This window comes from Mus caroli, unplaced genomic scaffold (genome assembly GCF_978045245.1).
Source record: "Mus caroli unplaced genomic scaffold, Mus_caroli_1 scaffold_16, whole genome shotgun sequence".
Lineage (NCBI taxonomy): Eukaryota > Metazoa > Chordata > Mammalia > Rodentia > Muridae > Mus > Mus caroli.
In genome coordinates, this window is record NW_028227271.1 from 29,283,967 (window position 1) to 29,352,529 (window position 68,563).

The 68,563-nt window shown below is 49.1% G+C and overlaps 2 protein-coding genes and 1 long non-coding RNA gene across 4 annotated transcripts in view; 2 read left to right on the forward strand and 1 right to left on the reverse strand.

Annotated features, from left to right (window-relative positions):
• Positions 1-2,345, forward strand: part of Jrk (Jrk helix-turn-helix protein) — a 5,159-nt gene extending 2,814 nt beyond the window's left edge. The window contains exon 2 of the mRNA XM_021184089.3: positions 1-2,345. This exon is cut by the window's left edge and continues 1,132 nt beyond it. Coding sequence (XP_021039748.1) covers positions 1-974 — 974 coding nt within the window. The 3' untranslated portion in view covers positions 975-2,345.
• An 18,550-nt stretch (positions 2,346-20,895) lies between these two features.
• Positions 20,896-36,590, reverse strand: LOC147000756 (uncharacterized). Its single transcript, XR_015045570.1, has 6 exons — positions 36,480-36,590; positions 35,933-36,026; positions 35,514-35,714; positions 33,461-33,591; positions 33,235-33,349; positions 20,896-22,857 (listed from the first exon to the last, which is right to left on the reverse strand). It is a non-coding gene; the product is annotated as an uncharacterized LOC147000756 (long non-coding RNA).
• Arc (activity regulated cytoskeleton associated protein) lies at positions 36,372-38,760 on the forward strand. 2 transcript variants are annotated; one of them, XM_021182714.3, is made up of 2 exons: positions 36,372-38,391; positions 38,635-38,760. In XM_021182714.3, the coding sequence occupies exon 1, from the start codon at positions 36,581-36,583 to the stop codon at positions 37,769-37,771; it is 1,191 nt and encodes a 396-aa protein (XP_021038373.1). In that variant the 5' UTR covers positions 36,372-36,580; the 3' UTR covers positions 37,772-38,391; positions 38,635-38,760. The 2 variants fall into 2 exon arrangements, with proteins under 2 accessions (XP_021038373.1, XP_029325310.1); XM_029469450.2 differs by having other exon boundaries at positions 38,638-38,748.
• The last annotated feature ends 29,803 nt before the right edge of the window (positions 38,761-68,563 follow it).

Genomic DNA, 68,563 nt, shown 5'->3' on the forward strand with positions numbered 1-68,563 from the left:
CCATTGGGAAGGGTGGTGGTCCCAGAGCCTTCAAAGGCATCCAGCACCTGCCTATTGCTTACAAGGCCCAGGGTAATGCCTGGGTAGACAAGGAGATTTTCTCAGACTGGTTCCATCATATTTTTGTCCCCTCGGTGAGAGAGCACTTTAGAACCATAGGCTTACCGGAAGACAGCAAGGCAATTCTCTTGCTGGACCATTCCCGGGCCCACTCACAGGAGTCTGAGCTGGTGTCAGAGAACGTCTTCACCATCTTCCTGCCCTCCAGCGTGACCTCCTTACTGCAGCCCACAGAACAAGGCATTCGCAGAGCCTTCATGAGGCTCTTTATTAACCCTCCCGTGGCCTTCCAGGGCTTCTCCACCCGCCACAACATGAATGACGCCATAGTCAACGTGGCCTGTGCCTGGAATGCTGTGCCTAGTCAGGTCTTCCGGCGGGCCTGGAGGAAACTGTGGCCCACTGTCACGTTCACTGAAGGCTCCTCCTCTGAGGAGGAGGCAGAGTACTGTGCCATCAAGCCTCACAAGACGTTCGCACACATCCTTGGGCTTGTAAAAGAAGGGCCAACCTGTTCTGGCAGCAGGCTTCAGGACAGCAGGGTTGAAGAGCGGGTTGTGGCAGGGAGGGACATAGATGAGGCCCCTGCTGTTATGGCACCATCCGAGGCCACTAGGTGTACAGAAAAGTCAGAGAAAGATGCCGGTGAGGCTGAGGAGGCAGCCTGGGAGCAGGCAGCCATATCCTTCGAGGCACTTGTGCGCTTTGCAGAGCGGCAGCCGTGTTTCAGCGTGCAAGAGATGGGGCAGCTGCAGGCACTGCACACGGTGTTCAGGAGACAGCAGCAGCTGAGGCAGCCCCGGGTGGCTCTCAGGGCTGTGATCAAACTTGAGGCCCTTCAGGAGCACCCTGGGGTGTGTGTGGCCACAACCCACCCTACCTTGCCTTGCTCATCCACTGCAGGTGACAACTAAAGTACCTTGTTTGCACCCGCTGGCCCTCTGCAGCTCTGCTCTATGGCATGTGCAGCTGTGGGGCAGAGACTGCCTGCTAGGGAGGAGAGCATACTGAGATGAGCGAGAGAGTAAGCACAGGCTTGGGCCCCAGGAGCATGGCTCTTGTCAGGGTCGCTCCTTGTTTACAGAGGGCTCTCTGTGTTCTGGCTAGTGGTTTAACTGTATCTCCTAGCACAGATAATGTATCGTTTGAATGGCAGGAGACCTGGTACCCTCTATCTCGGTACTCTGGAGCCTCCCCTAGCTGCAGCTGGGTCCAGTGGGCCAGTTCTGTGTCTGGTGTTGGAAAACTGAGCCAATTATCAGGTTGAAGTGCCTTGAGGGGTGTACTTGCAGCCCTTGGGAGGCTTGCTCTCCTCAACTGGTGGACCCCACGCCCATTCCTAAGGGCACTGGCTTCAGCGTTTGGCCTCAGTGTTCACATCCCCCACTGCTAGTTGCTGAGGTACCATGCCATCCTCTTGGTCTGCACCCACCTCATCCATCAACAAACAAATTCAACAGCAAGCTCTGTAGTGTCCCTGTCATCAGCAGGTCCTACCCCTGGGGTCCAGGTGTCACAGCGACACTGTGCTAATCTCAGCATTGCTCAGAGGCCAACATGTTCTCAGAAGTCCGTGATCCCCAGAACTTCAAAGTAACAGCCTTTATGTGAATGGTTTGCAAAGTCACAGAACAGAACAGCACTTGGTGACTTGGAGCTCAACAGGGGGTAGGTGGGTTAGCACTACTCCAGTGGGTTATGTGTCTGCCCTGGTTGGTTCTATGGAGACCAGCTGTCGGAGGACATGACTGTTTTCCTGATATTGTCGCATAGCCGATGAGTAGCACTGCGGCTGCTGTGCCCATGACTCCCAGTGCCCTTTGTCTGCAGAGGTTACCTCACTGTTCTTTCACTGTGGCTTTGTTCTTGACCTTCACTCCCTCTGGGATTCCTGTGGCTGTACTACCACAGTCTTCATTCCAGTGGTCGACAGCTGCTACACCAAGAGACTTTTGCCGAACCTCTGAGAGCCAGAGGGGTTTGGGCAATGTTGCTTTGTGTTTCTGTATCTGTCCAAACACTGAGGATGGCCATTGCAGACAGCTCTAGTTGTGGCTGAGTGTCGTTTTGCTTTACCTGCATGTGTGAATATTATACCTAGATTGTTTTCAGAAGTCTTTGTCATGATTCTTTGGTCCCTGTTGACCAGGGTCATGCTTCTGTCACATCACTTTTTCTGTGTGTCAGGGTGACATTTGCATGCTCATGTGCTGTCTGGTTTCTGGCTCATACGGGGCTGTTGTGTAACTCTTGTGGCTATTTAAGTTGCTGCAAGTCAGAGGTCAGAAGCCACACTTGCCTGAGCATCGGTGGGCATGTGGAGTGGGGGCATGGGGTGGGACTGGGGGCGCTCCTGGGTCTATAAGGTTTGTGCCCATCGGACCACATTCTAGGACCAATTCTAGCTGACCTTCAGGACCTGTTCCTGGTATTGCCACCTACTAGATATGTGATGTCCCCAAACACGTTCCAAAACAACAGCCTCCTTTGTCTTCATCCCTGTGTCCCAGGGGAGAGTTCCCTTTGTCCATTGGTCACTGAGGCCCTCAGAAAGCTCTAAGCTCTCCAGGGCAGAATGTTCTCTGGTTCCCCCTATATACTGTCTGCTTCCCCATCATGCCTCTCAGACACCTGTGTATCCCAGCCTGGCCTAGAACTGTCAGTTCTGCTTCAGCCTCCTGTGTATTAGCATTAGAGACATACACTGCCATGCTTGGCTCATTTCTGCTTCCTACCACGAGCTAAGCTGTTGTTCCATTGATAGACAGGTCTTGGGCACTGGAATGTCACACTGCCCTGGTTGCTCCTTTCCCACCAGCAGAGCCTTTTCTCTCTGTATATGTGTCAAGAGGCCGTTCACATCACCTCTCACTTCCCGGGAGGAGGTTAATTTGTCAGCTCTGATGGCAAGTAGAGTAAGAATGCTCCTTCATTGCCTCTAGGTGTGCACAAGGAGCTCATATCCACAATGCCTTGTCCAGTGACCCCTACCTGGCCCTTTGCTGGTGTCCAAGGAAGATCATCCTGCTGGCATCTGGTCAGGGAAGGTTGTCCCCTGCTTATGAGGGCCTGGCTAGGACCATTCCCCCTCACCGGCACTTGCTGCTTGGTGGAAGAGCAGAAGTATCCTGTCACAGCCCTGTGTTGTCTCCATAGAAGTACATCAGCAAGACAAGCCACAGCCTTTGTCCTGTGGGTGGAGGGTGGGCAAGTTGGTGGGTTAACTGGGAGAGTGGGTAGAAGAGGGGGCTGCTGCTCTACCCAGTTACCCAAGTAGAAATCAACTCAGGCTCCCCATGACACTGGACCTGGGTACCACAAGAAACAGGGTGAGGCCTGGGAGAGGAACCTGGATGGGGCTGTGATGGCTGCTGTCACTTTCAGTAAGACTGGGTCTGAGATGATCTAGAAAAGAACCCAGAGGGAAGGTCCAAGTCTGAGAACTGGAGCTGGGATCATCCTCTTGTGAGCCTGGCCTTGGTGAGAGGACACCTTGAGCTTAGTGAGGTGGAAGCTGTGACGTGTGGGAGATGATGGGGCTGTGGAGTGGACTGCCATTGGTCCTGGCTCCAGCTCTTTTACATGATGATCCTTTGCCTGCTTGTTCTTGCCTCCCACCAGCCCCACCACCGGAGCATTCCTTGCATCACTAACTAGTGTCATGCTGTCCTTGATCATGGATGGGACAGTAGGTTTTTAAGTAAGGAGTTCAGGGCTCCCTGTTGAGTGCTAGGGCAAGCTGCAGACTGGCTAAATATAAGGAATTAACCAGAGATGCCTGTGTGGTTCCAAAGATTGTAACCCCCAGCTTGCCTCACCCTTTAATAGCAGAGAGGCTTAGGCTTCAGGGGAGGGAGGTAAACCAGAGTGTGGTGCCCCTTAAGGGGAGCATCCTCAGGCCAGAAAGCCATGGGAGCTCTTGTTTGATGTGGATAAGGGTCCTGAATGCCCCTTAGGGATGCTGAACCCTCTGGCTGGAGTTGATAGAGCTCCCTCTGTAGGGCTCCATGCCCAGGCTCTGTCCCTCCATCAGTGAGATCATAGTCTCAGACTTCAGTGCCATCCCGCCTCTGCATTCCAGTGCCAGTGCAAGCCCATGGAGGAGCTTGCCCAGCTAAAGAGAGCTGCCACTGAGATGGAGAGCTTTGTCCACAACTCACAGAGGGCAGGAGGTAGAAAAGATAAAAGTGTTTGGCGGCTAAATACACGAATGAAAATCTTACCGTGGAACGCAATAGAAGTATCACCCTCTAGAAGTGTGTTCCCTACTGCCATCTCTAGTGGTAGTAAATTCACTGTGTGCTCCTCAGCCATTACAACCCTCATTCCTCTGTTCCTTGTCATCTGTGAGTCAAGCCTGGCTGCTGTCCAGAATGCAAAATTGACTCTGCCCTATAACTGGGGACAGGCATGTGCCCTACAGTCTGGGCTTCCTAGGAAGCAGGCCACAGTTAAGCTTAGGAATTCTGGGCTGTGGCCTCCTGAAGAAGGATTCTGGGAAGGTTGGAGGAACATCAGACCAGCCCCTATGGCTACCTCAAATGGGCAGACACTAGGGGGCCCTCTCGCTGCATGCCACCTCTGCGGATGTGCCGCCAGAAAGTTGGCGCCCTTGTGCTGAGAGGGGAAGAGACCTGTGGTACCAGAGAGAACCCTTGCTCACTTCTGTGAACCTTCCATCCACAAGATCCTGTACACAGATGTACTGCTAAGAGACTCTTAAAACAGACCCATCTGTAGCCCCTGACTTTCCAACAGGAACACTCCACATCCTCCCACAGTCCTGTAAGACTAGGCAGGCAGGTTTGTGCTTGCCGAAGGCTACACAAACTCCCATGGCTTCCATCTCTGTTTTAGTAGCAATTATACAAGCAAACCTGAGCATGCTGAGACTCCTTGAAGGCTGAAAATTCTGCAGCCAGCCACCTACCTGTCCCCCTTCCTAGGAAATCCTACCCTGGTGGGTATTTAGTATTTGTGGCTGAAGGGACCAACAGGTCTTCAGTGCCCATTTTCTACAGTTTTCTACAGGCCCTGCTTTGGCTGCCTGGTCCCTATATACTGTGTCAGCTCTGTGTCAGGCTCCACACTGTAGCTTGGCCACTATGCCATCCAACCACAAGGTCACACTTTGCTAAGCAGCTTCTCTCGTGGTGGGAAAGCCAGGCCCTCAGCTGCTGTCCTGGTCAAGGGCTTCTGAGACTTTCTCACTAATTGGATTTTATGTGCTGACATTAAGTGGCACTGTGGGCTGACATGCTTAACTTCTTACTTGATAAATGGAATCAGAATGTCATTGTGAGACTTTAAAAGCTTTATGAAGGGCTAGTTCTGCCCGTTACCATGCTCAGCATCTAATCCTGTGTTAACCTCTGAAGACCTCCAGTGTCCTCTCTGACCTGACAACAACCACATTTTCCAGACCTCGTCTGAGGCTTTCTCACCCCATCCCCTATAAGGCTGAATGGGGCTGGTACTGATGTTGCTGCAGTAAGGTTGTGGGTCATTTCCATCTTGAATCCTGAAGGACCTGACAGGAAGCTGTGTAGGGTCACTGACTATGAGGCATCTCAGAAAGACATGCTTCCCAGGGCATAAAGAGGAGTGGAGGCTGATGGGGCTTGGCAGGTGGGAAGCTGCTGTTTAATGAAGCCAGAAGTTCTGTTTTGGGAATATGTAATGATGACCAAACAACTGTAAATACAGTGATGGCTGGTCCAGTGTTCACTCTGGAGTCTGGGAATGGGACAGGAAGCTTCAGGGAACAGGCTGGGGCCCCTAGAAGCCCCAGAATATCAGGAAGCCTGCAGGGGTCAAAGAGGAGCCAGAGTCACCCATGGGAGCGAGAAATCATACAAGGTAGAGAGGGAGGGAAGAAATTCCTGTCTGCACTTGTGCTTCTCACTTCTCAATTCCCAATAACTGTGCTTTTTGGCACAGCTTATGAGAAGCCAGCAAAGCAGGCTGGGAAAGGAACATGAAGGAATAAAGCCAAGGGGAGAGAACACTGAAAAAAAAAATGTCACGTCATAATCAAAGGCTGGTTGTGCATGTGGCTGCCAATGGCTCCAGCATCAGAGGTGACTGGCTTTGTTTCTTTCCTTGAATTTATGGAGTATCCAGTTAAGGGCCTGGAGATACCACTGTACATACAGAAGAACATCCACTATGGCCCAGGTACCAAGTCAGAAGGCAACACGAGGAGAGAGGCCTCGAACCCTTGTGTGTTTGCCATGGGCTCAGGGGAAAGCAGGCATCAGTTGAAAAGTGCAAACCAGATGTTCACAGACATGGTGTCAGCCATCCACTAGCCTAGCTATCTACCCATCCATCTGCTCATCGATTCATCCTTCACATGTTCATCCCCTTGACCTACTACACACTCTTCTATCTGCCTACAGATATTTCTGTCCATCCAGCTATGGAACACATGTATGCATCCAATCATCTATCTGCTTATCCTTCACCATCCAAGCATTGACCATCCACCACCCACCCATCGATCATCTGCCATCCACTGTCACCTATAGCTAGCCATCCATGTATCATCCAAACATTTTCCATTCATAAATCCATCCGTCCAATTATCTGACTGCTTATCCATTATTCACTGATCCCTCTACCTATGCATCTACCCATCCATCCACCCACCTATCCACCTATCCACCTATTCCTCAACCGTCCACCATTTATTTATTCATCCATTTATCCATGTCTGCTTATTCATCATCTATGCATCAATCTATCATCTATCTAGCATCCATGTATTATCCACCCATCTACACACCCATCTACCTCTCTGCTCATCCATCATCTCTTCATCTGTCTTCAGCTACTCTTTCATCTTCCACCCATTCACCACCTATCCATCTATGCATCTGACACTATCACCCTCACTGAACAGCCTGCTATCATTGTTATATATCTGCCAAACCCCTTTCAGGGCCTACTGGATTAGAAAATTCTTCTTCCTGTGAACAGCTGAAACCAATTCCTTATCTGCACTTCAAAGTGGAGTTCATAATGCGTTCATTGCCTGTCACCTCCTGAGTCCATAATCTCACCAGCCTTCCTACCTTACAGATGGCAAACAGACGCTACAGATGGAGCCTGAAGGCTTGAGCAGCCAGTTGAGACCAGCCTGAGCTGTTATATTTGCTACCTTCTTCTCCTGTTTGGATGACTATTCTGGGCACAGGCTGTGCTGGGCTTACTGCATACTATAAACAAGAGTTTTCTTGCCTCACTTGCAGATGGGGAGCCTGAGGTCTGGAGTAGCTGGGTCCCCCATGCCACTTCACCTAGCTCCCACTGTAGAGGTAGACAACCTCTAGGCCTCCCAAATCATTTTGCAGTCTACCCATTGCCCCTTGAAAGTCACTAGACCAGTGTCTGAAGAGATGGAGCCACACCCAGCCCATGGGATAGAGATAGGCATTGGGCATTCAGGTAGGTCTGAGGCCTTTTAGTGAAGGCAAGACTAGGTCTTGGCCATCTACTCATCTAGGCCTGAGCCTATATTCCTCCTGTGAAGTAGCTCATCTTCCTGGACCACACTTCAGAAGTTTTCAGAATTGACCTCCTGCCTGGCATCCCCTCACACAGAGGTGTTGCCCAGGGCAGGCATCAGTGGCTCCTCTGAGGAGGTTCCTGCCATCCAACCTCCCCAGTGTCACCACATGGTGGAGGGGTCACCATGGGTCTCTACCTCTAGCTCTGCCTGCTCTCACTGGGCTGACTCTCCTGTCACTTGTCTGCTGAGCACAAGGCTGGGACTGCAAGTCTCCCCTCTTGGAGACTTGGTGGTTTTCATATGCTTTGATTCCTTCCATTTTCTTCCATTTATTGATACCTTCTGTGTATCGTGTCCCAGCATGGACACTGGACCCCCTCAAACATTCTGTGATGTGAGGAATGTATGTACTTTAGGGGCTGACAGTCATGAGACCTTTGCCCTGTTGACTTCAAGGTCCAGGTTTCTGTCCTATTAGGTTTAAGCAAGGTGAGAATGCCTCCTGTGGTGGTTTGAATATGCTTGGCCCAAAGTGTGGCACTATTAGGAGGTGTGGCCTTGTTGGAAGAAGTGTGTCACTGTGGGAGTGGGCTTTGAGACCTTACTCCTAGCTTCCTGGAAGTCAGCCTTCTTTTCCTAGCTGCCTTCGGAACAAGAGCTACAACTCTCAGCTCCTCCAGTGCCATGTCTACTGGACACTGTCATGCTTCCCAACATGATAATGGACTGAACCTCTGAATCTCTAAGCCAGTCTCAAGTAAATATTGTCATGTATGAGAGTTGCCGTGGTCATGGTGTCTCTTCACAGCAATGAAACCCTAAGACATCTCCCTCTGGGTAGATGATTGAGTAGGGTAAACCAAGCCTCTAGGGATCTCTGTTATTACCCATGAACTAAGATCAATAGCAAGCTTGGCTTGGACTGTCCCCCTCCACCCTCTGCCTGAGGGCAGGCCTGTTCATCACACAGAGGCTGGACTGTGTCTAGAATGGGACCAGCTCTGTTAGAGGGACCACAGTGGGTACCAGACCTCAGGCCACCAACCATAGTCCTCTTGGTCTTACTAGAAGTGCAGATCAGACTTCTTTCACTTTGGAGAAACAGAGACCAGGTCAGTGGAAAGCAGAGGCTCTACACCCCAGAGATGCAGACCAGGAAGACCTTCCCATGGTACTTTTGCTCTGTTTGAACTCTGGGCCCATACAGGGAGAAGAACAGATTACTTGGGGATGGACAGGATTTGACCCAATGGAAGAGGCTGCTGAATGTCCCCAAAAGAGCAGGCCCCAGGGAAGAAAACCCACAATGAGCAGAAAGCTCACAAAAGAAGCAGCAGCAGCAGCAGCAGCACCACCACCACCACCACCACCACCACCACCACTGCATTCCTTCAGAGTTTGAAACAACTCCCAGCACCCTATGGACCATAGATAGGGGAGATGAAGTTACTTCTTACCCACTACCTCTCAGCTTTCCGTATGTCCACCCTCAGGCACTCACCTGCTGCCCTGGAGGAAACTGTGCCTAGACTTCGGCCAGCCCCCTCTTTCCCTCCCCTCCGCTCCCCTCCCCTCCCCTCCCCTCCCCTCCCCTCCCCTCCCCTCCCCTCCCCTCCCCTCCCTCCCTCCCTCCCTCCCTCCCTCCCTCCCTCCCTCCCTCTCTCTCTCTCTCTCTCTCTCTCTCTCTCTCTCTTTCTTTCTTTCTTTCTTTCTTTCTTTTTCTTTCCTTCCCTCCTCCTCCTCCTCCTCCTCCTTCTTCTTCTTTTTGAGACAGGGGTTCTCTATGTAGCCCCAGCTGTCCTGGAACTCACTCTGTAGATCAGAGTGGCCTCGAACTCAGAAATCTGCCTGCCTCTGCCTCCCAAGTTCTGGGATTAAAGGCGTGTGCCACCATGCCCGGCCAGCCCCCTCTTTCTTGTCCTGACCCACTAGCCTATTGTGGAGATTACAATCCAGTCCTAAATTGTCAGCCAGTGGCTTAAATGCTGCGGGTGCTCATGGGAAGGAAGCAGGGGAGAGACCCAGTTTCCCTTTCCTGGGAACCTTGACTTCCTTTACATACAGCCTAGTATTTTTGAGTTTTCATTGATAGATAAGGCATTGGTTTATTTTTATTCATATTTTGACTGGAATGATCACCTAGGCTGTAATCAAAATGCTGCTATATCACCAAAGAATGCAAACTGGTGGGTTATTCCGATGTGATGACACACCTGTAAGGTGAAGACCGAGAAAGCTGATTCGGGGGTTTCATGGTGTCTGGGTTAGCCTAGGATACATAGCATGTCCATAAAAAATGGCATTGGGAATCTCTTATGGCCATGGGGTTATTATCGACAAGATCAAAATCGTGTAGTTTAAATTGAATTGTGCTACATGGGATAAAAATGCTCACAATCTCCCTAAGAGCCAGGGACTAACAAAGCATCTAGTGCCAGGCAAGAGAAACCTCCCCCAGAATTAATGGTCAGCAGTGTCAAAGACATTACCCAAAGGACACAAACAATTGTCATTGTCCTTGGTTCCCTCCTGTAACTTGATCGTAAGACTCCGTTGCTCAAGACATCACAACCTTCAGACACAGGGTCTGGAGGAATCAAGCTGGAACTAGCCTTACCTGGGAGCCTCTTCCCCAAGGAATACTTCTTGTAGGATCGGAAGGTGCTGTGCAAGCTTCAAAGAGAGACATTTAATCAATATGCAAAGTCCATATACATTGAATAAATGTAACAAGTTGTTAAGTCTGTGTTCCACAATCACAACCGGCTCAGCAAGCTAACCCCAGGGATTCAACAGTGACACTTTTATCTTGGTTTAACCAACAGATGTCTAACTAGATTTAAGGCCATTCAGTGGGAGGGCATTCATGCCTTCAAGTGTAAACCTAAAAACAACTATATGTGGTCAGAGAGGTCGTATACCCAGGCTAGTACTTCATACTATCATTTTCCTAAACCAACAATGTAACTGTATTCTAAATATGTATCATTATACCCGCAGGTAAGTGTAGTTCTTACCTCTCATCAAAGCAGCTTGTCTTTGCCTTAGCCAGAGACTATTACAGAGATCCGCAAGTGGTCAAAATGCAGAGAATCAATGACCATGGTTTGCCTAGATCCAATCAGGACATCTACAGTACAATCCCTCCATCTAAGGCTCACTAAACATTGTGGATGATGGGCCAGAGGAGCAGAATGACGGTTGCAAGTGTGTCAGTGTCACCTTAGATATTTGAAATCCCAGTAGCCTTATTACCTGAATAAGACCTGAAAGACGACGACATCAGTTGATCTGCCAACCCTGATGGCTGAACTTCACAAGGTCCTGGAGGACTAGCTGCAGGCCAGCAATGATTGATAAAAGAATCAGTTTTATCCAGGGATGAACTTCCTGCTGGGTTATCCAGTTCAGTTTGTCACCCATAAATACATGCACGTATGAACAGTATCAAATGGAGTTTACAGTTTGTACATATATACAATCGTGTGTAAGTGTGCATGCATAAGACAATAATAGTTAAATAAAATGTCCTGAGTCTGAGAGGGAATGGTGTGTATGGGAGGTGTTTGAGGAGTGACTGAGGGATAGAAATGATCTCAATGCAGTACCTTTGTGTGAAATTATCAGACAAACAAGCATTTAAAAAATACATATTGGACTTTCTGAAGACTAAGACGGGTTTCACCAAATAGGCAATAATCTATTTCAAGGTATGCAATCAAAGTTTCTTCAATGTCTCCCTCATTTTGAGCCCATTTCATTTGGACCTATTTGGAGCAAGAGCCTGACATTATCGTAGGTCTTTCCTCAACACAGAATCAACCAATGCTTCTTCTGTGGCTTTGGGGACCTTCCATGTCACTAGGAAGCTCTGAGCATTGTGTTTCTTAAACAACTTTTTCAGGTGCTAATTTCTTTGAGATGCAGGAGGACTGGCATTGAGAAAGAAACTCATCTATGCAAGGAAGAACTGCAAACCTGTGCTCCTTTGCTTGAGGCACTTGAGATAGACCCTCCAGAAACTTTCACTGGATGTGAACAATAACATGTCCCCCAAATACCACGGTAAAAGATGTGACAGGAACAAAGGTTCATGGGACAAAACTGTTTCCCTTGAGTTTCAGAGTGGACTGGAGGTCTTGTGACAACTGTAGGCAGGGCGGAAGTATTGCAATGCTAAGAAACAGGATGCGCAGTGGGTTGAGAAGGAGAGAACTGCTCTCTAGTCTATAGTGAACATTATATAATGTTCATAGTGCTAGCTATATGGTTTCCAGTTTCATTATGGAATATGCAGTATTGTGAATTATTAATTGCTATCATTACAGAATGGGGTTACACCATTTTGCTTGCACTCTGAGAAGGGAAACGGCAGATCATTTAATAGCACCTGGTGTGAACATACATGTATATGATCATTATGAGAAGTACTGCATTTTGACTTTTAAAACTTTAGTTGAATTCTAGAATAGTAATGATGACACAAATAAAATGTATTATGAGAATGTGCTAGTAAATATAAGCAAAACCACCAGCCTAAAAAAAAAAAACCCACTCTAGGAAATGCTTCATACAAAACCATACATAACCATGTTAATGTCCCCTTTGATTTCAACTGGTTTTTCTTATTTAGAATATCATTCTGGTTTTTCTTATTTAAAATATCATTTTGATATTCATATGATTGTCTATGAGTTAAGAGACTTCATATCAGTTTATATAAATTATGATTCATCATGAAATTCTTAATCACTAGGTAATATTTTTTAAATTTTAGTATATTAAGCATGAATAGAAGTTAAACTATATATAATTTAATAAGAATATAGATTAAGTATGAAAGGATATGAATATAAAAGTTGAACAAATTTTTATGTATTATTTGATCCTCAAAATACTCAATATTATTAATATGTTTGATGTATAAGAATCATTTATAATAAAAAATATTTCTCAAAAAAGAATATAGATTAAATTATAAGCTGTTGTGTGGCTCTTTACTTTAAATCGCCTTCTTTGAAATATACTGATGTCAGCCGGGCGTGGTGGCGCACGCCTTTAATCCCAGCACTCGGGAGGCAGAGGCAGGCGGATTTCTGAGTTCGAGGCCAGCCTGGTCTACAAAGTGAGTGCCAGGACAGCCAGGGCTACACAGAGAAACCCTGTCTTGAAAAAAACAAAAAAAAACAAAAAAAAAAAACAAAAAAAAAAACAAAAAGAAATATACTGCTGTCATGTTACCCTACGTGACGATTCTTCATTAACAGATGCTGTTCAGGTTGTTTTTCCTTTTTTCCCAATAACTCACTTTTTATTTCATGTCTGTTAAGGAAAGAGAAGTAGCTTTAACGGGATACGCTTTGATGCAGATGAATGATAGGTCTGTGGAAGGGAAGCTCTAGAGTGACACAAAACGGTGTCAGTTCTGAACTTCTCCATGTCGCAGGCATGCACCCTTCTGAACCGCGTTTAAACCACCATATTTACTTTTGAATGTGCAGAGGAGAATGGTGGTAAATTTACTTATACAGCACACAGCTCAGTACTGAACAAATGCATACTAGTGTCAATAATTGTAACTTGTATGGATTTTTGAAGCCAACAATATTATTTTATAAAATCACTTAGTTTTGCTTTGATTGCACAAATGGATAGTCATTACTTGGCAGGGAGGCAATGGAATGTTCTTGGTGTAAATTGTTTCATACATCTAATAAATGATGCCATATGCACAGTAATTTCCCATTAAAAAGGACATTAAATTAGGAATATATATGTTTACATAAACGCACACACATAACATGTGCACTTGTTCTCTCAAGATACTAAAGACTATTAACAAATAAACATTTCTACACAAACAGCCAAGGAATTTGAATGGTAAAACATATTAATTAATATATTTAACTGTTTAAACCATTTAACCATTTCTCTGTCATCTTAGAACAGGACTAATACATGGGGTTAAATGGGATTCTGAAGTCATTATTGAAGTATTAAAGCAAGGCACTGGTTGCATCTTAAAGGATGAGTTTGGATCAGGTAGGAAAATCACATAAGAATGGTAATTATCACAGAATTTAGGTACAGAATAATTACAACGGTTGTATTTTATACCAGGTGAGAGTTTATTGTTTAAATATTTTTGGAATAAGTGTTTGACTCAGCTTTTTTTGCCAAGGAGCAAGCAAGTAGCAATGCACAGCATAGATATTTTAGGGCTGATTCATGGTGAGTCAGGGGATCAATGTCAAGGACCTGAACATATTAGGAAGTGTTCCACCATTGAGTTGCCCACTAGCTTCTCTATATGAAGCTTTAAGATCTTTGTCCTTGGGAGATCCAGCAGGCTACATTTCATTCCAAGAAGAGCCCCATGCGTGATTAGAGTTGGTGTCATGCTTTCACTTTTATTATGTTTTTTGAATCTCAAAATGTACAGCTCCTCAGAAAATCCCATTGCTTTCCTCTTAGAAGCATTACATCCATTCTACTCCTTGTGTGTCCAGGAGAGTAAAAGGTTCTCTAAGTCCAAAGAAGCCAAATGTCTGGTAGATGTGGCAGACCTGAGGAAAGCCTCACCATCGTTTGTTCATGGTGACTTGGTACCATAAAGCCCGTCCTTCAGCCCAGTGGGGAGTACCTATCAGGGCTTATTGTGTTTATCACAATAGCCATAGGCCTTGAAAGCTGGCAGTCCACATGCCCATGTGTTTGTAAACTCAAGATTGCTTCCATTATAACACTACTGTGCTCTGGCAGCCCAGACTCTTAAGACTGGCCCACAGCCGTTGCTAGGCATCGGAATCTCATTGCCTATTTAAAGCATTTCAGTATCCTAGAAGACCATCACAGAGAGTTACTTTGCAGGAGTCTCTCTTTTCTGCCATCAAATGGGTTTGTGAATATACTAAATATTGGGTGCAAACAAATTGCAGAAAGGCCAAGGATGCTTTCCCTCTTTCACAGTAATCTGTACACTGGGTCCTTTACATCAGCCTCCGTAGTACAATCTGTGGTTGTGACAGATCTCAGTCACCTTTCTCAGGGAAGGTTGCTGGGATGTGATTGGCCTAACAGGTGCTTTTCCATATTAAGGAATGTTTCTCAAGACATTGAGTCTGTGCATCAGGAGTCCAGAATGCTTTCCAACTCTGCCTCAGCAGGAAGACAATAAGTACAATCCTCTGAAATCCAAATGTTACCAGCTCCATTTAACAGCTAAACCCCACCATATCTCATCAGTGTGCTTATGCATGTGTGAGAAATGATTTTGTCTTCTTTTGGGGATAAGCATGTAGACTCAGGATCATCATGGGAAAAACTAGCTAGCTCAGTGTTTCCTTGTTGACTAAAGGAAGACCAGCAGCCAGGGATCCAACCCATGTCTTGGAATTCATTACTGTCTTCACCTTAGGCTGACTCTTCAATTCAGTAATAACACTTTCTGATATCTGTAGCATTTAATAATAGGCCCATTCAAAACTTACAAGATAGTTTTCATTTGAGATTCTAATCAGTTCAAGATTGAGAAGCAAATTATACACCGTTTTACCATTTCTGTGCATATTTCTATGTCATAGCAGCCTGGCAAATTGAAGGAGCAAAATCTGGAGATTTGGAAGCCTAAGTCTGGAGCCTAAGAGAAACTGTTCTGGAGCAAGAAGACTTAGGACTCCTTCTAATATCAGGGCATTTTCCATCCTGTCAAGATAATCTAGATATTTTTTTTAAAGGGTTACTTATTATCTATACAGTGTTCTGCCTGCATGTATGCCTGCATACCAGAAGAGGGCACCAGATCTCATTAGAGAGGTTATGAGCCACTATGTGGTTGTTGGGAATTGAACTCAGGACCTTTAGAAGAGCAGCTAGTGCTGTTAACCTCTGTGGCCTCTCTCCAGCCCAATCTGGGTGGTTTGAACTGTATTGCCCTTGACCCAACGCCATTTCCCTTTGTTTTTTTCCTTATTCAATGAGGAACATTGTAAAAGACTTTAGGGCTCATAAATGTGAAGACGATGGCAACATTTTCTCAGAAAAATCCCCGATACTGTTTGAAATACTCTTGTGAATTTAATATATTGGTAAATGTTTTCCCAACAGTATTAAAAATAATAGCTTTTTCTGCGACCATTCTGTACGTGGCAGAGAGGGTACTGTCTGGGAGCGTGAGAATATGTTAACTGCAGGACAACTGAGTGTGGCCGAGGTGAGTCTTCTTGCAGTTTTATGCTCCATCGTCCTTCCTTGGACGAGAAAGCTTGAAGTAAGAGAGGTTTGATTCTCAAAGTGTAATATAAAAATTTTAAAAATACAATTTTAACTGAACTATGATTGCATCGCTTCTCCTATTTTCTTCCTTCACTTGAGCCCCACCTCAGCCACTTAAAAAACACTATTACACCCAGAGTTATTCACGGAATTGATTATATGAGAAAGCATGTAGTGTTTAAAAGTTTATCAACCTTGCACTCCAGATTTTACATATTTGCATATGTAATTTTAAATTAGCATGTTGGGATGACGCGTCGAGTCTGCTCCTGTCCTTCTCAATCTCTGCATATATTAATGTATTAAAAATAGATTTTCTGTTTGGGCCTGGAAACCCCTGGACTCTCAGTCTCTTGTCCCTGGGCCATCATCTAACACTCTTTTGCTTCTTCCACTATCTTTCTTCTGTTCTGTAACTGACCCAGGACATTTTACAATGAGAGCACTCCTTTCCGGACCTTTCACAATGGGGACATTCCTTTGATGTTAATGTAGCTGCCTAGCACCGGGGTTTGGCCTGTGCCCCTGAGCAAATACCGTCTGAGGGTTTCAGCTTTATAAATCCTCCATTTCCCAGAGGAAACGAGACTTGAACAGAATTTTTGTCTTGCCTCCTTCCTTTGTGTCTTCTGATCCCAAAATTTGTCATTGTAGCTCCCTTCCCTCGAGAACCCTGTTGTTTAAGTCCTGCAGGTTGGGGCAATTTTCTAAAGATCTTAGCATGTGGTGTATTCCTACGGTATTCATAGCATACCACATTGTACTATAATTTTTGTGTGTATGTGTGTCTTGCCTGCCTTTATGCATATGTGCTTGCCTGATGTTCATGGGGCTCAGAAGGACACATTGTGGGTCCTGGAACTGCTGTTATCTGTGGTTGTGAACCAACATGTGTGTGCTGGGATGGAATCTCTACCCTGGCCCTCCGTGTGAGCAACAAGTGAGCCATCTCATCTCTACCACTCCTCACACTGTACTATTTCAAAACATGCATTTTGATTCATATTTACCACCACTGGATTGCAGTAAGTGAATATGAATACTTTCTATAGCCGTCAATAAAAACGTGATTTGTATCAGTCCAACCAGATGCACTGTTCAATCATTTTATGATTTCTTTTTCCTAAGGAATTTAAGTAATTTTCGTTTTTGTACCTTAAAACTCTTCCATTTTGGCCACTGCAGTCACACTGTGTCACTAACACGTTTGCTTATATGGAGATTACTTCTTTCTTTGACATATGGTAGTGGTAGAGTTTCTAAATATATAACTAGAAATGAATGTGTTTTTAACAGTTTGAGGGATTGAACCCAAGGTTCCATGCTTGTGAGGAAGGTACTCCATTCAACTGCTACACTTCCAACCCTGCTTTTCCTTTTGTCTTTGTTAATCAGCACAGTGATATGGCAAAGGGTTTTCGTGTTGTAAAATCACTATGTCTTCAGACATCTGCTTTATAAAAGGAAGGCTGGAGGGAAGAGGCAGTGCGGGTTACTAGCCAGCATTGGTGGGATCATTCTGCTCTGTGGTTTCATATAGACTGATGAGCATGGAAAGGCAGCCCCAAGGGGTCATACTTCAAACCTGCAGTCAAGTCTATTACATAAGAGGTCATACTTCAAACCTGAAGTCAACTCTATAACATAAGAGGTTATACTTCAAATCTGCAGTCAACTCTATTACAGGATTTTTACCATGTGCAACACTAGAGTTAAATACTATGAGTGAATGAAAATCTTTTGAGGAAAAAAAGATGAAACCCTTCTATCCATGCCTCCTTTAAATTCTCTTTTTGTTGTGTGTGATTGCTCTCTGGTACTAAGCATTGAACTTGAAGCTACAACAAGAGGATGCTTAATCATTGATCCCCAATCCTAACTCATCCTTTATCTTATTCTTTCTCATTGGTAATGCCATTAGGGTCACAGTTTTTTTTTTTGTTTGTTTTGTTTTGTTTTGTTTTTTTGTTTTTTTGCTTTTTCGAGACAGGGTTTCTCTGTATGTATAGCCCTGGCTGTCCTGGAACTCACTTTGTAGACCAGGCTGGCCTTGAACTCAGAAATCCGCCTGCCTCTGCCTCCCGAGTGCTGGGATTAAAGGCGTGCGCCACCACGCCCGGCTGGGTCACAGTTTTATAGTAAATGAAAACCAAATTAAAACGTGACATAGATACACACATCGCAAGCACATATCTACATATGTGTATATAATTTCACATCAGAAAATTCATCCCTCGCAGCCACCTTCTCCAACCTCACAGCCCCTGTCTTCTCTATATGAGCAAGTACAGAGTGGACTCTTCTCTCACGGCTGTGATCTTACCAGTGGTTATTTCCAAGGGGGACAAAGAAAGCAAGCGAGTTTCTACTCTGTTTGCATCGCAGGTAAGAATGAGAATTACATTTGCAGTTACCATAAGTGCTTTATCTTCTCTATGCACCGGCTTAAACTGGGACTGTTGTGTGTTGGCATATTCTCTATGCAGCAGTTGGTCAACTTCAACTCAAAACACTGTTTCCTTACGTTCCGGAGTCCATTTCACAAACGTACTCTCAGAGCATGTCGCTTTCTAGAGTTGCCGGTAAGCTGTTCGAGCTCAAGCTTTTTAAACTTTTATGTTTTGTTTTTGCTTTAGTTTTTCACATCTGAGGTTTCTTTCTTCAGTCCACAGAAAATTTTGTATGCTAAATTTGGGAAACAAATCTATTACAAGTCATTAACCCAGTTGAAATTTAGGTCTGTCATCTTAGGCTAGCGTGCAGTAAAGGAAGACCTTTGTAGAGTGACCTGCCTTTCATACCGCTCCAGCGTCGTCCTGCTTGTGCTGATGGTGTGACTAGGTGTATAGAACCTGCTTCAGTTTAACCTCAGACGTTATCACACAGCCTAACGACTCACATTGAGCTCTCAGTCATGAACTGCAGACCACTTTTAGTTACAAAGAGGCTAGAGCATGTCAGTGGCATGATGCTTGCCAAGCCAGACCTAGGCATCTAAGATAATTACGGTATTTTAGTATGTGGTGTACTGCCATAGGACCAGAGGTCAGTAACAGTGTTCTTTCTTTCTTGCTTCAGGTTTATGTATATCTGTTAAAGATAACGTGCATGAATTACTTTATCTCAATTATTTGTCACCCTATTAAACACAAGAGATTGCACAGTGAAAAAAAAAAAAAAAGAATGAGAATTACAGTCGTACTTACACGAACTCATCATCACCTAACCCGAGAAGAGCAGGGAAGGTGAGAAGCACTCATTTCACCTCCTCTCTTTGCTCTGATGCCTTGCAAGTCGTTGTGACATCACTCTTAACAGTTTCCCACCATTTGGAGGGAAATTGAAAACTGCAGTGTTCATTGCCTCTCGTTGTCTGACGGGTCGTTTCATCCTTAACTGGAAGATGCAACTAAAGGTCCAGAAAAGCCTTGTTTTGCCGGGCGTGGTGGCGCACGCCTTTAATCCCAGCACTCAGGAGGCAGAGGCAGGCAGATTTCTGAGTTTGAGGCCAGCCTGGTCTACAAAGTGAGTTCCAGGACAGCCAGGGCTATACAGAGAAACCCTGTCTCAGAAAACCAAAATAAATAAATAAATACAAAATACAAAAAGGAAAAGCCTTGTTTCATAACAAAATATTTATATACTGTCTTCCAATTGTCACTAGTATTGGCATTCTAGTAATTCCAATTACTTTTGTTGTTAATGGAGTTAATGTTGTTAATGGTATTGATTCTGGTAATGCCAGTATTTTCAATCAGTCTGATACTTTAGCTAGGAACATGGCCATTGTAAATTGCCACTTCATTTTAGATATCAAACATTGATAATTTCTTACATTCTTTTATTCAGTAAATTCAAAGAAGGCGATGATTCCTTTCTTTCTTTCTTTCTTTCTTTCTTTCTTTCTTTCTTTCTTTCTTTCTTTCTTTCTTTCTTTCTTTCTTTCTTTAAGATTTATTTAGTTTATGTGAGCACACTGTCCCTCCCTTCAGACACCCCAGATCTCATTACAGATGGTTGTGAGCCACCATGTAGTTGGTGGGAATTGACTCAGGACCTCTGGAAGAGCAGTCAGTGCTCTTAACTGCTGAGCCATCTCTCCAGCCTGACAACTTCTTAATATATTCCTTGTTAGTAATATAGTCATTATTTACCCAAGGAGCTTCTTCAGGTATATTTTATTAATATCATTTAATAAAATAGTTTTTCTTTAGTCACAGAAAATCATCCTGAAGACATCTTCTGCCAGGTTAAGATTTCAGAGTTTTTAAAAATGAATGCTAACTGGTCATTTGAACTGGGGAAAGGAAGCTAAGTGTCCATTGCTAGTTATACTCTGAATTCGATTCAATTCAACTTAAAACGTGATTCACCTAAAACGTGTGATTACACTAATGTGGGGAATTGCAGACTGGTCTCCAGTTGAGCTGAGGTCTGAACCCCGATGGTCATAATTCACCTACATGACACAGTAGGCGTTCCCTCATGCTCCTGGAACTCCAGCCCCTGCCTAAAGTACCACCTCCCACAAGAGAAGCATGGTCAGTAGTCACGTAAGCAATGGCCCAAGTTTCTGACCTTCAGACTAAACTCCTCCCCAGTTACCTAGCAACAGTGAAGACCATAAAAAGGGGTGATCAGTTCTCACCTTGCTCTCTTATTCCTTTGTCCTCTCACCTCTCTCTTCTCTCACTTCTCTCTCCTCTTCCCTTTCTGTCTTCTTCTCTCCTCTCCTCTCTCCCTCTCCCTCTCCCCCCTCCCTCTCCCTCTCCCTCTCTCTCTCCCTCCTTTTTACCTTCTCTCTTTCCCCTGCATTTCTATAACAAAGCTCTAAAACCATAGAGTCTCTGCTCTGCTCCTTCAAGTTCTGCTGCACACTGTAGTCAGTGTTGGGAACTTCTTCCCTCTTCCCTGTCTCCCACAACCCTGGTTGCTTTAGCAAAGTAGCTCCGGGGGGGGGGGGGTCCCCAGGCAGAGCTGCCCCTTGACCACCCCCTGAAGAGTGGGATAGAGGAATGCCCACCCAGGGGTGAGTGGATAGGGTAGATAGCAGCCCTCCCACGCCTGACTGACCAGAGAATAGGGAAACTCTGGCGGGGTGTGAGCATCTTTTTCCTATCCCACTTCTCCCTGGGCCCCCCTCCAGGACCTCCCCCCCTTTATTTTGTTCCCAACACACTAACACATAGTGTACATTAATGTAATGTAGTGTCTTACTAGTTTAGCACCTGTCACGCAGAAGGCATGACTAATTCCAGGTTTCCATAGGTTACAAGTCGCCAGCTCATGACTTAAATGTCAGTCTGTGCATTCCTCATGCTCCTCTGACTACATCGAGAGTGTCCCATGTACAAAGCCTTGTCTGCCAACTCTACCTTGGACTTCTCCTGAGATTTTTAGCTGAAGTTCACCAGTTTGTCTCAACGGTTTTGGGCAGTTGCTCTTAATCCATACATGGGGACGTCGTCCTACCATCACAGGCTGGAGGGGGGCCCCCACTTGCAGTCTTGAAGAGGAATTACCTTATATGAATTGTAGAGCATTTGCATGCACACAATGTACTACTTAACATGTTCAGCATCTATTTAAAGGACCTTAGTGACTCATTTATTCTGTTTTGTTTTCTCTGCAAACTACTTCCTGCCTGAATACAGGAAGTGTAGTCACTGAATCGAGCTTTTGTTCCCCATGGCACTAGTGTTCTTGAAATTTTTATTGTACTTCTTACTTTCTTCATGTTTCCGTGTATTTTAGGATTTTTTGTTGGCCAGGCATTCATCTTTTCTTTAAGGAATCTTCGGCTGCAAAGATTTTGAGATTTCAAGGAATCTTGGCACACCACAGGGTACCTTGATTAGTTTTCATGGTTGGCTCTGGATCATAGGGAAATGGTTGTTTTGATGGTACACGTAGAGCTAAAAGTATTCAATGGAGCTTGAGGTATAAGTGGCCCAAGTTAGGTGCAAATGTTCCTTTAATGGAAGTCCAGTTCTCTTTGCTGCTGTCCAGGGTGTAGGTGGTTGATGTAATAAGAGAAAAAGGAAAGTGATGCATGCTCCAAGTGGAAAAGGTTAAGAATGAAATTCAAAAGTGAGCCCAGTGGTCAGGGCCCTGATGGTACTAAAGGACGAAGAGCAATTTCAAAAAGAAACAATGTGGGGTTCAGAGACTAAAGAATTGGCCTTATGACAAGTTTTTTTTTTTTTTAAATAAAGACAGTAAAGGACATGGGGGTATTGAAATCATCAATATGTTGTTCAAAGCAAGCCGTGAAATGAGTTGCCTTTTGTGCTTAATTGTAAGAACTGACAAATATTCAAGTTTCTATTGAAACTTACCTTGAGCCACATGAAGTCTTTATGAAAAAAAAATAAAAGAGGCTATGGTGGTGTTTATGGTCCGCTCTGCCTGCCACAGTGGACCATGCTAGTCTCCATGGTCCATGTTGCCAGTGGAGACCATGGTGATGTGCATGGCCTGTGCTGCCACCTGAGGCCATGTTGTCTGGGGTCATGTTGTCTGTGCAGTCACCAGAGGCTGTGTTGATATCTGTGATCCATGCTGCCCAAGGATCATGTCTGTGGTCTCTGATACCACAGGAGGATATGTTGATGTCCGTGATCTTTCCCTATTACCCTGAATGCATGGCACACTATTGAGGTAGGCCCATGCCTGTAACCCAGCACTCATGGAGCATGGACTGTGGACGCTCATGCTTATAACCGTACTTTCACTCTCTCCAGGAGAGGGTGAGGGGCCTCCTGACACTCAGAGTAAATGGATCCTGGGCTACACAGACTGGCAGGCCACGGATGGGAGGAACAGGCTATGGTCTGGCAGATCCATCCATGGAATGCTTAGAAAGCTCCCAAGGGATCTACTGTCTTCCATGCTTCCAGATGAGAACTCTGTGGGATCAGAGAGTGGAGGTGGCCCTGGGTCTTCCAGATGTGTCCTGGATTGAGGTGGCTCTTCTTTCCTTCTCGCTGTCCCTCTTTTAATTCAGGCTTCTATGAGACAGCAGAGAAAGGACCTGTCTTTCGACAGTCCAAAAAATGATTGATGCCATGGTCTCTGATCCCTGGCCCTTGTTCCCTGATCAGAAAGCAGCTAGTGCCCCGACTTTTCACTATATAAGAAAAGGTACACAGGGCCTAGCTAACCCCAGAATGCCCAGAGCTGCTTCTCTGTCCAAGGTGCTGAAGAAGGGAAGTTGGCTCTTGGTTGAGTTGTGCCAAGTGCCAGGCCCACAGGAGTGAAGACAGAGGGCAATAGAGGCTATGCCTAAGCCCAGCTGTGAGGCTGATGTTTCTTGTGACACGTGAGCATACAACTGCCTGTTGCTTACCAGTACACGCATGTACATGTGTCAGAGGCAAAACCAAGTCCTCCCTGCATACTATGCAGTCCTTACCTGGCTCTGTGCCCCTATAGACAGGTACCGTCCATCCCTCCCTCCAGAGACTTCACTTTGGATTCTTCTCACTACAGCTTGCTGAGCCTGGTCTGACCATGGGCACTCGGCTGGCCTGGAATGGTCCATGATAGGCGGACATCAGCTTAGCCTATCCTGTCCCAACTGGGAAAGTAGCAGTGCATAGTGTGTGAGGGGGTTGAAGGTATTTTAAAGGCTGACTCACGGAACCTGCTGGAATCTGTACATAGAAGGTACTGCGGCCTGAACATCCATTCTGCACTGGAACAGAGCAGGTTCTGTGGCTTCCTGCCTTTTCTCTATCTGCCTCTTTGGCTGCAGCTTGGTGCCATGTGCTAACCTATCCCATTCAAAGAGGCTGGGAAGATTAGCCTGCCTCTTCCCTCTGCTCCTCTTCCCTTACTCTCAATGCTTTATTTGCTTCTAGAGTGTACCTCAACTCAAAGGAGCCGTTCTGCTTCTGAGCAGGCAGATGCAGGAGGGAACAGTGCCACGTCCTACCATTAGCACAGTAGCAATACAAGCAAGGCTCAGGCCAGCTCCCAGGTCCACAGCCCTGACACTCCCCAACTGTTCCCTTCCTTTGCCCTGTGGACAGGGGAGTGTGGCTCATTGGTACAGCACTGGTCTCACATTCAGAAGAGAGCTCGGTTCAATTCTCCAGTACACAACACACACACACACACACACACACACACCGCTGAGAGGAGATTGGAGGCAGAGCACACTTCGCACCTTCAGTGGATATTGCTTGTGCTGATCTAAGAGCATCTAGATTCTTAGACATTCTCCCACTGGAGAGAAGCCCAGCTCACCCTCCTCCCCACACCATTCTCTCCTTGCTCTGTGAGCGCATTCTAGCTAATGAATAGATTGACAGAAGGATGTCCTTTGGGGACTGGATCCTAAAAGGCACTGTGACTTTTTATTTCTCCCCTGATTCCATCTCTCTCCTTACCTTCTCCCCACCATGACCAGATCTCCCAGCAAACAATCAGCACAGACTAAAGCCCCAGCCAGCTCTGAGCACTTGGTCAACATAATTTAGGACCTAAACCCGCCAGCTCTTTCATCTTAGTCTAAAGGTGAGCCTTGCCCAGGAGGGGACGAGAGAGTGGTTCAGAGGACTAGGAAGAGGGATATGACCCCATATCTGGATTGCAACAGGAACAAGGACACAGTGAGTCTGTGTAATGAATGGTCCAGCCTAAGGCCCCTGTAGTTCTGGGTGCCTGTACTGGTTTAGGGTAACAGGGACCACTGAGACAGCTTTGACTGAACAGAAGGAAACCCACTGTTCTCTTAGGAGATCTACTCAGCCTCTAACTTTCACTCCCTGGGGCATCTGGTTGGTTCCGATTAGCTAGCTTTCTCTGGTGCCCATCGCAGGTATCTGCCACTCCCATCCCTTGGGCTTTTGAAACTCTCAGCACTTCCTGACAAGGGAAGAGTCACTTATGGGCAAAGATGTGCCAAATCACCTCTAGGCTTCCCCAGGATGCTGTCACAGAAGGAAGCCATTGATAAAGAGCTGCTAAGTAAAAACTGGAACTCAGTGGGAGACCTTAGACAAGTTAACACCACAGCTGGAGTGGGGCCTGGCTGGAGCACATGGCTTCTGAGATCGCCCCAACTTGCCCCCAGGGCTATGTCTTTCTGGCCTCCCTACCTACTCAGGGGGAGTGCCATGGTGAGGTTGCCCAGGTGGGCATCCCCATGTGGTGACACTCTCAATGCTTGCCCAGTCTCATTAGCTGTTCAGGCCCAGCCCCAAGCAGCACATAGTCCAGGTTCTGGGCTAACACTCTGTGAGCCATTATAGAGCTGCATCCCAGTTAGTTGTCCTAACCATCCTGGATTTCACAGGAGGGTGAATGGGGGCAGAGACTGTGTGGGGGATGGCTAACTAAAGAGTGGAAAATTAGGGTGGAGGAGAAGGATGGGTGGGAATGGCTGTCTTGAAGGTGGGGTTGACAATGGACAGATGAGGTGATCAGGGTAAATGCCAATGGCTTGGCATTGATGAAGATGACAGCAGGAAAGATGACTATAGTGGTGATGATAATGTAGACAAATATGACATCTTGAAGACACCATTAGTGTTAATGATGACAGCAACCGAGTAATTAAAATAAGGTGAACAAGGATGGTAATGGTGACTGTTATGACAGTACTATTGAGGGAGTTGGGTGATAAACTTGTTGGTGATAGTGACATCTGTTACAACAGTGTTGTCGAAGATGGCCACAATGGTGATGTTGTCTATAAGGGTCTGTGAGAGGAGAATGGGCATGGTGGTATCAAGGATGGTGATGGTGGCAATGCTGAGGATAACGGTGATGCTGGTAACGACGGTGGTGGTGATGGTCACTGTGTTCATGTGAAGATAACACAGATGTAATGACCAGTGAGAACGGTGATGTCACTGATGGTGACATTGACGGTCATGATGTAGTCAGGGTGCTGGTGGTGGTGGTGGTGGCGGCGGCGGCGGTCGCGGCGGTAGTAGTGGTGATGATATTGATGATGGTCTTGGTGGCGGTGCTGATGCCGGTGGTGAGGCTAATGTTGGCATCAGCCTCGAAATGTCACAGGTGTTTTGGGAGTGGTACTCAGTGTTAGCATCAGTGTCAGATTGGTGATGATGATATCTTGTTTTGAGGTAATAGCCTGTTGACTGACTGGTGAGATTGATGAAATTTTTCAGGCTCAGAGTGGAGTGGTACATTTTCTAGAACCATCTCAAATGCCTGCGTCTGCTAGCTCTGGTGCAGCATATGAGTTGGAAGGAGAAACTGGCTTTTGTGTGTGGTAGAAGTTGTCTCTGATGGGGGCTATAGCATGGCTTGGCCACTCCCTCTCTGCCCTAGGTGGAGGGCCCATGTGTGTCCTTTCTCAAGCCCTGCCTGTCCCAAGTGTCCTCAGACTTCACCTGAACAGATGACTTACAAAGGGGCTACAGCTTAGTGTTCTCACTGTCACTGAAGACACTTGAAACCAGACAAGGGGACAAGACTAGGTCAAGCCAAGAGCTGGGTCCCTATCTTGGGATGGTGCTGAGTGTGGTAGACTCTCCCTGGATGAATGTCCATGCCTGGGGCCTGAGTCTAGTTCTGGCTATATTTCCCACCCCCTGTGCGCCTCTTCTCCTTAGAGATGTGGAAGGCCCTGTGGGGAGCCCACACACATTTATTTTCTTCTCCCATTCCATGAAAGGTAGACATGGAGGGTGGGAGGAAAGCTGAAAGGGGAGCAGAAGAATAGCCTATGAAGGAGTTGGTTAACTTGGGAAACAGCTTGGGCTTCCAAACCATTATGCTGGGGGAAGGAGACTCCGTGCCAGGCTCTGGCAGCGTGGGAATCTGCTCCCCTCTCATTTTATTAATAAAGCGGGGCAGCAGTGTCACTTGGCTCTCCTCGTAAACGTGTCACTCCACTGACTAATTCTTTTTAATTAGAAACAGGGAAACAAAAGGCTTCATCTTTTGAAGGCTTGGCAACATGAGTTTCATAAGGCTGAGCTGCTGTGCCCACCCACTGTCCTGGCTTCCCTGCTCCCTCACAAGCCTGGAAGTTGGGCCCAGCCAGGAGGCTAGGGCAACATCTGGTCAAGTAAGTGGCCTTGCATTCCTTGTTGGGCACAGAGGCTACTGCTACTACAGCCCCTGAGGGATGCTGGTAGCTGCGATGGCACCTACATCCACCTCTGGTGGAGGCCACAGGGGTCCCTACCATGCTTACCGAACATACCCCTGGTACTAGTCATATAGGCAAGATAGACAAGTCCCTCCTAGTCTTGACATGATAATTATCTGGGAGACACTAGCATTAGTCATGGTGGGGAGTGTCTCTAGGTCGGGGTCCTGCTCGTGGGGACAGATGAAGGAGCCCCAGGAGGAAGCACGGTCCACGGATCCCTGAGGTGGTGCTCGCTGCCTCACCCTTCCATCAGCTTTCCAGGGTTACACACCTTCTTGGGCCTGGGGAGACTTGGCGGCCTGGAACTTTCTTAACAGAAGTCAAACCTGGGCCAACACAAAGTTGCCTGAGATCCTAAGTGCTGTAACTGCTAAGGTGGAACGAGGAGAAGGAGGAGGAGGAGAAGGAGGAGAAGGAAGAAGAGGAGGCTAATATGTCCACTCTCCTTGCTCTCCTCGGTACCCACTGCCATGGGGACCAGCTCCCACAGTTCTTTCTGCAGGCTCGAAGTTGTCACTGTGCTACTTCACAGGTGAGAATTGAAGCCAGATGGTAGAACACAGAATGGTACTTGAGCAAAAGCCTCAAAACTCATCAGGCTCCGAGCTCAGGTGTTCTTAGCAAGAGCGTGTCTTCTTTAGTGGTTGGAGTGTCTTCCCAGTTCATCAACAACAATGGATCCATTTTAAAAGATCCTTTAGTCATGATCCTTTAAGGGCAAGTTTTTAAGCCTTTTTAAACTACTAGCTGTTCTCAGTCCAGCTCTGGGGATGGACTAGGACTTTGTCTAATCTAAGCCAAATGAAATCTTCCAGAGATGGGGACAGGGTTCCTTTCTTTCTGACTACTGGTCTAGCCAAGCTCATCTGGGATATTGCACTCCAGTGATGCCCTCCCTGTGTTTGGAGGGAGGAGATGAACCCTTCTGAACAGTCAGCCCAAAGCTGTCATGTTCCAGGAACCAAGATCTGGATTGTGATTCCATCTTTCTCACCAGCCAGGGAGTCTGAATAAAATCCCCCTAAGGATACAACCAAGAGCATAGACAGGACCTGACCTACCCTGTCTCTCTTTATGCTGACAGAAGGGAAGCCTCCTGGAACTAAGGGTCATGATTACAAAGGTGGCAGGGGGTGGAGAGGTGTGTGTGTGGATGGTGGCATTGGAAACACTGATATGGACAGTGGAGCAATGGTAGGGATGACAGTGGTGACATTGCTGGAGTTGGCAGTATGGAGATCGGGGTGGGGGTGAAACTGGGGATGTTTGTGTGGGGGTCAAAATGGGGAGGTAAAGTGGGATCCTGCCTGTGGTCATGGGCTGATGGGTGATGCTTGGAGATGTGGCAATGGTGGGGATGATAATGGTGAGGATGTGGTAGCAGCTGTGGTGGTCACACTGTCCGTGATGGAGATCACGGCTGAGAAGTGGTTGTGTTGGTCATCTGACCCCTACAGTGTCTGCTCACTTTTTTTTTTCTTAGAAAGTCCACACAGCCGGGCGTGGTGGCGAGCGCCTTTAATCCCAGCACTCGGGAGGCAGAGGCAGGCGGATTTCTGAGTTCGAGGCCAGACTGGTCTACAGAGTGAGTTCCAGGACAGCCAGGGCTATACAGAGAAACCCTGTCTCGGAAAACCAAAAGAAAAAAGAAAAAAAGACAGTCCACACAACCTGGGCTCCTCCCCTGCCCTTGGACAGAGAAAGGGCTAGATGTGGTGGGATGTTGCTCAACTGGGCAGTTTGGGGCAGATCCTGAACCCATGCACAAACTTTCCAGTGGATCGAGGGACCGAGATTCGTGCCTGGTACCTGTGAGATCCATCAATGGTAGAGACCTGCTTGCCTTAGCTAGAGAACTACAGGAAGTGGGGAGACAACTTGGATATCCACGTGTCTGCAGCTCCACAGGTCACTCACTGGGAGCTGGTTGTCAGTTTCAAAGCCCAGGGCAAAGGCTTGAGAACTCAGATGAGCTGCCTCGGGTAGGAGGAGACATCGGAGAAAGAAAGAGGTCCAGATCCAACACCCTCCCCGCCCAGAAAGAAAATGGAGGAGTCACCAGCCAGAGGAGGGTAACCACGCTTAAAGGCCATTAGGGAGCCAAAAGAGTGGAGGGGACACAGCACCGACCTCCCCTGCTCAACCTGTGCTCTTCTTCGCCTTCTACCCACAGGCTCCACCTCTAGGAAGCCCTTCCTGGTTCTCCCTGTCAATCTGAACTCTTTCAGGGCACTGTGCTCCATCCCTATTGGTACCCCATGAGAAATGTCAGGCATACGAATTCTAAGCATCCTTACCTGTCTGCATCTTGGTGCTGGTGTACGCCAAGCCCAGAGCTCAAACCCTTCAGCCTGAACCCTGTCCCTAGGGATTTATTTACAGGACTGAGGAGCTACTACTGCCCAGGGCTGGGGCCATCTGCTTTTTCCTGGACCCAGAGCTCTAGGGTACAAGTAAACAAATACCTGATACAAGATCGTTGTTCAGGTCTGGTTTAAGAGTCACAAAGCCACCAATGTCAGGGACAATGTCACCAGTCTCCAGCCAGGGAATCTGGTCTCCACCTCTCCTTCAGGGCAGGGGCAGAGCAGGTGTAGGGCAGGGTGGGCCCTGGGTGGTGGCAGGCTCAGCGCACAGAGCCTTCCTGCGTGGGGAAGCTCCTTGCTGCGTCATGGCTCAGCTATTCTCAGCCTCTCTCCTTTTATGGTGCCGGAAGCAAGCCGCTGCTGCTGGGCTGGCTCTGGGAGGTATTTAAATGGAATTGCAAAGAACAGCAGGAAAACACAGCCGCTAGGGTGGGGGTGGCAGCCTTGAATGCCACCCTCTAACTGGCATGGGCATCTGAACTCTCAGCTCTGGGGGTGTCTCATTGGCCAGCTGGCAGTAGCCCCCCAACCCCACCCTTGATGGAGAACTGCTCCTGTATGATCCAGCCCAGTGGGCGCACAGGGAGTTGGTAAGTGGGCACTCAGACTGGCTAGGGCCCCAGTGGAGCAGAGATGAGGGGTGGCTTGCCAGCCTCCCACCTCAGCCCAGCCTCCCATGGCTCTTACTCATTCCTGGTTCATAACTCTGCCCCTACTCCCAGCTCAGCACTGGCTACCTGGATATAGGGAACCTTGATAGTCTTCATTCTTGTCCCTTTGGTATCCCAAGTTCCTGGGCCATCTCTCCATAGCAGGGACAGCTCCTCACATATCCAGAACACCAGCCACCAAATCATCTCCCCATATCCTGATTCTTTTCTACCCTCTCTATCCTCCATGGCCTCCCCAGGCTGAGGAGGTCCTGGCTACACTGGCCCTGGCTCAAGGCTGGTGTCTTGGCTAGAATAAGGGAGACCTGACTCACCTTGATACCTGGTCTCTGCTACCATCCATGTTCTGCCCCCACATGGACAGAACCCACATGGCCATGTTGCTGCCCTTGGCCTGGAGTAGCACCCCCACACATCTGGCAGTCCCTCTTTATGTCTGGCTGTTGGCTCCTGCATTTCAGTGCTGGCTGGAAGCAGGTACACAAGGAAAAGCTAAAGGGGGCTACGACTGTGACATATATGGTTGCACACAAAACACATTTCCAGACCTGTGCAGACACCAAGATTGACCACTCATCTCAGGGACTCTGTGCGGATGCACACAGGATAGACCAAGGCACGCTGTGCCTGGAGACCCTTCCTAGAATATGGACAGCTGTAGGGAGTCAAGGCTTTCTCACTTTAACGTAGAGTTGGCATTTGTCAACAGGAGGGTGTACCCAGTGCTTTCTCAGCCTTCATGAAGAAGAAAGAGGAGGAGGAGGAGGAGGAAGAAGAAGGAGAAAGAAGAAGGAGAAGGGGAAAGAAGAAGGAGGAAGAAGGAGGAGGAGGAGGATTAGGAGGAGCAGGAGGAGGAGGAGGATTAGGAGGAGCAGGAGGAGCAGGAGGAGCAGGAGGAGCAGGAGGAGCAGGAGGAGCAGGAGGAGCAGGAGGAGCAGGAGGAGCAGGAGGAGCAGGAGGAGGAAGAGGAGGAGGAGTCCTAGTGGTCTTTTAGTACAGTCTGCCTGTTGTATAGTTGAGACCAAGGTGCTGAATGAGTGCCATGAAGTCACACACAGTCTCAGGGAGATGCAAAAGTTCCTGTCCACAGCGCTCTGGAGGCTTAGGCTAGGCGCAGACAGGCTATCTGACATGGACCCAAAAGGGGCTTCCTCAGGTCTAGCTCCTGTCTCTTGATTCTACACTTAGGCTGGCCCCCTAGTGTGTGAGTGCTGAGCTCTGTACCCACAATGCCTGCATGGCTTCTCCTTCCTTGTTCTAGACTATTCTAGCTTGAGCAATGACAATTCCAGGGGCTGGCCTGTTTTCTGCAAGAAGAATCCCCAGGAAGTGCTGGGTGCTCTTTGCCAAGTTCGGAGGCTCTAAGCAAGGCCACCCACTGGCTGGCACTGACAAGTTGCAGAAGAAGTAACCAAGCTAGAAGCACAACAGAGGGCCATCAGGTGGGGAAAATGAGGCCAGGGAAGGGGTGGGGGCTTAGAGAGACTTACTCATGTTCCCATAATACAAAGGGGTGTCTTACATAAGGACTCTAGGAGCCTGGAGGTCTCCGTCTGACCTCTAGCCCAATTCCTAGTCTCTATCATTGTGTGGTTTGGATAGGTTTCTGGCCCTCCGTCCCCCTTATGAATCATGGCTGGGACCAGGGAGGAACACAGGTCTCTTGAGGACAGACTCCCACAAACCTGTGTCCTTGTCTACAGTCAGGTGGGCAGTGGGAAATGCCTGGGGTATAGAGATCATCAAGACTGCGCAGATTCCATGGAAAAATACCAGGCTTCCTTAGAGGCTGGACTGGAGGAGCCGAGGCAGGAGGCAGGAAGGAGGAGGGAGGAGAGATGAGGGAGGAGGGTCTGGTGTGTGGGGGCCCTGAACGAACATGCTGCCTTGCCTTGTTCCAGGGAAAAGGATGTAGCACACAGCCTGCCAGACGGAAGAGGAAGGAAGGAAGGAAGGGAGGAAGGAAGGGGGGGAGGCACAGAGAGAACATGTTCCCGTGGCTCAGGAATGAAGACTGCTGAAAAGGGAGGGGAGCTCTGGGCCCTGGGGAGAACAACTCAGTATCTCATGGTGCCACACCTTGACTCCAGTCCCACTTCCATGTTCTAGCCTGTCTCTGTTACTGGCTAGTTCAGTGGTCTGAGGCAGGTCTCCCACCTTCCAGGGCCACTATGGAAGCCAAATGAGATTACCTTTGTGAGAAATGAAACTGCAGCCCTACCTTAGAGTCTCCATCTTTCCCAGCTTCCCCAGGATCTCCCTCAGTCTCTCCCTTCACCTTGATGTTCTCCTTCAGTCTCAGCCCCCAGATCACTGTGCATCACTGTGCCCTCATGGAGTAGTGGGGACCCCAGTCTCAGCTCTCAGCTCCCAAGACCATCATCGCCAGCCCTACTGTGTCTAGAGACTGGCAGAAGGCCGGTGGGAGGGCCAGGTGTCCTCCCTCCTGCTGGCGGCTCATTCTTATGTCAGCTCAGCCTGAGGGTACTAGGCTTTAAGCATCAGTAGGCAGTGGCTTTCTGAAGTCCACAGTGCCTAGTCTTGAGGACTGGAGTTGGGTTCCTCCTTCCTTCCTTTTTTGTCCCATGCTGACACCAAGAAAGGACTCCAGCCACCTTCAGCTTGGGGGAGCCTTACCCCTCCCTCCCCACACTGCCACTGAGAGAAGGGTGAAGCCAGATGATTAAAAAGGGATGTGGAAAGGCTCTTCTCTTTCTCTCCCTCTGATCTCCGTCAGATCAGATGCTCTGGACCCCTGGTTTCAACCCATAGTGTAGACCTGGAGTTGGACAGGGTACCTGGGTATCAGCCAGGATCTAGGACCAGGCAGCAAAAGACTGCAAAGTTGGGTAGCAGGCAGCTGCCTAGAGATTTGATGAAAGCGCCTAGGCCAGGGGCTGGGTGGGAGGTCCTGCTGCTCAGCCAGTCAAGGGGCAGAAGCCTATACCCCTTCTCCTGCTCCCACACAGATGGCAAGTCTGTGGGCAGATGAGAGCAGGAAGTTCAACCAGGTCCCTGCTGCATCCACCTCTGCTGCCCTGGATTCTGTCTTCATAAGGAATGGGGTCCCTTAACCCATATCACAGGGTGGGGGATGATCAAGGTACTTGTGTGTGTGTATATGTTTGTTCACGGGTATGGGCACACGCTTGTGTGCGCCTTTGTGTACAGGTATGGGGATGGCCGTGAGCTCTGTCCTTGAAGGAGCTTACTTACCCTTGTTACTCACGGATGTTGACTGTTCAGCCTTAGAGAAAACATCTGCTGGGAAGACCATCTAGTCGGGGACAGCTGTGCCCCACAGTGGCCATGAAGGGACTTCGAAGATATCCTATGAGGCACAAGAAGGAGACTTAAGGGACTCTAAAGCCCCCGTGCCTCTGGGAGCCAAGGTGGTGGGGACACGGACATGTGTGATTCCTGTCAGGAATTTTGTACTCACCAGAAGTCTCGGGTTGGGAAGAGGATGAGGAGAGCAGTGCTAGAGGTTCCAGATGTCGGGGCAGGACAGGAGACTAAGGGACACTCGCTGGTCCCAGAGCTCTCTGACTCCTCTCAGGAGGAGGCTTCCTCCTGAAAAAAAGGCTCCTTAGTATGACAGCATCACAATGTAAATGCTAAGAGGCCAGAGCCCAGGGTATCTGGAGTCCTGGGGACAAAGGGCCAGGACTGACAGGGCTGTGGAACCAAGGTCACCTGGATCTTAGCGCTCTAAAAATTCACCCAGGCCTGCCCCATTGCTGAGGACTTGCGCTTTTCCTCAGAATTCATCTAGAATCTCAGGTAATTTCGCCATGGTTCCTCCCCATGTTCTTTCTCTGAACAGGCCCAGCCTCCCCACCCCACCTCACTGCCCCCACCCCACCCCACCCCAGCCCCGATCCTTCCCCAACCTTCCAGGGGGCTGAAGGTGGCACTATCTACCCCTCTCATGGGCAGGATTAGTGGGATGGGTACTGGAAGAGTGTGGGTTAGAAATCCCCCTCTCTGAAGGCAGGGAGCCAGCCAGCCTGGCCTCTTTTTCCAGCAGCAGAATGTAGCCCCAGGCTGCAGTGTGGGGGCGAGAAGGGAGTTGCTGAGGGCTTCTGGGGCGATAATTGGGCAGCGATTAAATGTTCCCAGAGGAGCTGTGGCTGTTGCCTGTGCCTGTCACCTGTCACTGGGCTCCTGTGTTCGTGGCTTCTGAAGACCCCGGAGGAGGAAGCAGGGCTCCCTGTGACTTGTCACCCCAGTGGGGCTCAGAGCAGTGTCTCAGGGTCAGTGGCCTGGATGGACTGCCCTCCATGGAGACAGGAAATGCAGTGGCCAGAGGGTCAGAGCACCTCAGCCTCGGAAACTTCTCCATTTGTGCCCAATCCCCCTACGGACAGGGGGTGGGGGATCCTGGTCACTGGCCACAGTGCAGCTGGTTGTCACCCTTACCCCCTCCAGCCTGCTCATCCCCAGCTTCCCCACTCTAGGGGGCTGTCCACCAGCTTCCCTGTGGGTACAGAGAGACTGACTCTGGCCACTGAAGGGCTACTGCTGGCATGTGTGCAGACAGACCAGGGTCCAGCTGCCCGTCAACCCAACCCCATGGCATAGGACCTTGGTTAACCTTCAGCTCCTTCCAGACTCAGGCCTGCAGCTCCCGGCTTCCAGGATTCCTCCATAGGAAAACTTTAGTTAGTCCCTATTCTAGCAATTTCTCTGCTTGTTTCCCCTCCCTGCAGTGATGCCCCTCCGCCTGCCTTCTGTGTCCGCCTACTCACCTCTAATTAGAAATGCCAGGAGAGCCATTTTAGGGGAGTTTTTTCCCCCAGAAAGACATTCCTCTCAGGGATAGAAGCCCTGGGTGTGTGTTTTTTTTTTGGGCGGGGGGCAGGTTGGCTCTAAGAGAGGCAGGGTTCTCCAGAGCTTCTTGAAAACAGAGGAGGGGGCTCTGAGGGATATGAGGTTAGGAGAGTTCTGTAGGTGTGTGAGCAAAAGTGGGGTGGGAGAAGCTGAGATGTGAGTACACATGGATTACAAGTGGGGGCCACTGGTGTGTGTGGAAGGCCGTGAGTGGGGGGCATGAGTCTACAGAGAGGGCTGTGAGTAGGGGGCATGAGTCTACATGGAAGGGTGTGAGTGGGCTAAGTGCTGGGTGGTATGAGTATTCAGTGTGTATGTATGAGTGTGAGTGAGGGGGAGCTGGCAGAGAGGAAAGGGGGTTCTTGCAGGCACCATGTGTCTGTGGGCCCCTGTAGGCTTCTGCTGTGGGCAGTGATATGTCCCCAAGTAACATCAGGGAATTGGAGACCTAGACCTGTGTTTCTGGCTTGGTGTAAGTCAAGAAGGACGCCCTCCCCCACTGCACCACAGCGCTGTTGGCTGTTGCCAGGGAATCGGAAGGGGCCTCCCTCTAGAGGGAATCTCAGCTTCCGGAGCCCCATTCCTTATATGGCATCTTGCTTTCCTCTGCAGGCTCCTTCCCCTCCTTCCTCCTTCTCCCTCCCTCCTTCCTCCGGACTAACCTCTTGGAAGGCTTGAGAAGCTTCTGGTCCAGTTGTGGCTGGGTCCTAGGGACTTCAGGGCTCAGAATGTTACCTGCACATCTTGATACCCCTATGCCCGACCCCAGTGTCTGTACAGGTTCAAGTGATACATCTGTTTCAGGGCACCGCGGCCCTGTTCAGCCACTGACACACAGACAGGGCCACTCAGTGTCCACAAACCTATGAAGGGGTCCAGAAAAAGCCTTGCCTGAGTGAAGTTCCCGAACAATGTTGGACCAGGCTAGCACTTGGACTTATGACTCTTGGGGCAAGGTTGCAAGGTTGGGCAGGAGTAGGTGTGTGTGTGTGTGTGTGTGTGTGTGTGTGTGTGTGTGTGTGTGTCCCCTGCTAACCAAAGGCAGCTGAGGATAGAAGGGTTTGGAGTGAGATATTCCTACCAGGCACTTCTGAGGTTGTATACTGTGTGGTCAGGATGGGCAAGGGTCAGGATGGGCGCATCAAAGATCCAGAGGGGTAACGTCCAGCTTCTCCCTAAGAAAAGAGATCATGAGGCCCCAGGGCAAACAGTAGGTAATAACCTGCCTTAGCCTCATCCTAGCTGCCCAGGACTAGGTAGAGGAGAGTGTCTCCGGTCCCCAAAATCCCTCCCGGTGGGATGCGTGCAGCTGAGCACATTAGTCACTCGGGGCTGTGAAGGGGCGGGTCCTTGAGGGCACCCACGGGAGGGGAGCGAGTAGGCGCGGGAGGCGGGGCCTGCGGCAGGAGAGGGCGCGGGCGGGCTCTGGCGCGGAGCCTGGGCGCCGCCAATGGGAGCCAGGGCTCCACGAGCTGCCGCCCACGGGCCCCGCGCAGCATAAATAGCCGCCGGTGGCGGCTTCGGTGCAGAGCTCAAGCGAGTTCTCCCGCAGCCGCAGTCTCTGGGCCTCTCTGGCTTCAGCGGCGAGGAGCCTGCCACACTCGCTAAGCTCCTCCGGCACAGCGCACCTGCCACCGCCACTGCCGCTGCAGCCGCCGGCTCTGCTCCCTTCCGGCTTCTGCCTCAGAGGAGTTCTTAGCCTGTCCGGAGCCGCAGCACCGACGACCAGATGGAGCTGGACCATATGACCACCGGCGGCCTCCACGCCTACCCTGCCCCTCGGGGTGGGCCGGCCGCCAAACCCAATGTGATCCTGCAGATTGGTAAGTGCCGAGCTGAGATGCTGGAACACGTACGGAGGACCCACCGGCATCTGTTGACCGAAGTGTCCAAGCAGGTGGAGCGAGAGCTAAAAGGGTTGCACAGGTCGGTGGGCAAGCTGGAGAACAACTTGGACGGCTACGTGCCCACCGGCGACTCACAGCGCTGGAAGAAGTCCATCAAGGCCTGTCTTTGCCGCTGCCAGGAGACCATCGCCAACCTGGAGCGCTGGGTCAAGCGTGAGATGCACGTGTGGAGGGAGGTCTTCTACCGTCTGGAGAGGTGGGCTGACCGCTTGGAGTCCATGGGCGGCAAATACCCAGTGGGCAGCGAGCCGGCCCGCCACACTGTCTCTGTAGGTGTGGGGGGTCCAGAGCCCTACTGCCAGGAAGCTGATGGCTATGACTATACCGTTAGCCCCTATGCCATCACCCCGCCACCTGCCGCAGGAGAACTGCCTGAACAGGAGTCAGTTGAGGCTCAGCAATATCAGTCTTGGGGGCCAGGTGAGGATGGGCAACCGAGCCCTGGTGTGGATACACAGATCTTCGAGGACCCACGGGAGTTCCTGAGCCACCTGGAAGAGTACCTACGGCAGGTGGGTGGCTCAGAAGAATATTGGCTGTCCCAGATCCAGAACCACATGAATGGGCCAGCCAAGAAGTGGTGGGAGTTCAAGCAGGGCTCGGTGAAGAACTGGGTGGAGTTCAAGAAGGAGTTTCTGCAGTACAGTGAGGGCACACTCTCCCGTGAAGCCATTCAGCGGGAGCTGGAGCTGCCGCAGAAGCAGGGTGAACCACTCGACCAGTTCCTCTGGCGCAAGCGGGACCTGTACCAGACACTGTATGTGGACGCTGAAGAGGAGGAGATCATTCAGTATGTGGTGGGCACCCTGCAGCCCAAACTCAAGCGCTTTCTGCGCCACCCACTCCCCAAGACCCTGGAGCAGCTTATCCAGAGGGGTATGGAGGTGCAGGACGGCCTGGAGCAGGCAGCTGAGCCTTCTGGCACCCCACTGCCCACAGAGGATGAGACAGAGGCACTCACACCTGCTCTTACCAGCGAATCAGTAGCCAGTGACAGGACCCAGCCTGAATAGAGGGGCCAGCCCAGGGTCCCCAGCCCGCCTGCCACACCCAGCCTGTGGCTTTTGCCAACTAGGACTTGAGCTGGGGCTGACTCCCAAAGGGATGCCCTGTCCAGCCAGACATCTACTCACCCACTGACCTGGCCTGACTCACAACTGCCACACAACCATGCTACATGGACTGAACATCAAGAAGCCCCTTTCCCATAGGGCTCCCACCTGCCGTCTACCCCTCATTTGTCTGCCCTGGTCCTGGCCCCCAGCCCCATTGGCCTTACCCTCTACACTGTCAGACCATCACAGAACACCTCTGGCTTCCTCATTCTGCTCCAGTTTTCAGGGCCCTTTGGGTAATCAAGAAACCAAGTGTCTGAAAGGCAACAAAAAGTAGGCACCCAAACCCAGGGGACATCCTAGGGCAGATGCTAAAGCAGAGATGCTGAGGGAACCTCAACTTCCGGGGATGCAGCCCGCTCCTGCAGACACAGCAGATCCAGCTGGTACCCTAGCTGCCTCCCAGGGCAACCGGCCAGTCTTGGGCAGCATAGCTCCCCTCCCAGGGGTGAGCGGAAGCCACAAATGCAGCTGAAGCAGCAGACCTGACTGACATCCTGGCACCTCCTGGCCCCCAGGTGAGCCCTGCACCGTGTATCTTAGAGTGGGGTGGGGCGTGCAGAACCAAGTCCACTTTCCAGGAGCCCTTCAAGGCTTCCCTAGCAAATTAGTTGCAAGGGTGGAGTGAAGTGGCATCAGGGTGGGCGCCATTGTAGTGGGCACTGGTACTTCACGGTCCAAGGAGGGGGCTGAGGTGGGGGCGGTTCTGGGGGGAATTTGCTAAGCCAGCTCACCGGGGACCCTGTGATTTCTCACCCCAGCAGTGATTCATACCAGTGGAGAAGAGCAGAGCTCAGCTCCGTGACTCAGCCATGGCAGGCGGAGGGTCCCCGAGGGGCTGAGTCCTCACACCCAGCCGAGGCAGCGGCTGGAGCCTACAGAGCCAGGAGAATGACACCAGGTAAGAGAGTCTTGCCTCCTATCCTGACCAAGCCCCAGATCCCAGCCACTCTCCAGATTTCTGGGTTATCCGGGAAGTCCTGACAGGCCCCAGGGGTACCAGCTGGGAGCAGGGTAACCTGGTGTCCCTCCTGGATCTAGTGGCGAGCAGTTCTCTCACCATCTTGCTGCTTCCTGTGTCCTTCAGGTCTCAAGGCTGCTGAGAAGTCTTTGCTGCCATGTCTGGGAAGGGCATCACCACACCACCAGCACCAGCACCATCCCCTCTTCTCCTGAAGCTGCCTACACGGGTTCCAAGACACTTTCAAGGCAGAGAAAACAAGATTACAGAGAGGAGGTGCCTGGCAGGGGGCAGCACCCCAGCTCAGCCCGAGAGCTGAAGGTGAAGACAAGCCAGCATGAAACCACGGGTCTGCCATGATGCCCGCCCTGCTGGCCACTCACTAGCTGCCTGCCATTAGCCACTGCAGCTTGAGCAGGGTCTGTACCTCTTGGCACAGAGCCCAGCTCGCTGTGTGGCCTTTGGCTCCCCCACCAGACCCTTGCAGGAGCCTTAAGGCTTGGGCCCCTGCCCAGCCTGATCTTTCCTGCTGTGCCCTGCCTGCCGGGTCAAGCCCAGTCCCAGGAGATCCCAGGCCTTGGCTCCTAGGCTGTTCCATGAACCTCCCTGACCTGCCTGGTGATTGCCCAACTGAAACCTCAGCCAAGCCCCTGCTCCAACTACCTTGTGCTGGTAGCTGCTTGTGTCTGCAGTCTGAGTAGGCCTTGTTGCGGTTCCTCCATCTGCCTGGTCAGTTGGTGTTCTGAGACCAGTTCCACTGATGTTCTGACAGATCCTCCACCCTGTGCCCCTGTCAGCCCCCACAAGTTTATTTTTGCACATAAGCCATGACCCATACTCATTTGGCTGGCATAGGGTGTGTAGGTAGGCCCTGGGGACTAGGGAGACCCTGGGGATCTCAAGAGAGTGTGGCTATCCCCTATTTTCACCAAGCCTTGAATATCCAGCCAGGCTGTCTGCCCATACCATCTTACCTCAAAGACAGACATATATCTATATATGATTTTGTTAATAAAACTATGAAACTTATTGGAGTATGTGCCATTTCTTGAGGGTGTGGGATGGGCTGAAGCAGGACCTCAGAGGACACTGCTCGAGGAGGTACAGGAACTCCCACCGCCTATGGACCCCAGAAAAACTTCTAAGTCTAGAATCCTCAGCCTTATTAAAGGCCTCAGGGACCTCCAAAGACCAAGGCCATGGCCTCTAGGCCTGGACAGGCCCTTGAATCCCCATGCTGTGGTGCCAGGTGTGCTGTAGGGGATCTCGTCTGCAGAACTGGGTTCGCCCAGCCTACCCAGCCTGTAATCTGGAGACAGGGTCAATGTCCTATCTAAAGGATGGTGCACGCCATCTTTCTTGCCTTCAGTTTTCTTATCTACAAAATGAGAAACCATCTCTTGACTGTATCCAGGCCTGGACTCAAAAACTTGGAAATAACCTGTTCAAGGTCACCTCTGTGGGCAGTGCCAGGTCACTGAGAGGAAGGAGAGGTGAACTTCCAGCTAGACCTCAGTGAGTAGGGCTAGCAGGAGACAGAGAATGCTGAAAAGGGACTATGTGTGTGCTAGGCCACATTATCTTAGTCTGATGAAGAACATGGGCCGCTAGAACTCTAGTGTCCATGGGAGAGCATATCTTGCTATCCTGGAAGCCTCAGTTTTGCTATTGGATTTTCAGATGACCACTACACGACCACTACACACACATGCTCACACACACGCTTTCTCTCTCTCTCTCTCTCTCTCTCTCTCTCTCTCTCTCTCTCTCTCTCTCTCTCTCTCTCTCTCTCTCACACACACACACACACACACACAAGCCCAATTCTGAACTTTCACTATACCTTTGGAGCATCAAAGAATTAGGGTGTGTTTGAATTGTCCAGTGACCCAATAGGTCATCACAACTGCCATGATCACCTGCACATGCCCACCGCCCCCTCTGCTGGGGTTCTGCTTTCTGGAGCCCTCAGCGGGCCAGCGTGGCTAGCCAGGAATGGCATCAGCCAGGCCCAGCCCAGCCATGGAAGAGCTGCACCTGCTGGTGCCTGGAAGCAGCACAGCACCTGCCCAGGGGAGGATAAAGCCTTCCAGCCCCGGAGCAGAGGCCTGGGAGGCAGGTTACAGATGGAAAGGAGGGAGCCACCTGCTGCCAGGAAGTGTCGTCACCCTCTGCAGGGCCAGCAGGAGCCGCAAGCGCCAGGGAAGATGAAAAGCTGCCTCTGCCCTTTCTCTCCTCTGTTTCTTTTACATACTGAAACTGCTGACAAGAGGGAGGGAAAGTGGCAGAGGCAGAGGCGGGTGCCACCGCAGAGAAAGGCCGCTTTCTCTTGCTCCCACACTATTGTGCTCAGGAGCCTGGGACCAGACACAGTTTTCCTTTTAATAAGTCGCCCCTGTGATTGACAGGCTTTCTGAACACCAGCAATTTGAGACATGGTTCTGTGTTTCTGTACCCAAGGAAACCGGCAAAGGTCCCCACGTGGGGTGCAGCAAGAGGTGCAAGGGCCCAGCCCACTCTCAATTCCTCATCTCCCCCACCCCCACTGTGTGCTTCATGTGCTTCACCAGCCCTGGCTATACCTACACATTGGGTACCATGGATCGCTAAGTCCTCTCACAGTAGGGCAGGGGAACTGAGGGATAGACCTGTGCTTGTCTCAGGTTTGGTACTGAGCTGGGCCGGTGACAGGGGCTCCAGGATGCCCCTTGGGCTCTGCCTGGACATCTAGTTCAGACAGGACTCTGGTCGCATCCCAAGGTCATGCATGACCTTTCTCTGATATCAAGTCTGTTTCACCCCATGATGGGACAAAAGATGGCTTTCGTGAGACACAGCTGTGACAAGGCTCAGAGAGGAACAGAGGCAGGTATGGGGCCTCTGTCTTCTGTAGATGTTGAGTGTAGGAGAGGTAAAGAACACCTTTTCACATGGACAAGCAAGGTAAGAGAGACATGCCCTGGGCATGAAGAGAATGAACCCAGCTTCCCTGGACACAGGGCTGAGTCCCAGGTAGGGAGGAGTCAGGAAGACATCCCAAGAGCTTGGGCAAGATACACCAGACTGTGTCCAACCTAGTCCTGGCTCCCTGCTCTGCTGTGCCTTTCTGGAGTCCAGGTGACCTACATCCTGCCCTCAAGGTACAGACCACACTTAAGGATCAGATTTAGTGTTCTCACTTCCTTTCTCAAGGGCACACTGAGTCTTGGGGTGCCTTTCTCTCAGTGGGTATAGTGGGAGGTTGGTATCAGTACAAGATGGTGACCAGTAGTTATGTGAGTGGATGCCATAGCGGATGGAGTGGGAGGAATAGGAGAGAAGAGAGGGTTAAGTAGCCTGAGGGGAAAGAGAGGAGAAGTGGGGAGGGCTAGGCCTCCAGGTTGACCATTTGTCTGTGGCCAACAGCTTTCCTTCTGTCTTGCTGATGCCTGTCAGCCTAACTTGACAGGGCACAGTGGGCATTTCTTTGCCAGGGCACAGCTGGCGTTCCTTTCCTCAGAATGAGCCCAGGGCAAAAGGACAAGGAGGTTCCAAGAAGAAAGGATAGTCTCTGTGGTTCATTCAACAAGGCTCTGGGAACCTAGGGCAGGGACAGGGACTCAGGGGCAGGGGCAGTGAAGAGAAGCAGAGGCTACAAAGACACAGACCACCCCACTTCAGACTGTCTATGTGCCCTTCAAGCAGGGCCAAGGGGACTCTCAGAGACCAATCCCCTGGCTGGTCATAATGGACTGCCACAAACCAGTGGAGGAGGCCGTTAACACAGCCGTGTTACTGTGACCAGCCACCCACAGGCTTGAGGAAACCCACTCTTCCACTGGGGAGAAAGAGGCTCCTTCTCCAGTCACCTGGGCTGTCAGCATGATCTCCATGTCTATTTCCATAGTCAATAGAGAGTGGGTTCCTATGTCACCCTACCCCGACTCCAACAAACACAAAGTGTATTGTATTTCTTCTCCCTGCGTTTCAACAGCTATTATTTGTTCCCCAGCTTAGGCAAGTTCCATCTGCCCTAGGCTTGAAAAGTGAATGAAAAATAATTTGCTGAGACAATGGCCTGTATTAGCCTGGACTTGTCTGTCCATGTGACTTGCCTTTGTCCCGATTTCTCCTTCCCCCTCCCTTGGGGAGCTAAGGCCAGATGCCCTGACGCAGGATGAGATCAGCAGAGCCACAGAGAACAGGGAAGAGTACCCAAAGACCTCCTGTGTCACTGTCTTAGCCTCTGACGGGGATCCAGAGCAAGACCATAGGCTTTTGGGGGCCTACCCAGGAGGACCTGTTAAAAACAAAGTTGCTTCTGTCTACCACCATTAGGGGTATGGCAAACACTCTGTGTCTTGGGCAGTGTCACAGCCAGTGGCCAAAGGTTTCCTCTTGCCTCAAAGAGTTAACTTCGATGTGCCCTCTATGTCAGGTCTGTCCCCAGAGTTCAAGGCTTCGTCTTCTTGCTATATGGATTCCTTCCTCTCAGATGGTCCTGTCTTGGGTTTTGCCTTCCACAAGCTTGGACAGCCCAACTCAGGAAGCAGTAAATCTAGACTGGTACCATCCCGCTCCCAGGCCAGCATCGTCTCACACAGAATATCTCCTGTCCCTTCACCATGGAGACATACCTTTTTCAAGGGCAATGCGCTTCTTGCCACTGCCCACATGGTGATCTGGTACCCACCTAACCCTTCAGTGAGGACATGTATGTGAACTTGCTGCAGTTACCCCACAAGGGCTCCTCCCTCTGCTCCACATGTCCACATGAGGCTGGGGGACAGTGCTTGCTCAAATTGCAGTGAGGCCAGCTACAGTGCTGCTTCTGATGTCAGGTCTAAGGCACATTCAGAACGACAAGCTTGTTGGGTCCCTGTTCCTGAACCCTCATCACCTGGCCCCACCTCCCAAGTGTCCCAGTTATGTGTCCTTTTGTCCACTTGACTTTTCTTCTTGTGTGGGACAGAGCAAGAGGCAGGGACTGAGTTTGTAATGGATCTGCAGAGGGTCAGAGAACTGTTCAGATGGGCCAAAGACAGGGCTCTACCTGGGGGTAACCTGCCTCTTGTTCCCACTAACCCTTGACTCCAACCACCTATGGAGCCTGTCCATGGGCTATTCAGGACTCCCTCTTCCAGTCAGCTACTTTCTACCTCTCACAGGTCACGCATTGACCTCCCATTCCCACAGGAGGAGATGAGGACTCTCAGCTGCCTCCTCTCTTCCGGTTTGTCTCCATCTCCTCCTGAGGGGCTCTCCCACGCCTGTCAGAGCTCCCAGCTTATGCCCCAGTTTTGAAGGCACTGGGTGGCATACATTAGCCTGTTTCCTCTGGGAAGAAGGCCAGGCACCCACTTGGGTATGGGGGCCCCTATGTGGAGGAATCAGATGTAGGACAGGATCCTTGGTCCATAAGCTCCCGCTTGGCTATGGAGTGACTCCCAGAGCCAAAATGCCTCCTCCTGATGTGGGTGAGAAAACTGAGGCCAAAGAGAGATAAGGAGTCAATCGCAGGGCATCCTCCTGTCTGTCCTTCCTCAGGCCCTACCTCAAAGCTCTTGTCCCTCCTGCCCCATAACAGTCCAAGCCAACTGCACTTCTGGGCCTACTCCAGCATGACCCCCACATAGACCACTACAGGAAACCCTAGTGCTTACCCAAGCCACCCCAGAGACCTTGACAGGGAGAGCCTGGCCTGAGTGTAGGAAGAGAAATCATGGCCATTCTAGAAACTGGCTGATCTACACCAACACGGGCGTGTACATAATTGTGCTTGCTCTCACTAAGCTCCCAGCTGGTGGGAGCTCCACGGTCCGCTTCCAAGGCCTTCCCACTCTGAGGGATGCTCCATAGTCACAGATGCCCTGGGGACGTCTGTCTCTGCTAGCTGCTTGGGTAAGAGCAGTGCCTTCTGTCTGTGTCTCACTCAGGATATTCTCTGTTCATGAAACAGGGCTTAAGACTTCAGTGTCTCCATTTCAAGGGCTAGTACCACATCTTGCTGACACAGTAAACTGCCTCTGTCTGCCAGCAAGTTAGAAAACACAAACTGAGCAACTGTTTATGCCCCCAAAGGATTGCACCTGGGCAGGTGGTGCAGGATCTTTTCTGAAACCTGATACATGAAGTTGACAACCACAGAAGATGAAACCTCCTCACTTTGGGCTATAAAGGACACCAGGACGAAGAGCTGGCTGACAACCTGACCTCTCATCAGGTGCATTTCAGGAGTCTCAGGAGTGTGGGCAACAGTCTATTACCTGTGTGACCTTGGCTGCTGCCTCTGCCAACCTCTGGGGCTGCTGTCCTTACATTCTGTAGATGCTAACTTCCCCCATCCCCAGGACCTGGTGACCATTGTTGTCTAAATATCCTGATGACACTCAGCAGAGGGCTGCAGCTCTGCCCTGTTCTATCACAGCGTTAGACCCATTGCCCAGAGCTTGAACTGACCTTTTTTCTGGACCCTTCCATGCTGATACTTCCATCTGCACCAGACTGCAGCAAATGCAGAGCTCTATAGGACCACTCAGACATAAAACTGCCCCCCAGGCAAGAAAAGATCTTTCAGCATGAGTGTCAGTCAGTCAGCCTTTGAGGCCCAAGAAACACCTGAAGTCATCAGGTAACCATGTAGTCTCCCCGAGTCTGTCTTTCCTCAGCTTGTCCACCATGCCTTAGGTGACCTCCCTTTCTTCAGGATTCAGACAGCAGAGAGACTTGGGAAAGGGACTGGGACCAGTGTGGTTCCCACAATCACGGATTTCCAGTGTCCTTTCTGTGCCTCCCTCTGCTGTCTCCTGTCCCCCTGTGACTATTCCCTGTGCATCTTCATCTCTTATCTCCCCGTCTCTCTCTGCCTGTGTCTGTCTCCATATCTGACTCCTTGTCTGTCTCCTCATTTCTTTGTTTATCTCCCTTATCACCCTGTTTCTCCTTGGCTTTGCTTCTGTTTCTGTCTCTGTGTCTGTTCCTGCCTCTTTCTCCCACTGTTTCTTTCCCTGGCTCTGTCTTTTCCTATTTGTCTCCCTTTACCTCCATCTCTCCACCTTTTTTTCCTAACTTTTGCCCAGCCTCCCAGGTCCTCTGCCCTCACATAGATTGTGTAGACACCTCCCTCATTCCACAAAGGGGCCATCCCACTCCCCAATCCTGCCTGGTTCTCACCAGTTGCTTTGTGCTGGTCATCTCTGTCTGCCCGGGGTCTCATCAACACTGTGCCTTTACTTTGATGGGTCCTCTTTCCAGAGGCACGGCTCTAAAGAGGCAGGGGCAGGTGGCAGGTGGCAGGTGAGTGTGTCCTCTCAGTGGCTGGTTCTATACCCCACTCCAAGCCCATGCTAAGCCCTGGCCCTGTAACAATGTGTTAGGACCATAGTGGGCTGTGTAAGTAAGTACCAAGGGAGAGCAAGTCTTGCCTGGCAGCTATTGCCTAAGGACAACATCTACCAGAAGTGAATATATCCTCCCTTCCTCAAAGGTATGTGTCTCTGTTAGGATGATGCCAGGCAGGGACCACGGGGGAATCTGTGTCTGTAAACTCCAGCAGATCCTCTGGAGCCAGGTCCTCACATCTCTTCATGAAGACCTGCTTCCCCACAAGGTTTCTGGGCTGCACTGTGGACATTCCTTCTGTCTTGGCATTTGTTTGCTGTTGTCTTGAGGACAGAACGCTTTGTACATCAGCCCCAAGACCACTACTCTCCCTGTCCAACAGCTCCCAGAAGTGGATTGGGCCACAGGTGAACCTCCTTTTAGAACTCAGAGTCAGTTAAGGCTCAGGCTTAAGGCAGTCTGGTGTCTTTCCTGTCAGGAGCATGGCTGCAAAGGGATCTATTTTTAGTCACTGTTAGCCCCTGTAATTATCTTGTCTGCTTGGCCCTGGCACCTGGTCCAGTCCCTCTGGAAAATGCCAGTTTTCTCTTAACACTCAGGGCAACTGGGGACGAGGAGATGGTGCCCTTGTGAGCCAGAGCCAGGGACAGTGACAGTGGTCAAGAGCCTCTTCCATTTTTATCTTTTCCCTCCTACCAGGGGCTCCATTCTGTCCAGTTCACATTGCCCTCACTTGACACAGGCCAGCAGAGCCTCCCAAGAGGTTTTGACACCTCCTGGCAAGGGAGGTTGGAGGCTTTGGAGATGGTTGGTCCCCAATTCTTTCCATAGTCATGGAAATAGACTTGGTTTCTAGGAGCCAAGCACTGATTCTGGAATGGTACAAGAGGCTGGGGGTTCACCCAGACCTTTGCATGTCTTGGAGTCCCACCCATGGTAAGAGAAGCCTTGTGGCTCTCATTACACCCAGAACCTGTGAGGCAGCCTCATTGGGATTTATTCTCTCTAGACCCCTTGCCGCATAGGGCTTTCCTATAAGAGCAGATGGGGTGTGGGCTGGGGATTCTGTGTGTCTCCCTTGGGCTGCCTGTAGGCATGGGTGGACGGAGGACCCTGGATGAAGCAAGGTTCCTACCTACAGGAGGGAAGTAATTAGCCAGAAGCCAGCTCCTACCTGTGCCTCTAGTTTCTGCTCGGGGCCACAAGACCTCATGTCTGCCTTGTGTGAGGTTGTTGGGCCATAGTCTCCCTTGCTCTAAAGCCTATTGCCCCTTCTGGGAAGCAGCTGGAATGGTTCTTCCCCTGGCGCCTGAGATCTTGGGCTGGAATGCCAGCGGCTGTGCTAGACATGCCTTGCTTTGCTAACCTCTCCCCAGTCCTCTGCCCAATCCTGAATTCTCTACAGATTTGGTGTGATCTTCTCCCTTCAGGAGACCTTTCTAGCCCGGGCAAGCCCTCATTGTCACAGCCTACCTTTGCATCGAGGGCCAGATCAACCAGCCAAACCCAAGGTCATGGTTATCTGTATTACATGACCTTGCCACTGTAACCGCTGCCCTTCCTCCACTTGGCAAGACCTCTGGTCCACCAGTCAGCCCTGTGGTGAGAAGACTCTGAATGTCATCACCTTCTTGTCAGTTTACGCCAGCAGCGACAAACAGCCTTGTTGTTGATCTTGAGATGAAGGTGGGTCTAGTGTCCTCACAAGTTACCAGAGGGAGACAGATGGAGAGCTGAGAGGAGGGCAGACAATGGTCAGAACGATCCCAGCAAAGACTCACTGCTGTGGCTGTCTTCACTGCTGTGGCTGCCTTCAAAGACCAGAGGCATGCCGAGAGCCCTGAGTTGTGGTAGCCCTAGAGCCTGCCCAAGGCTATCCACAGCACATTCTAAACAATAGCCGTGACACCCAGGGATGATCTCTGGCCCATAGAACTGTGAGACAAATATTTCTGCCTCAGCCTCAGTAGAGTAGAGCAGGCCCTTCTCCCTCTTCACTGTGGCCACAAAGCCCCTCAGTGTCCTTACCTGTCAATAAGGCCATGATGGTGTCAGGTCCTGTTGGCTGCTCCTGCTGGGCTGACATACAGGTCAGAGAGAGGCATTGCACATGTGGACAGCACTTCATGGACTGCCTTGGGGAGATGTTAGAGAGCAGTGGCTGTGGCTGTTCTGGAGCATACTGGACAGCAAGGGAAACCACTTGTGTCCTATTTAGAGTGAGCCCCAGGACACAGCTGGGATCTCAGAGACTCGGGGTTTGGGTCTGCAAGAGCGGCACATGAGCCTGCAATAGGATGGAAACAGGACAGAGCTGCTTATCAGACTGCAGCCTCAGTGATGGGAGCTGATCTCTTGGCTGCTCCCAGCTGCTCAGTTTTGAAGCTGTTGCTCTTTATTTACCTTCTCTGTGTTTCCACCTCTGCCCCTCCCCCACCCTCTAAGGCATTGCTATGGGAACCAAGCGAGAGTAACCACACTATCCCTGTTGGATAGGCTTCAGACCCTGGCAGGTGTGTGTGTGTGTGTGTGTGTGTGATTGGGAGCTTTGGGTTGAAGAAAGGACCCTGGGAGATCTGTGGTTGGAATCATTGGGAGGAGGGATTAGAAATCTCTTGTAAAACATGCATCATTCCCCAGCCAGGATACAAGACCTCACCGTCACCCTCCCTCTCAGACACTCCTCACCATCCTGGGTCCTGGTCACAGACACTTCAGCTCCGGCATTATCTGCCCTTCGACTAACCTTGAACTCAGGGATGGACCATCAAAGCAGAGGGAAGTACATGTGACCTGACTTGGGAACATAAGGATGGTTCCTGTGGATCTTCCTGCTCTATGTTGTTCCCCATCTCACAATGCTTGCTCTCACCCCTCCCCTCTCTCCTACAGTCTGTGGCCACCTACAGGTGAGTGTAGGGGACCTGGACAGCCAGCACTTTGTGTATGCCTGGAGCAATTCTCCCGCTAACAGCAGCCTACGCCTGTCAGTGCTTCCACCCACAGGGAGCTGGGAAGCTCCAAGCCTGGAGTCCCAAAGAGCTGTGTAGGCTGAAGGAGAGCCTCAGGGTTGGGCTTTAAGGCTGCAATCTTCCTTCCCCTGCCTCCCCCAGCTTGGCCAGCTCTAGGGACCACAGACTGTTCCGAGGAAGCTTTCTTCTACCTATGAATCTTGAGCTGCATCAAATTGGGTTCCCAGGGCCAAGCCCAACCTCCTCAGACAGAGCCCCAGGGCAGGTAGGCCAGCAGATAAGCCCAGACAGTCCCTCTTTTCTCTGCTCTCATTGGCCACAGGACTCATCTGGTCATTCTCTGAAATACTTCATACATGGGGAGATATTTTGGACATACTGGGTTGTAAAATTACTTTCACTATTCTCATTTTCCACCCTGGCTAACAGAAAAATGCTATGTCATGGTGGTAACGCACTGTGCAGCTCTGTCCATGGTGCTGACTGGGGTTTTGCTGGCATCCTCATCCAGAAACTGAGCTGGGGTCATAAAGGGGAGCTTTCCTGCACAATGCAAGGGTTGGGGCTAACATGGGTGAACCTCAATGGATGAGGTCCAGGCTTCTCTTCTAGACTCCCCCGGGGTTTTGGTATACTGAGTGGCTTTAGGCAGACTGAATGTTCCACAGGCTCTTATCATGAGCCTCTTCTGCCAGAAATATGGATGGACACATTTATATTGGTCAACAAAGTAGAATTTATTGAATAAGAGTAAAATTTTTTATGTTTGTTTTGTTAACTGTAATTTGCCGAGTACTCCTGGTTTCCTTTGATGGTTGGTGAAAGCAAGCAGGTTCTTTTATTCTCATTATTAACTTCCAGGTCATACATCAGACTGTGAAACACACACATGTACACACGCATGCACACATGCTACACAATGATAAGGTTTTTATAAATCCTGAAGCAGTGTTTAAGGAGTTTAAAGATGCCTTGTTGGAGGCAGAGGAAGAGAGCTGATGGAGGTGAAGTTGCTAATCCCAAAGATGGGAAGAAAAAGACTATCTACCCAAATGATCATGGGCAAAGTAAAGCAAGTAAGTAAGCAAGCAATTAATTCAAGCAAAACTTTAAATTCATGCCCACTGGCTGCCTCTCCCCAAAGTCAGCCTTGGATGTGATTCAGAAGACAGGGTTTGTATAGCTCAGGGGTAGGGGGTTTCCAAATAGTGGATTTGTTGAGCAAAACAGGTACCAGGTTACAGGAGCAGAACAAGTTAGCCATAACGACCTCCTGAAACAAAACAACATGATTGCAGGGTTGTTGTAACAGGTAGTTATAACAAGGCAGCATTAACAACCCTTTTGAAACAAAGCTATGGTCGCAAGATGGATGTTAAGTTCTGAAACAAAGACATGACTACCATTCCTGCAGCCAGCAGTACAAAGCCATTGGTAGTAAGGTTACAGATGTAGCATAGCCTAACCCTGGAGAAACAGAGGTTTGCCATAAGCAGGAATGAACCTAAAAAGATGACTTTTAAGCCAATGAAGGTTCTACACAGTCTCTAGTGGGTTAAGAAAGATGCTAGGAACCCAGATGGTGAACTACAGAGAACTCAGAGCCAAGTGTCAGAGGCAGGCCCTGCAGAGCTTCAGAGGTTCAGGGCTATAGAAATGAGGAGCAAGGCATAAGGCGAGGCCTGGATGGATGGACACCATGTGGAGAGGGTATTGTCAAGCAGTGTCCTGGGAATAGTCCAGAATTCTCTGCCTCGTTGGTCTCTCGAGGCCCACACTCGAAGGTCAGGTGACCATAGCCACCACAGTATTCGTTATTCTCCTGGGATTTGAAGACCTCAAGGTTCATGTGCCTGACTTAAAATGTCAAGACAATTCAGTGATGGTCATGATTGTCTGGTATCCCAAGCAACCTCACAAAAGGAGGGACATTCCCTCCATCGTAATCAGTCCAGCCAACTTCCAGTTCCAGTCTGCCCCTCTTTATTTTCTTTGGAGACTAGGGAGAGTAAGGGATCCATCTTTGGAGATTAAAAGCTCTGACCTCATACAGCTAAATAGATTTAAACCAGGGGCAAGATCATAGCACCACTCCTAAGACTCATTGCTTGCCTTTATTAAGGAAAAGGCCACCCACCCACCCACCCACCCTCCATGTGGAGCGCTTTTATTCTAACACTAAAATGCCCAATCCACTTGAACATTTGGGTGACTTTTTTTTAATGGAAGTCTGGGCAGGAAAGATCCAAGAGAGATGTATACCCTTTAGTTGAACATTTTCTAGGGCCCTGTCCAGGCTCCTGATGTTCCATTTTCTCTTGGTATATTCATTCAGCCATCACCTGCTTTATCAACCTTACTACTTTTCAGTACCAAAAGAATTAAGGCTCAAGGCATGCACTGTCCTTAGTGTAGCTGATCGTGTTCTGTCATCTACTTACAGGATTTTCCAGAGACTCATTGTGTCTGATGGTCCCTGGGAATAGGAATGTTTGTCTAGTTTCCTCTTTTCCTCCTTCCTCCTCTTCCTTTTTTCTTCTTCTTTATTTTATTTTATTTTTTATTTTATTTTGAGACAGGGTTTCTTTGTAGCCTTGGCTGTCCTGGAACTCAAGCAGAAGACTAGCCTGGCCTCAAACTCAGAGATCCACCAGCTTCTGTTTCCCTAGTGCTGTGATTAAAGGTATGCTCTACCACTGCCCACCTGACAAGTGTTTTATGAGCTTCGGACTGATCGTAAGTCATATCCACATTAACTTTTTAAGACATAAGATATAAATATTAAACCTAAAACACTAAATCACATACCATGTGCTAGATACTGGGGAGCAGACAGAAGATAGCTGACAAAAGTTAGTTACTTGGGAGTATGGACAAGAATTCCAGAGGAGAAGCTGTGTCTGCAAAGACTGGTTAAGACTGTAGTTGGGACGAAGGAGAGAGCCCAGTGGTGAAGAGCACTGACTGCTCTTCCCGAGGATCAGGGTTTCTCTGTGTAACTGTGCCTGTCCTGGAGCTCACTCTGTAGACCAGGCTGGCCTCAAACTCAGAAATCTGCCTGCCTCTGCCTCCCAAGTGCTGGGATTTAAGGTGTGCTCCACCCGGCCTGGTCTAGCTTGCTTTCTAGTGCTATGATAAACACCATGACAAAAAGCAACTTGGGAGAGGATGGGGCTTCTTTTACCTTTACAGCTTAACAATCCATCAGTGCAGAAAGTCGCGGCAGGAACCCGGAGACGTAAACACAGAGGCCATGGATAAAGGCTTCTTACTGGCTTTCTTCTGAGGCTTAGTTGATTTTTTTTTTTAAACACAACTCAGGACCACATGCTGAGAGGCAGCATTGCCTACAGTAGGCTGGACCCCCCCCCCCCCCCCCCGCACATCAGTCAGCAATCAGGCCCCACAGATTTGCCTAGAGGCCAATATAATGGAGCCCTTTCCTCAACTCGGGCTCCCTCTTCCCATACATCTCTAGCTTGACAGTGGAAATTAACCAGCACAGCATTTCTTTTCCCTAACTGACATTTCTTTTTCAGACAAAATCTTGCTCCCTTTCTAGGAGCAATCCAATAACAAATCTACTGTTTTGAGGCATGATACTATCAGAGATATTGGAGGAACTATAGGGGGGTAGGGACCCGAGGCCTGTGGGCAGGAGCCTCCTGGGTAGAAAAGGAAGGAAAGCAGATAGGAGCAGAGCCTCGATAGCTCTGGAGGCCCTACTACTCGGCTTGGCCTTTTCCTGCACTAGCTGTTCCCTGTTGTAGGCTGGAGCTGCCACTCCAGATAGGCTCACTAGGGAATGTGGGTGGGGAAAGGACAATTTCTACCCAGGACTTCTCTGTCTTTCTTCCTCCATCACTGCAAATGGGACAAACAAATCCCAGGATTCTTTAGCTATTTCTACTGGGCTGCCTGGCAAGCACTAGATTCCCCACACCCCAAGCAAAGGAGTCTGTTTGGGTTTGTTGTTCTTTGTTTTGTCTTTTTGTTTTTCCAAAGAGCCTGGTTTCAAGGCCTCCCTGGGGGACAATGAGAAATAGCCACCTGTTTTATTAGGATTTTTAGTGCTGTGGTAAAACATCCTGACCATAAACAATTGGAAGAGGAAAGGATGTATTTTCACCTTACAACTTCCAGGTCACATTCCATTATTGAGGAAAGTCAGGACAGGAACTCAAACAGGACAGGAACCTAGAAGCAGGAGCTGATGCAAAGACCATGGGGGAGTGAGTGCTTCTATTAGCTTATACCTCCTGGCTTGTTCAGTGTGCTTTCCTATAGCATCCAAGACCAATATCCCAGGGGTGGCAGTGCTCCCAAGGAACAAGGTCCTTCCACATCAATTAAAATTAAAAAATACACTAGAGATTTGTCTTCAGGCCAGCCTCGCTCTCTCTTCCCAAACAACTCTAGACAGTGTCCAGTTAACTTAAAAACTAGGTGGCATAATGATGTATTAATATCAAACAATATTAATATATGTATTTTGGGCAGATAAACCAAACAGCAGACCAGGCCAAGGTAGTTCCATGTGAGAGAGGTTTATTATGCATAATTAGAGGGGCGGCGAAGCAGGTAGATGGCAGAGAAGAGGAAAAAGAGGAGGGGAGAGAGAGAAGAAAGAGAAGAAAAAGAGAAAGAGGAGGGGAGATCTCTTAATTTATACAGAAAATGACGTCACACCAGTGAGGGTGGGAAGTGAGCCAAGTGGATTGTGGGATTGAGGGTCATTGGCCTGGCCACACAGGTCAAGGGTCACATTGTTAGGCCAGAGCTTGGAGTGTCCTGGTACTAACAGCTGTTCTGGGGATTTTTTTTTCTCTGTGGATAGCTGGGATACTGGTAAGGAAGGGTTGCCCCTCAAAAGGAAAAAGCTATGAGGAAAATGTTCTGACCCTTGCCCAAACCTGTTTTAATTGTAGAGGAAATCACGAGAAAGGTCTCAAGAACTCCAATGGCCCAAGATCACATCCCTCATTTGAACACTGGCAGGCACCAAGGTACCTCTCCAAGCTCCCATCATAGCAGACCAACTTGTAGAGTTCTGGGCATCCTTATAACCAGGACTGTACACATGGTCAACTTCTTTGTAGATATGGCATCTTGCAATATTATCTTTTTTTTTTCCTGGCTCAATGCCTAGCCTCATCCCAACCTTTTGAGGAGTATTTGGCCAACTCCAAAAATGCTTTCTCTTGCCTAAAAATGGGAATGGGTCCTCATCCTTTTCCAATAGTACCCGAGACTGTTCCCACTTTTGGGCATACATATTCTCTCCCAACGCCAGTTATAGTTGGTTCCTCACATAAACGAGAACTCATGTTTACTTCTGGTGGAGAATGATGATGAACAGATTGGGAAACTTCAGGCTGGGCCACAACTGCTTTACCAGCCCTGATAACATCTTAAGAATACTATGTATTTTCCCAGTCAAGAACAGCACCCACTCAAAACAGAGACAAGAAGGGGACTAAAGCCTATTATTCTGGTTCTTAAAAGGCAGAGATTGAGAGAATATTCCAGCCCCTAAAACTGTATGTGGGTGTTGTGGATGGGCCTGGTGCTGTCTGTATTTTGATGCTAATTCTGCTCACCTGGGAGGGGTTGAGGACAAAGAGTGAGTCACAAACTCAGGTGACTTCTTGTGAACCAAACCCCTAATGAATAAAGAAGTCAATCACTGGGCGAGTAGGTAGGACTTCAGGGTTGAATAAGGGAAAGAGAGGAAGCTGGTGGGAGAGAGTCCTTTTGGACAGAGATGGTGTGAGGATAAGATACAGCAACTAGTGTCTCCCTGTTTCAATGGTGGATCTGTCAGGATTCGCCACCAGGGGATTTAGATTTAATAAGGTTTATAACATTAGGATTTTAGTTGTTGCATCCAGCACTTGAGTTACTGTTGTTTCTGAACTAAGTTTGTGTTGTGTTTTCCTTCACGAGGTGGCTTGACCGGGTTCAAGAGAGAAAGGTACAGTGGCAAAGAGTGGGTTTGCCTGAGGTGCACCTCAGATTTGGGGGATTTGAAGCACAGAGTTGGCATGGTAACGACCCGCCAGTGGGAACCTAGTGAGCTGGGTGGAGAGATTCTGTAGCTCTGAGTCAGTCTCCACAAGATATAAACAGGTTGGCCATTTCCTACTAGTGCACGGCCAGCCAGGCTGCCTGGCCAGAGAGTTGCCGGCTCAAGCATGGGAACGTGCCAGTTTCTTTTTAATATTTCCTGCAACGTGAGGGGACTTCAGAGGGATGTGTGGTAGTTTGAATGAGAATGGCCCCTATAGACATACCTTTAAATACTTGGTCCCCAGTTAATGGAACTATTTGGGAAGCATTGGAGGGCACAGTCATTTTGGAAGAGGTGTGTCACTGGTGGCAAACTTTAAAGTTTCAAAAGCCCTTGCCATTTCCAGTTTGCTCTCTCTGTCTTGTACTTGTGAATTTGTAGAGTGCATGTAAATAAGAAGTAAGATCAAGACCCCAGTTGGATGTTACAGCAATGAAGTTAGTGAGCACGTAGTAGATAAGAGTTGGATGTTACATAGATGAGCAGTCAGCTGTGTTTAGTAGATAAGAAGGAAGTAACAATCCATGATGTAATGCTGAAATGATATAATGCTAGAGTATGGCTGGTTAGAGTGTGACTACTCCCTTGCAAGCGAATAAAAACAGAGCTTCACAGCCAGCAGTCAGAGCACCTTGATGCTGTGACAGTGGAAACCATCATGACGTTGCTCTCTGAACAGCCGCCTGAGACACCCTGACTGACTGACAGATCTCAAGCCTTGCCTGCGAGCCTCTCTGCTGTTTGCTTCTGAGTCAGGTACTGCATGCGTGTGATATGGATTGGTTCTTGTCGCTGTAGTGAATAAACCTTGAGATCACACGGTATCTGGACTCAGTCTCTCCTCCCCAGCCTTAAGGTGAACATGATTCACAACAGAACCAAATGTAAGATCTCAGCTACTGCTTCAACGACACGGCCTGCCTGGCAGTTGCCATGCTGTTTGCCATGATGGTCATGGACTCTAATATTTTGTAACTCAAGGTAAATTCTTTGCTTTATAAACTGCTTTGCCATGTTGTTTTGTTACAGTAATCGAAAAGTAACTAAGACAGAAGTTGGTACTAAGAAGTGGGCTATTGCTGTGACAGACACGACCTTTTGTTTTTTTTCCTGAGGAATGTGGAAGACTTCAGAACTTTGTATGGAGAAAGTGGTTGAATGGTCTGAGTGGGGTTTAATGGATCAACCTAATAGGAGCTTGGAAGGCCACAGTGCTGAGAGCAACATGGACCATGGGTGGGCTAGCTCATGAGGTCAGGGGGGAATAATACTAGTAACTGGGCTGGAAACCATTCTTGTGATATTTTGGCAAAGACTGTGTCTTCTCTTTGCCTTTCTCCCAAGAATCTTCCTGAGGCTAAATTGAAAAGTTTTAGAATCATTTTGTTGCCAGAGGAGATCTTAAGACAGCCTAATATTGACTTTGTTACTCTATTATTATGGTGACTCTAATGCGGGGCAAAAAGAAATTTTAAAAAATGTACAGTTTGACAAGGAGAAAGAGCACCAGGTAATTTAATGCTGTAGCTAAGGCCTGTGCTGAGAGAGAGAGAGAGAGAGAGAGAGAGAGAGAGAGAGAGAGAGAGAGAGAGAGAGAGAGATTGGAAGCAAACCACAGTAAAGGGCACAGGCCCTCAAGTCAAGAGCCTGTCCACCTCATCCTGCAACTTGTGAAAGGGAAAGGCCTAAGGAGTTTCCTGTTCCTAAAAAAAGCAAAGACAAATCAAAATGTTTCCAAATGTAATTCAAGGAAAAGGCAGTATCCATCCCAACCAGGGAGCAGAACATTGGAGCCCTGGCCATGTGGTTGTGACTTTGGAGTCAAGAGTGATGCGCTAGTAAAGGGGTTGTGAAGGTTAAGAAAAGCCACGGAAGCCAAGCTTGTGGCAGGGGAGTCCCCACATGGAGAGACTCTTTTGGGAAGCAGTGAGAGCAAAGATTGCCTTGCATTAGAGACCCGAAGATGATGGAGATCCCAGAATTGTGAAATGTCTGCCAAAGAGAGCTGCAGACAGGGAGTATAATCAGCCCAAGAGAGGGAAGTGTGTTGCAGTCAGCAAAGATGTATGGGGAAAGCTATTTGACATCAGACATGCACCAACAAGATTTGGAGTCAGATCCCTATGAGGCAGACCCTTGAAAGCAAGTAAGGGCAGATAACATGCACAGAGAGTCATCTTTGCCTTGCTGGGTTTTGGTTTTGCTGGGTCCATTACTTCCACACTGTACCCCCTTTCCTTCATTTCGAATGGTAATATATAACCTGTGCCATTGTATTTTGGGAGCATATAATTTTATTTTATTTTCTTCTCTTTTCTTTAATGGTGGTGGTAGGGGTTACAATCGCTTTGAGTTTCAGAAGAGACTATTGGACTTTTAAACGGTGTTGAGACTATAAAAAGGCTATGGAGATTTTTGAAGTTGGACTAAATACATTTTGCATTATAATATGGCTAAGACAATATGGGAGCCATAAAGCAGAATGTGGTAGCTTGAATGAGAACAGCCTCTATAAGCATTCAAATACTTGGTCTCCAGTTGGTGGAACTATTTGAGAAGGATTAGGAGGTGTGGCCTTGTTCGAGGAGGTGTGTCACTGGGGATGGGCTTATGAGGTTTCAAAGCCCTCGCCATTTCCCGTTCTCTCTGCCTCCAGTGCAGCGCCTGCCAGCCTACTGCCCACCCACCTGTGTGCCCACCTGCCACCATGCTTCCCACCTTGATGTTCATGCACCCTAACCTCTGAAACCATGAGACTCAAATAAAACACTTTCTAAGTTGCTTTGATCATGTTTTGTTACAGCAATTAAAAATTACTAAGAAAGTTAGGCACTAGCCAGGTGTGGTGGTGCACACCTTTAATCCCAGAATTTGGGAGGCAGAGGCAGGCGGATTTCTGAGTTCGAGGCCAGCCTGGTCTACAAAGTGAGTTCCAGGACAGCCAGGGCTATAAAGAGAAATCCAGTCCTGAAAAACAAACAAGCAAACCAAGAAGTGACTAAGACATGAATGAATAAAATGGAGGTTAGGGCAAGACCTCCAGCTAATCAATGAGGCTTTGGTCTTTCTTGACTTGTGGTCCACTACCCTATGCCCTCCTGACCCAGATCCTGCCTTGGATGATGTACTGTTCTGTCTTTCATTTGAAGGACTGCAGCCAAGATCATTGTGCATAGTCCCTTATGTCCTGGAAGACTTTGAAATACCTTCACCAAATGCACTACCAGGGAGGGGAAGTTCTGTTCTGCTAGTTAAGAGAAAACAAAAGCTGAGGGGAAAGGAAGGAGGGATGAGGGTAGGAAGAGGAGAGGAGAGGGCTGAGGACAGACCAGAGTCAGGAACACAGAAGTGAGTAAAAGTAAAGGCAAAGGAAGAAGTGACGGGATGGGGAGACTACTGATGAGGATAAAAACAAAAACAAAAACCAGGAAATGGTGAGAAAACAGTATGGCTGGGTGCTTTCGGAAAGGAAAGAGGAACTGCAATATTTATTCAGGTTTGAAGGTGTTGAAGGCCTGAGTAGGTGGCTTAAGGAAGGTAAAGGATGAGATTTGGAGACGACCTATGTACATTGTATTAAATTCTACAGGACTGGAGAGATAGCTCAGTGGTTAAGAGCACAGGCTGCTCTTCCAGAGGACCCAGGTTCAATTCTCAGAACCCACATGGCAGTTCACAGCTGTCTATAACTCCAGTTCCAAGGGATCCAACACCCTCACACAGACATACATGCAGGCAAAACACCAATTAATATAAAAATAAATTATGTATTAAAAATAAAACAAATTCCTTTTAAAGTTAAGTTTTCTTTTTATTTTACATATGTGGGTATTTTGCCTGTATGTCTGTGTACCACATGCATGCAGTACCCAAAGAGACCAGAAGGGAACGACATTAGAGCCTCAGGGACTAGAATCACAGTCCTGCCATATGGTTGCTGGGAATCAAACCTTTGTTCTTAACTGTGGCAGCATCTCTCCAGCCCACGGTCTTAACATTTTAAGGCCAAACAGTCCAATTTGTTGATGTCAATCTCCTGTTTACACCAGTAGAGTTATTGGGCTGCTCCTCTTAACCATTGCAGGGACCGGCTTCCAACTTACTGATCAAAGTTTTAAGTGTTTGGTTTTTTTTGTTTTTGTTTTATTTTGTTTTTAAACAAGCCTTATCTAAATATTACACAGTAATTAAAAGTACCAGACTGGTAGGACTGGCCTTCTGGGTGCTTAAGAACCATACCTGGAGGCTACATTAATGTGGGCAAGGAGAAGAGGGACAGACAGTATTTTGCTCTCGGCCCTGCAAGGTCAACTAGGTCCAAGGGGACTATGGAACATCTCCCAAAATGTTCTGTACATGTGGGAAGCCATCTGTTCTCTTGTTCAAGGAGACTACAGAGACTTCCCTGGGGATGGGGGTGGGGATCTCTAACCAGTGCCCAATCTATAAAGAGGAAGATCAATACAGATGAAAAACTCCCTCCATATGTTCAAGCAAAGTCATGGTCAAGCAAGGCCTTTGCCCCATTCTCACACAGATGGAACAAGTGGTAAAGGAAGGGCAAAGGAGCCAGCCCTGCCAGCTCATATGTTCTTAAACACCCAAAAGCAAAGTAGAGCCCAATGATTAGCCTGTCTTTTTAAAAAAGGCAACCCAAGGGACCATTAAAACCCCTAGAGAGTAGACAGGGGTTAGTAATATCTCATTAACCATATGAGAGGTTATTTAGATAATTATTTCACACTAAGGATTTTCTTCTTGATAAGGAAAATTCTCTTGGCTTAATTCAACCCTACAGTATCTACCTGAAGCTGAGGAAAACAGACCCATGCCCATCTTCTAAGGGGTTGAGGTTAGATTTAAGAATACATTTACCAACTATAGAAGACTCTTTCCTGGGAGACTAGTTTTCACAGTTGTAAACTTGTACCTTCTGCAACCTTAGCACCCATGTTCCCTGATTAAAAGAGACTACCACAGAAACCATCTTTACAACATTACAGACTTGGGGTGAATCATCCAGGATAGGAAAACATGTCCATTGGGACATCACAAGTCAATTTAACAAGACCTAGTGGAATTATCTTTCTCTCTTAAGATTATCAATAACTGGCTAGCTGTGCTTTCAACAAGAATAGAATCCAGATTTTATTCAGGTTTGGCCCATGGTGCCAACCCTCACCAGGAATTACATCTGGGGCTATCAGGTGCGGGCAAGGCGCTGCCAATCAGACAGTTACTTTAACAGAATACACTTATAAAATTTCTGGAAATTTATTTCACTATGAAGGAGTCTGATGTGCAAGCTGATTGCACTTAGGTCTGTCAAAACTAGAGGACCTTCTTCTTCTCCCTCTGACCTTCTCCACCTTCAGGGCACTGGTGTGTTATACAAGTCTGTTGCCTGGTTGCAGCTCATCTCATTGAATGAGACCTATTAACTACGATGTCGAAGAGTCCTCTTCATTAACCGTGGCTCCTAGTGTTCCTCATGAGGTGGTAGAGACACCATAATTGACCTCTGAACTTGAGGTGGCTGATGAGCTCAAGCCAAGCCAGTGGCCTACCTCAGTGCACACCTCCCAAAGGACCGGGGCATCAAGGAAATCATGAGCCTCGCTGATGCTCATGACAAAGCTCGTAGAGGGCTCTTGGGGTGCTTTTCTTGCCTGTTCTCCTCCCCTAAGAAGGGCAAAGCTGATTCATTTTCGATGGCAGTTATGGTTATTCAGTTTGATCTCTTCTGTGTTACAGATGGTGCCTCACTTGCACACTGTAAGGAAGACACTGTCATCAGCTAGCTATCCTTCGCTCTATGACTCTATGACTGACTAGTTCTGCTGAAGCCCTCTGGATCAGCCCCAGGATCCCAGCTTCTGAGGGACTCCCTTTTCTAGTCTGCACCATAAAACACTACCCACCATAGCAGGAATCAGTGAGAACAGTCATTGCCCTCATCCCCAAGGGAAGTCATGCCAATTTCTGAGATTGGAGGATGAAGCAGGATCAGGGCACCTTAGCCTGACTGAGAAAGCAGAGATGAGCCCCTTTAAGAGGGCCTTCTTCATGCTCCTGTGGCTGCTCCCCCCACTTTACCTGTCACAACATCCTTTGAGGCTGTCACTTTTGTTGTATCTACACTGGTCTTCTCTCCAGGGGATACAGGATGGAGTTCTTTGTCCATCCTGTAGAATGAACTTGGCAGTACCCTCTACATGACCACCTCTCACCCAGATTCCCAGAACAGCTGCTAGGGCTTATCCAGGATTTAAAGACAACCTCTCGACCCCAAGGATTTGAAGACCTTCACTTAAGGTCATTATGATTGGATGAAAATCTGACAGAGGAGACCTCTGGCCACACCCCCACCCCCCACCCCCCACCCACACAGCTGACTTCCCCAGTCACTTTCACTATGCAGGTCCTTCTTCCAGAATATACAGTTCTTTGTCTCTCACAGAATAAACTTGGTAGTACCCCCTGACAACCACTCCTTACCCCAGACCCCCATAACAAGGCTAAGTTCTCAGGTCCTATCTTTCTGCTCTAGTTTCAGTAAGCCCTTGTGCAATACCCATGTGTTTCCAGCATCTTTGGTGTGTTTATACCTGGTAACTTTCTGTATCCTGTGGGTAGTGCTGGCCATGTTGTATCTATGTACATAATGAGGTGCAGAGTCATTCTGAGCTACATGTACACTTAAAAGGGTCCAAGTGCTTCTTGTAAAATGCAGTCACCCAGGGCAAGGTTCAGCCTGAAAGCTAGAGTTCACACAATATGAAATGACTTAGAGCAGGACACAACCTGATAGTATATTCTTTTGTGTTGAAAAGGGTTCTACTGAGGCCTGGGGGTCCAAAATGGTAGAGGAGATGCCATTATAATTAGCTCCACAGTTGTGAGCAGCTGTGGGTCTGGTGGCTTCACCCTAGAAGGGGATGGTTTTACTTGCTTCCCACAGCTTGCCTTCAGCTCTGAGTTCACATCTGCACATAGACTAATGTGGGTTTCCCTCCACTGGACAGATATCTCAAGAAACCATTACCCCTCCCCGGCCTAGCGGCCAAGGACAAAAGTAGGGATGGTATATGGCCAAAGGCCACCAAGTCAAACCCCTAATCCCAGAAGTCTGAGGACCCTACAGGACAGCAGCTGCTCTGGAAAGAAATGACCATGCCAGATCTCTCTTCTCTTTGGGAACCTTCCTGAAAAGGCACAGGAGTGAGGACAGAAGGCTTGGTGGCCTCTTAGCCCCAGAGGTTCAGCAGTATCTCATACCTTCCTCCTTGAGGGGCATAAGTAGTCGGCTTCACAGCTTGCAGGTCAGGGAGGTGCACATGTTCCCTGCCTGCCACTGGGACAGTGTCAGCTGCCTGCCACACTGAGGTGTTGCCAGACACTCTCAGCAGGCTGGAAGGATGAGGTGGCTGTCCCGATGCTGCCTAGCTCTCATCAGATGGGCCTTAGGGAAACATTAGGGAGAACTTTCCAGGAGGTAGATCCCAGCCCCACAGAGCCCTGTACTTGGGACCCTAAGACAAGGATGCCTGGAGGGGAGAGTGGAAACAAGACCTCACCTTTGTCTTCCCCTCACCCAGCAGACTACCCCACTCTCCTAGACTTCTGTTTCGCACTTTGGGAAATAACCTGTCATAGCACCCAGCAATTCTGTCATCGTGGCTGCACTGTGGCTTCTGCAGCTGGGAGGAAGGGTGGATGTCCACCTGGATAAGATATTGAGAGGCAGCAGCTGAAGGTATGGTCACATCTGAGAAGCTCCTCTGGCCAGGGGAAGGAGCAACCTCTAGCCAAGTCCCATGGACCCTTTGGGCCTAACTCCATGGTCTCAGCACCTCAGTTAGGGTATTCTTGCTCTCCTAGAGTCTTTCTAAGCACACAGACCAGAATCCAATCTCTGGCCTCACCGGCTGAAGAAGAGATATTTGAAGAAAAAGGTTTCAAAATTAGAATTGGTTCATTCAAAGATCACACGAATGAGTGTGTCAAAGCTTTTATTTAAGTCACAAATGAACAAGGGAGCCAATAAGACAGACTGACTCTCAGTTTAGAGATCCCAGGCCCCATGAAAGAACTCTCTTTGCTAGAGATACCCCCTCCAGGTATTTAGAGGATGACTCTGGCTCTGAGCTGCTCAGGAAGGAAGCAGGAGAGGACATGATACCCCCTCCCCTAACACCCGAACCAGAGACAGCATGAAAGACAAGGTCACCCTAACACTTACCTGGGAAGGAAAGGGATTTGACATTTTGAAAAAAAAAATGGCAAAAAAGGAAGGGGTTTGACTCCCCGTGTTCAGGGTTTACCGGACAGCTGTAGCGACAGAGGTTAGTTGATGTGACACAGGGGATAGATGTGCACAGAGAATAAAACAGATAACACAGAAATGCATGGCCATTCCTGCCTGCTTAGTGAAGGACAGCTGGTCACTGAGTGCTGGGAGTTCCATGACTCCATTGTACCCCAAGTGGCCCTGGCTGTATGCCCTGGAGGACGGCAGAGGTAGACAGCCCATTCATGGGTGCCCTGAATGGTGAGGGGTGTTGAAGCTGTGGGCCTTATCCCTTGGTGTCCTTGCTGTCAGTTCTGAATAGACCCACCTTCTGTCCACCTCTACGGGTAAGCCTGAATCATATAGGCTATCTTGGCCTCCTCTGCACACTCAGGTCCCTTCTCTGGAGACCCATGAGGCTGCCAGTGCTCACCCCAGCTCCTCTCAGACAATGCCTGGGGAAGGCTCCCTTGTCCACTTGTCTGCTCCCAGGCAAACAATCTGCAGACGAAGCCTCCAAGGGGTGCCTATCCTCAGCTGGTTCACCATCGGCTCAGATGGGCCCTGGGCCTACTTATCTATTCTCACTCATACACTTGGCATAGAACATCACAAAGTGCCAGAGAAGTTAGGCAAGATCATTTTATCTCAGGGCTGTAAGGCGGGCTGATGCTGGGCAGGGGGCCTGCAGCTCCTGTGCAGAAGGCAGCAGCAGAGTACTTGTTTCCTTCAGCAAGAGATGTCAAGGAAAGGGGGCCAAAATCATTGGCCTTTCACATCTTTTGTTTGGGGGAAACCTTACATTGTAACCAGGCTGCACGGGTACTTTCTGCACACAAGATTAATCCTTCAGCAGGCATGAGCCGAGGGACTATGGGGCCCAGAGTTCACCTCTGCTGCAACCTGTTAAGAACACTGAATCCGTGTGAGTAGGGAGGGCCTTTGAGAAGGGAGAGTTTGGTGTATGGGTGTGGCAGTGGGCTAACCTGCTACGCACTCCATTTTCCTTAGCCTCCAGCTTGACCCTTGGAGGATGAAGTCTAGACTGAAGACAGATTGGGGGACAAGTAGGGTCTCAGCACCTCAGAGCTCCACCCCCTGGCTTCTCCTGGGCCATGGGAAGGCATTCTGTGCTGGAAGAAGTCTTAGAGGCCACCCAACCCCAGACTTCTACCTCAGCTTAACCGGGCTCCAGTCCTGCCCAGTTGGGAGCTGTGAGCACCCTGTGAGCATCTACTGTGTGCAACACAGCCTTTATCATAACCAGCTCTGCGTCCCTCAAGGCACAGTATGACAAAGGCTATGCATCGCTTACCCCGTTGTCCACTGTACTCTTCCAACCTAGTGCCCAGTCTTCAGCCTCTACTTATGCTGCATGTCAGATGGACAGAGGCAGACAGGGTAGACACCATGTACAGAGTGGCCTTGGATTGTCTGTGCCTCTCCCAGCACTCCTGGCTCTTCCTTGGACATAGATCTACTCCCCCAGGCCTCTGTCCCATTCTCTATGCCACCCCTATTTCTCCAGAACACCCTCTCTCTCCCCAGGCCCCAAGCCAGAGGGATGTGCCTACCACCCTCACAGCCTCGCCTAACCCAGTCACTATCCCCCCTGCATTATGTAATGCCTCCCATCAACATGACACCTACGGTGCAGTCTTTTGGGGACTGGCTCTGTCTTCCCCAAGCCTGACTAAGCACTTATCAACCTTCATCACAGCCTCATGCAGTAAGCACTATGCAGGAAAAGTAGCTCAGAGGTCCTTCCAGAGCTGACACTCAATTCCGCGGGTGCCTGGTGGTCCCCCAAGATGCTGCTTGTTTGTTGGACTAGCAGCCAGATATTGCTGACCATACACTTCCAACTGCCAACCACACCACCCGGTGAGTCTGGAGTGCTAGCAGAAGCTCAGATACTGCCACTAACACTCCAGATTTTCTCCGGCTCATTACCATTGCATCGTGAAAAATCCCCCACCATCTCCATAACAGAGTCAACCAAATCAGAGGAGGGGGTAGGGTAGTGCCTGGTCCCTGAAGGTTCCCTTTCTGTGAAAGGCTCTGACAATGACAGACAGTGTGCACACCACACCCTCACAACCCTCTCCAGGAAGAAGCCTCAAAGTTCAAAAGACTGCCAGAGAAGCTGCTTTCTAGAGCTGGGGCTTCCTTCCTCATTCTCTGGCCACCAGGGCAATTTCCTGCCTGTTCTCAGGACCTCTGGAGTATCTGCCCTTGGGTACGAGGAGGAAGAGGACTTGTAGGTTCAGTGACAAGACACTAGTGGAGGTGTGCAGTTTCCACAGGTCCAGCCTTAGGGGCTTAGGGGAGAATCTACTGCTCCTGCTGTGAAGGCTGTGTCCAGGAGAGCCTGACAAGAGGGCCTCCTGAATTTCTCACTCCAGACCACCACAAGAACTTCTCAGAGTTCCCCCCAGCGTCCAGTTCCCATCTGGGACTCAGATTCAAAGGTGAGAGACACAGTCTCTTGGGGCAACTAAGTGGGCAGTCATGGGAGTCTCTCAGGAATGTCGCCTCTTCTCCCTGCTATAGCCCAGAGATGGGAGGAAAGCCCCGACAAGTCCTGTGACTGAGTGATCCTGTTCCCTGTCTGGGCTACTGGACATTGACCAGTCCCTGCTGAGTGACAGCTCAATTGGGTTGAAAGAAGTAGGGTGGCTACCCCCTGTGCCTCCTCCTCAATGGGCCTTTCCTCTTGAAGGGGCCCAGAGATGTCACCCGCCTCCACTTCTCACACTTCAAATCCCATAAGACACCTTGCACTTTCAAACAACTTTGCAGTGGGTACCAGCCCACTTCCTCCTTCTGCTATGTTGGCCAGGCTGGTCATCCATGAGGAAAAACCCCAACCCAGCATCCTCAGCCTCCAGCTTGCCACATCCGTCTTGCCATGGCCCCCCAAGCTCCCTTCCTGCTTCCGTGAAGCCATTTCCCTCCCAGCCACCCAGCAAATGTCTATACGTGCTCCAAACCCCAACTCCCAGCTCCATGGCCCGAGTGAGGCCTGCATCCATTCTCCAAGCAGCAGAGCTCCATCTGCTTACTTGCCCTGTCTTCTCTGCTGGCTCTTGGGCTTTCCCTCTTTCCTTTCCCATGCGATGGGTGACAGAACGGCCTGTGTTCTCAATTATTTTGTGCAGACTAAGAAGACATGCAGTAGAGGAAGCCTGAGGGTTAAGGTAACAGTGGCCACAGTAGACTGGGAAGCTAAGAAGACACCACCCCCCTCACCCCCACATCTCTCTCTACAAGCATGGGAGTTATCTTCCAGTACTGGCCCACACTGTCCTGTCTTGTTCCCTCGTGCCCCAAATTTCGCTCCTGCCCCACCTCAAAGGTAATGGAGACAAACGCAAGTCAACAAAACATAGAACAATACAATATAAAGCGTTTGGAAAAGCAAGCCCCGCCCTGGATTTCTGTGCCTGTAAGGGAAGGAAACAATATCAAATGCCCCACAAAGTTTTACACAGCTCAGGCCTTGGGATAGGGCTTTTTTCCTTCAGGTCCCGGCTAGGGATGAGGGTGACCCCGTGTGGTTTGGATGTGAAGTGTCCCCAGAAAGCTGAAGAGTTGAAGTCTTCGTGCCCAACTGATGGATCCAGTCATTGAGAGGTGACTGGACTTGAACCTCACCAATGGGTTAATCTGTTGCTGGAGCCATAATTTGGTGGATTTTAGGAGGTGGGAATCTTGCTCAAAGTAGTTTATTGGGAAAATATATTGTTCTGCTTCCTGGCCATTAGGGAGTAAGTAGCTTCATCCATCTCCCACGCTAAGCAATGGATTCAGTTGTCCATGGGATAAAACAATTGAATCTATGAGCCAAAATAAATCTTCCTCCCTTGCTTGGCCAAGTGTTGTAGGGAAAAAACATCAGACTCCCACACTGAACCCATATCCTTCGCTAGGAAGCAGAGTGGACTCCTGAGACTGCCCCAGGCAGTGACATAGAGGGACGTGGCAGCCAGCAGAAGACCTTCTGACGAGCCCTCATCCCAGCCCCTTAGCCATAGAGGTGGTCTGTGAAAGCGTGCTGCAGGCTGCATGCTCTTTAGTGTCAACTCTGGGGTGCTCATTTTTTTTTTCAACAAAATTTCCACAGAGCTGATGGTCCATTAGATAATACCACAAGCGAATTTCATTCTAACACACTGAGCTCTCCAGGCGGGGAGCAGCTTGGGCCTCACTTCTGCAACATGGCAGGTACGGAGAATCAAATAGGTTTGATGGCACCTGGAAAGGGCCAGTCCACCTCTGGTTCTCACTTTCTGCTGGTCATCCTTCCATGACATCTGCTTTTACTGTTCAGTTCTTCATCTGCACCAAGAAACAGTCTCCTTGAGTCCTTATTACAAATCACTAATGACTTTTCATCTAAGAGCTCATCTTTTCCCTGTCTGAGAGGTAGTGCCGACACCTGCCTGCTGCTGACCCAGAGACCAGGCTCTGCCCTTGCTTGGGGATGCCTGTAAGACAAGTAGTGATGCCATCTCCTTGACATAGTTTGGGACAGATTCTACTTGTCATATTGAGTCTGGTACTGTGGGGAGAGGGAGGCTGGAAAGGGGTGGAGAAGAGCGGTTTACAGGACTCTGCTGCGGAAGCCCTGGCAATGCTTGCTGGTTTGGCCAAATGAAAATGGCTGGAACCCGGTCAGCACACCGGCTGGTCTGATTCAAATCTATTTCTCTATTTGGGGATGCCTGACAAAGAGGCATCCTGTATCTGTTAACTGTAAGCCTCGAACCCTGGCTCTCCCAATTCACAAAGCCTGCTTCCTTTTCCAGTATGATCTATATGGTCAGCTGATCAGTCAGGTTCAAAGCTATCTTTTACTTCAGTTTTGAAAGAAAGAGAAAAGGCATGGTCCAAGATTAAGAAGTCTCAGCGTTAGAGTCTAGGTGTTTAAAAAACAATCCATTGCTACATTAACAGTGGCACTCATTCCTGCTCAACCTTGGAGACTATGCATAGAGTATGGTGAACCCTGTGCCCCTGGGGCCAAAAGGTCTAACTAGGAAAACTCAGCTAAGACTGTTCTGCTGACTCCTGA

Coding starts and splice junctions, on each gene's coding strand:
- Arc (XM_021182714.3), top strand. CDS start 36,581: ATGGAGCTGGACCATATGACCACCGGCGGCCTCCACGCCTACCCTGCC.